Below are 71,064 nucleotides of genomic sequence, written 5' to 3'. Positions count from 1 at the left end.
GGAAGTTTTTTACAATCAATGTTAAATGCGAACAAGCTATGCACACACACATACTTGGACATAGGCAAAAATAATCAATTAGTCCTATCTACCGGCGTCCAGATTTGCAGCTTCAGAAAAAAGAAATGGAGAGCACCGAAGCAAACAACTTCGGAGAAAAAAAATAACTTGATACTAGAAGCGAAGCACATCTCGCCGGAAGATCTGCAACCTGCAATAAAAAAATGAACCTAAATTTTTTTTCTTGATATTTAAGCACAGCTGCACAGGTTAGTTGCCTCAAATATGCAACAGAAAAACTGGAATATTATCCATAGCAGTTGCAGAATTAAAGGGCGCGGACAAAGTCCATCTGTCTCCTTGTGCCAGCGTTCCCTCTTCTCCATGAGCGAAACGAGGAGAGTGACAAGTTGACAACCCGATTTGGCCATGGCTGGTGAGGGACAAGCATGGGACATGAATACGGATCACACATAATTTCCAAAAAGAAAAAATGCACAGAGTGCTCCCAAATCCATCATCACAAAATAAACAAAAATAAAAGATGCTCACCCGACCAGAAATCTAAAAGCAAAATTTCAAGACTGCACCGAGAGACAAGTGCATGCTTGGCTGGATCTAAGTTACACAAAAACAAAAGGCAGATGGCGCTCGGGTGTTTGGATCTCACCTGCGTTCTTCCAACCGAGGCTGCAGCAGCTTCTCTCTCCTCTGGTTGTGGCAGCTCATTAAGGTTTCTCCCCTTCCGACAAGCGAAGACGAAGGAAATCTGGATCTGGTGGAATCAAAGCTCCCGAAAAAGCGACTCGGCCAAACCTGGCCCGCGGGTTGGTGTCCAGGTCATTGCTGCGAATACAGGGAGGAGCTCATCGAAGATGATTTTATGGAGGAGCACATCAATACCGTACGCATAGATTTTCTGGCTCAAAACAATGGCGAACTGAAGTGATGCAAATAGTGCTAAATCGAAGGGGGATTCACCTGAAATCAGATTGGTGAACCGCTTCCGGCTGGTGCTCGATGGCGTGACTCACTGATTCGGGCGGCCGGCGGGTTGAGATCCTATGGAGGAGCGCATCTGGCCGAGGAAAGAGGCAACCCAGCCAGATCTGAATGGCTTCCTGAGACCTGCGGAGCGTGGTGTACAGCAGAATTGTAGGGGAGGGACGGTCAGTAGGTTGGCGTCAGATACGGATGTGACTGTATTGTGGAAGTATGCCATTCGGTAATGGATAAAGAATTGGCATGCAGCATTTCATGTGGGGCCAGGGGCTCGAATCCAGACGGGAGGACGAGCGGCCTTGATACGCGCTGTGAGTGAAACGCGAATGTAAACGCCTTTTTCGGCGAACCCTCCTCCACAATAATAGCGAGCATGGTGCTCAAGGAGGTCGGTAACATACCAGAAAACAACAATATAACCATAGAACTAAAAAACCCAGAAAACAGGTGTTTGGGACAAAATAAAATAGCTCCAGAGGAGGGGCGGACGAAGGAAGAGAGTGGAACGAGAAACATTAAATATTTTTTTAGATAGGAGAGATATGCTCTAGCTTGATCGTGTCTTTCATTCAAACAGGCACAAAAACACGTCCTACCCATCTGTAATATTCTAGTAGATCTTTAAAAAAAATGCACATGTAACTGTTCGGATCTGTGATACCTTGCTCCCATGTCGTCCCCGTGAGCGACTTGGGAACCGACACTGCACTAGCCTCCCTCGGTCCCCTCTCCCCCTCGCCACCTCTGACTTGGGAAAGGCCCCTCGCTTACGGAGGTGGGAGAGGGAGCTCTCTGAGTGATAAACAGCTTGCGGAGGAGGGAGGTATCTTCGTGTCCGCGTGCTACCCTGATCACTGAGATCACTGCGCTTGTGCCCGACTCTTGCATCCTTCCATGCCTGGCCAGCACCACATGCAGTTTATCACGACCTCCTCCCCACGATGATATTCTGAGCTTGGCTCATGGGCCCCTTCACCAAGCCGCTTGGCCATGGTTGCTGCCATCGGTGTGCACTCGCTCCGAGTGATGCCTCCAACATTTGTATTCATTATCCAGTGGCCTTGTCCCCAGATCTGGTGGTCCTCGTGGTAGGCTTTCTCTCCCAGGCCGTCCCTGCTCTGGCCTGGCAACCTGTTGTGGCCCCTTTTGTCGCATCTTGCTGTAGTGTGGCCATATCCACGAGGGCTATGGCCACCTCCCGTCGGCTGACATTGCGATATCAGCCGATGATGTTACACTAGTAGAAAAAGGGTCAAATGTCAAGCACATTAGTGCCGGTTTGCTTTTGAGCCGGTACTAATGTGTGCATTAGTGCCGGATCCAACGGCTAGCCAGCCGCTTTCATTAGTACCGGTTCGTGGCCGACCTTTAGCACCGGTTCGTGCCACGGACCGGTACTAAAGTGAGTGGTGGTAGGATGTTGTCAGTCCGGGGCCCCTCCAGCACCTTTAGTACCGGTTCATGGCACGAACCGGTGCTAAAGGTTGTCCTACATAAACCCTTCGTCCACCCGAGCTCGCTCTGTTCTTCCCCTTTCCCTCTCCTCTCTGTACTTCCCCTCTTCCTCTCGAGCTCATCACACATTTTGCCCAAAATTTGTCAAGATTTGAAGGCCCCCATCCATTCAAATGATCACAAAGGTTAGCAACTTTGTCCTTTCATCTCTCATTGCTAGATTAGCTCTTGCAATGCTTTGTATAGTGATTAATTTATGAGTTTAGTAATTTGGTAGAAAATATATGTGCTATTATTTGATTTATATGCAATTTGTGGTCAAAACTAACACTTAGTTTGTATATGTAGGTGTGGTTTACTTAGTGCCTTCTAAATCTCCATCGTAACGACAGTCGATCGCCCGCACCATTCCGTCGCCGGCACCACCTTGTGGTGAGCCTCTTGTTCATGAATGTTTTACATTACCAAATTGATGTTTGTGTGATTTGGATATATAGTTACTCGTATAATTATCTTACCCGTACGTTGTTTGTTATACATAGTCCCATGGTTTTGATATCTGTCCCCGTCAGCCCTCGTCCTTGTTATGATTCGGATGTGGTATATTCTCTTTTAAAAATAGTTGTTGCATTTCGTGTTTATGACAAAGTATGCCCATCAAGTTGACATAGATATTTTTGTCTAGGAGGTTTGTGAACCGGAAATTCCAACTGACCCTATTGTCGAGAGGTTAAATTTAGTTGAAAGAGAAAACGAGTATTTGAAAGAAAAATTGAAAATAATTGAGGGGGAGAAGATGGAATTGGAGTTGCATGTTGCCGATGTCGTCGATGATCACAAGATCAAGATGGAGAAAATGGGCTTGAAGATTAGAAAGATTAGAAAATATGCCATTGATAGTGAGGCTTGGTATCATTATGCTGTTGGATCAATTGTTACCTTAGTTGCGATCTTGATCGCATTTGTTGTTGCATTTAAATTCTTTAGTTAGAGAGTTATTTGTTTGTTGCATTTAAGTCTTGTATGAACTTTATGTATGAACTTGTATTAATTTGGTCTATTCGGTGTTGTGTAATGAAGATGAGCCGACAATGGATGTACGATGACCGATGCTCTCCCGAGTTCATTAATGGCGTGCAAACTTTTCTGCTTGCGGCTGAGGCAAACAAGCGGGCGGATGGTTTTATGCCTTGTCCATGTTTAGTCTGTAAGAATGATCAGAATTACTCTACGTCAAGAACCATTCACGTCCACCTGTTTAAGTCTGGTTTCATGCCCCACTATAATGTTTGGACCAAGCACGGAGAAAGAGGGGTTATGATGGAAGACAATGAAGAAGAAGAGGACGACGACAGCTATCCTGGCCATGGGTTCCCTGAATACGATGATACAACAACGGGGGAAGAAGCTGAGCTGGCAATGCGGGAAGAAGCTGAAGAAGAGGCATCAGATGAGCCCGTTGATGATCTAGGTCGTGCCATTGCCGATGCAAAGAGAAACTGCGCAAGTGATTTGGAGAAGAAGAAGTTGCAGCGCATGTTAGAGGATCACAAGAAATTGTTGTACCCGAATTGCGAAGCTGACAAGAAAAAGTTGGGCACCACACAGGAATTGCTGCAATGGAAGGCAGAGAATGGTGTATCTGATAAGGGATTTGGAAAGTTGCTGGTAATGATAAAGAATATGCTTCCAAAGGACAACGAATTGCCCGAGAGTACGTACGAAGCAAAGAAGGCTGTCTGCCCTCTAGGGTTAGAGGTGCAGAAGATACATGCATGCCCTAATGACTGCATCCTCTACCGCGATGAGTACGAGGATTTGAACGCTTGCCCGGTATGCGGTGCATTGCGCTATAAGATCAGGCGCGATGACCTTGGTGATGTCGAGGGCGAGCGCCCCAGGAAGAAGATTCCTGTCAAGGTGATGTGGTATGCTCCTATAATACCACGGTTGAAACGTTTGTTCCAAAACAAAGAGCATGCCAAGGCGATGCGATGGCACAGAGAAGACCGTAAGAAAGACGGAAAGTTGAGAGTACCCGCTCACGGGTCGCAGTGGAGAAAAATTGAGAGAAAGTACGGGAAGGAGTTTGCAGATGATGCAAGGAACGTATGGTTTGGTCTAAGCGTAGATGGCATTAATCCTTTTGGGGAGCAGAGCAACAACTATAGCACCTGGCCTGTGACTCTATGTTTGTATAACCTTCCTCCTTGGTTGTGCATGAAGCGGAAGTTCATTATGATGCCAGTGCTCATCCAAGGCCCTAAGCAACCCGACAACGACATTGATGTGTACCTAAGGCCTTTAGTTGAAGAACTCTTACAGCTGTGGAATGGAACAGGTGTACGTGCGTGGGATGAGCACATGGGGGAAGAATTTGACCTAAAGGCCTTGCTGTTCGTGACCATCAATGATTGGCCTGCTCTCAGTAACCTTTCAGGATAGACAAACAAGGGATACCGCGCATGCACGCACTGTTTGGATGATACCGATAGTATATGTTTGGACAATTGTAGGAAGAATGTGTACCTGGGACCTCGTCGATTTCTTTCGAGCAGGCATCCCGTAAGAAAGAAAGGCAAGCATTTCAAAGGTGAGGCGGATCACCGGACGAAGCCTCGCCACCGTACTGGTGCTGATGTACATGATATGGTCAAGGATTTGAAGGTAGTCTTTGGAAAGGGTCCTGGCGGACAACCTGTTCCGAATGACGCTGACCGACGCGCACCCATGTGGAAGAAGAAATCTATATTTTGGGACCTGCCCTATTAGAAAGATCTAGAGGTCCGCTCTGCAATCGACGTGATGCACGTGACGAATAATCTTTGCGTGACCCTGCTTGGCTTCTTGGGCGTGTATGGAAAGACAAAAGATACACCTGAGGCACGGGAGGACCAGCAACGTATGCATGGAAAAGACGGCATAGATCAGGGTCATGCCAGCTACGCTCTTACCAAAGAAGAGAAGGAAATCTTCTTTGAATGCCTGCTCAGTATTAAGGTACCATCTGGCTTCTCGTCGAATATAAAGGGAATAATAAACATGGCAGAGAAAAAGTTCCAGAACCTAAAGTCTCATGACTACCATGTGATTATGACGCAACTTCTTCCGGTTGCATTGAGGGGGCTTCTACCGGATAACGTTCGATTAGCCATTGTGAAGCTATGTGCATTCCTCAATGCAATCTCTCAGAAGGTAATCGATCCAGAAATCATACCAAGGTTAGAGAATGATTTGGTGCAATGTCTTGTCAGTTTCGAGTTGGTGTTCCCACCATCCTTCTTCAACATCATGACGCACGTCCTAGTTCACCTATGCGAAGAGATTAACGTTTTGGGTCCTGTATTTCTACGCAATATGTTCCCCTTTGAGAGGTTCATGGGAGTCTTAAAGAAATATGTTCATAACCGTGCTAGGCCAGAAGGAAGCATCTCCAAGGGCCATGAAAATGAGGAGATCATTGAGTTTTGTATTGACTTTATTCCTGACCTTAAGCCGATTGGTGTTCCTGAATCGCGGTATAAGGGCAGACTGGATGGAAAAGGCACGCTAGGAGGGAATCAAAAAATATGTATGAACGGACATTCTCTCACTGAAGCACACTACACAGTTATACAGAATTCCGCCTTGGTGGCTCCGTATATGGACGAACACAAGAATTCTTTCATGCATTTACTGATTTATTCAGCTAAATGACCCCGAAATTGAAAAGCATTTCAAATGAACTCAGAAAAGGTTGAAAGTTGGCATGGTATCATAATTTCACCCACATAGCATGTGCAAAAAAGTTGAGAGGGTTACCGCAAAAACTGGATGCACTTCGTGTATAAAATGGACAATCTCTTTCGAAGTATCAAGGTTTCGGACGAAAACTCATCCGTTACAAAGGCATTTCATTTTTTAAATAACCTAAGCATTACCAAATTGAAAATAATGATAAAACATACTAATATTAAACATCAGAAAAAAATTCACTGAAAATCTATTTTCAAAGTTAAGTTATTCACAAACTAGTGATTCACACAAATTTCAAATAATTCAAAATGTAAACTATTCAAATTTTTAAACTACCGGCACTAATAGAAAGTTTGTAATTTTTTGTACCTAAAGCAAAAATATTCACAAAGAAACTCTAAATACAGCAAAAAAACAACTCAAAAATAATTAAAACAAAAATAAATAAAGCAAAAACAAATAAAGCAAAAAATAAGAAAATTAAAAAGCCCGCCTACTGCGCCACAGCGGCCTGCATACGACTAGAAACCCGACCTGTTGTTGGGCCAGGATGCAGGCCCGCAAAGGCCCAATAGGCCCACAGGGCAGCATAGAACAGGTAGGCCCACAAGGCCTGCAATAGAGAGGAGCTCGAGACAGCTGCCGCAGCGGGGCTTATAAGCAGGTGCGGGCGCCCTTCGGCTAGCGAGGTGGGACTAAACTTGCCCGCACCGCACCTGCGCCACCGCACCCCTTTAGTACTGGGTCGTGCCTCCAGCCGGTACTAAAGGGGGGTCTTTAGTACCGGTTGGTGCCACCACCCGGTACTAAAGGTGTGAGCTTCCCGCCGCTTCGCCTGGCCAAAACAGACCTTTAGTACCGGTTGGTGGCTCCAACCGATACTAAAGGTGGGTTCTATATAAGAAAACACTTCAAAAAAAATTCGGCAGTTCGTTCTCCCTCTGCTTCTTCTCCTCTGTTCCGTCGTCGCCGCCCCCGTCGCCGCCCCTCGTCGCCGCCCCCGTCGCCATCCCGGTCGCCGTCCGTCGCTGTCGCCGCCGCCCCAGTCGCCGTCCCCGTCGCCGTCCCCTCTGCCTCGCCGCCGTCGTCGCCCACGCTGTGAGCCCCTCTCCCCGGCCCCTCTCCTCCCTCCAATCGAAGCCACCGCGCCGCCGGCGCCGTAGGGTGCACACGCGCACGCGCGCGCGCACACACACACACACACACACATACACACACACACACACGCACACGCACACGCACACACAGGCACACAGAAACACACACGATTCTGTTTTTCTGTTTTTTATACAAATGTTTTAGATGAATTAATTAATTAATTAGATTAATATCAAATAGTATATAGAAATGTTAGAAATTTTAGAAATGTTAGTTTTATCTAGATGAATTCGATTAATTTCAAATTGTTATAGAAATGTTAGAAATGTTATAGAAATGGTAGTTTTTAGTTTCTTATAATTTTAGTTATAGAAATGTTAGCAATTTTTCTGTTTTTTGGTTATAGAAATATTAGAAATGTTATAGAAATGTTAGAAATTTTAGAATTAGTTTTAGCTAGATGAATTAGATTAATGTCAAATTGTTAGACGATGATCGATGTTTTTTTTCAGTTTCTTATAATTTTAGTTATCACAATCCAATCATTTAAAAAATGTTACTTTTTGCGGGCATATAGTATTTGTTCTCGACGATGCCCGGCCCGCATCCTCGTCGTTGACCCATTCGCGACGACGTCTGGCTGACCCATGTCCGGGATTGGGCTCCGCCGGGCTGGCACTGGGAGGTGCTACCTGGAGTGGCGCGCCGCTTGGTGACGAACCCGGCCTCGGGTCCCGTGTTCGACCCTGATCTCCTTTGGTGGCGTTCGCGTGGGCCACATTCGGTGCAGAGGGAGCCGGCCCCGCCGGAGGTGGTGCGTCGTTGTGTCAGGGAGGAGGACGAGCACATCCATCGCTACATGACTGCTATGGACGTCAGGTTCTCCACTGGCAGGTTCTTTGGGAAGATGACCGGAGATATGATCCTGTGATGGTTCCTTGTCTTTGGGTGTCCACCGCCCGCGCCCTAGGAACCGCGAGTGGCCTAGATTCTTCTATAGTATTTGCTCTTTATTAGCTACCTAGCCAGTGATGTATTCGAGATTATATATTATTCGAGACGATGTATTCGAGATTATATATTATTCGAGACGATGCATATTATGTACTATATGATTCAGTTTTTCTTATTGATTGCATCCATGCATTGTAATTTGAATACTAAAATTGTTTTATATTTATTCGGTATTAGTTAAATAAAAGCTATGGCGGACAATACCGGCAGAGAGGTAGAAGAGGCCCTGTTCGAGATCATACGCAGCCCTAGCAGGCTAGATGATCTGAATGAAGCAAATGACGGCTCCCAATATCTGAACAATACCGGGGAGGGTGATGATAAGATATTCGATCTCGACGACCGAGCTGATGAAGTTATGAACTATAATTATAATTATGATGACGCAGACAATGATTATGATGACAAATACAATGTTGATCTTGAAATAACAAAGACTACCGGCGAGGTATATTTATATAAGCAGGCATCTAGTGATCATCACATGTTTTTTTATTTGAAGATATATTAACGAATCGATCTTTCTTCTTTCAGCCCTCCGGATCGAGCAAATCTGCTTCTACAGACAGCAGGACAAAGCGCGACCCGGGCAAAAAGTTGAAGGAGGGTGTAAAGTACAACATCGATTCCATCAAAGCTAGTGGCGAACCCCTCACACCTAAGAACATTGCGAACAAGTTCGTTCGTCAGTGCGGAGTTCTTGTGAAGGACCAACTCCCTATCTCCATTCAAGAATGGAAAGAGCCAAAAACTAAACGCCCAGATGTTACTTGGGTCGACGACAGAGCAAAACAAAAGCTTTGGAAATCTCTGATGGAACATTTCACCCTACCAGATTATTTCACTGATGCAGATGTGCAGAAAGTCAAGGACGCTGCTCTTAAGAAGATGGCAATTGCATTCAACACCCACAAGAAAACTGTATGTGCCAACTACCTTGCTGCAGAAAGGAAGACTCCAGAATTCAAGGGAACACTTGAGAAGCAAAGAGAACACTGGCCCGCTTTCGTGAAATTCAAGGAATCGGAATTATCTAAGGAACGGTCGAGAAAAAACAAGGCCAATGCCGCAAGAAAGACGCAGTTCCATAGGCTGGTTCCAGGTGGCTACGTGGTGGCAATGCCTAAGTGGGATAAGTCTGAGCAAGAGATGGAGGATGCAGGGGTCACTCCGGTTACTAGGAGCTGGCCCCCCAGGTGCAGAACTTGGTTCTATGCGCATGGTAGGCGTTGCACCCGAAGACAAGCCTGGTTTCGAAGAAGGCAAGTCTAAAAGGAGCAGAACAAAAGTTACTTGACGCAATAGAAGATGCTCGAAAGGGGGTGTTCACGCCCAACAGAGAGAACGACGAGCTTACGCGCGCCCTGGGAAATCCTGTACACCCGGGAAGAACACGAGGCAAGGGCGTTATTCCCTGGTATGAGGGCTTTTCGGAATGGAACGACGACTACAGGACCCGTGCAAGAAACAAGATGGAGGAGGAGAAGAAGAGGAAGCTGGAGGAGGAGCAGAGGAAGTAGGACGCGGAACGCCTTCAAGGCCTAGAAGCAAGGCACGCGGACTTGGCACTCAAATTCCAATAGTAGCAGCAGCAGATCGACTCACTTAGCCAGGAAAGGGGGTCTCAGCAGCGGCAGCAGCAAGCGGATGATCATCCAGCATTGGATAGCACCGTCCCATCCATGCCGAGAAGCAGCGTTGGTCCCGCCTCGGGCGACGCACTGCTGGATACATACCCTGTGGATGACATCATAGAGAACACTAATTGTGAGCTACACTTCAAAATGAAGAACGTATCCATGAAGGTGGCGGAAGCCGTTGCTTTTACAATTACCCCCGAAGCAACCTTCCATTGCGCCCCGATTCCAGAGGGCTATGCTCGTGTCTTGGTTGATGAGGTGGTGGACCCATATTCGGGGCTAGATCTTGACATTCCTGGAGGTGACGACGAGCACACACTGGGAGAGGCCATACATCGGATCATCCTATGGAGAAAGGATTGCATCATCTTTCGAAGTCCACCGACACCACGTCTGCCGACTCCTCCTCGAAGTCCGCCACCGTGTCAGCAAACTCCCGCTCCTCCAAGTCCACGAACGCGTGAGCAGACTCCTGCTTCAAGTCCGGCACAACGTTAGGCCACTCCTCCTGTTTCAAGTCTGACACCGTGTCAGGCCACACCTCCTGCTTCAAGTCCGGCACAACGTCAGGCCACACCTCCTGCTTCAAGTCCGACACCGTGTCAGGCCACACCTCCTGCTTCAAGTCCGACACAGCGTCAGGCCACTCCTCCTGCTCCAACTAAGCCACGTCAGCCGTCTCCGCCGCCTAAGCAATCGCAGAAGAGACACGCCGCAGCTATGGTGCGTAGCGGTACGAGTCGAGGTAGTACAGAAAGTACAGGTGGAGACAAGCGATATAAATATGGTCCAAGCAGCCTCGCTCCTCTTTCTCAGAGGCCTTACGACATGACCGAGGAGCAAAACGATGCAATAGTGCGGGCCGAAGTGGACGCTCATTTTCGACCGAAACCGGCAACGCCGCCGAGGGAGAAAGTGCCTGAGGAAAAGATTGACCACTTCATTCGTATGGCTAGACCACCAGCTCCCAAGCCTGTTGACTCAGACTATGAGCGCCAAATCAGGAAGGCACATCGAGCACGACTACAGAAAGAAGCGAGCTCGAGCTCGAGCCAACAAGTAGCTGTCAAAAAATGCGGGAAAACCGTTACCTAGCTGGGAGAACAGGCGGCGCAATCGACCCCCCCCCCCCCCCCCGCTTGTTGTGCCAACAACACATGGGAGTACGCGCGCCCAATATTATTGTGGGCAAACCGTTTACGTTCCCGAGCTGGGCGATGTGGTAATAACCGAGGAGCATATAATGCAGGCTGAAATGCTCAAGATCACTGTTAGACAACTCCTCGAGATCGAGCCCATGTCTCCGCTTAGAGAGGTGGAAATAAAACGGAAATATGTCCGGGGCCAACCTTTGGTCGAGCCCGAGGAGGTCTAGAACCTCAAAACGAGAATGTATGAATTGCACGATTGGTACATGAAAATTAACAAGATTTCCAATCGAGAGTCCCTCATGGTGCAAGTCGAGGAAGATCATTACTTCAATAAGAAAGCTCTGTTCGTTGAGTATTCAGAACTATTTCAGTTATTTAATCAAGATGCACTCGACAAATCTATCGTCAGTTGCTATTGTCTGTAAGGGATTTCTTTCTGTAATTTAAGTCTCAAGCTAGCTCTAGTGCTCATTGATTGATCATTAATTACCTGTAATTATATATCCTCACTATATATTCTTTTCTGTGGTATTATGCAGGATGAAGATGTATGAAATGAAAAAAAGCTGGACGCTATGGCATTGGGTTCATTGACCCAAATACCGTTAATGAATACACATGGAAATTGGAATGGTGTAGACAAGATGTAGAGAAATGCATGCTAGAGTTCTTGAAGCGCCTCAATAGCAATGAAGATATACTACTTCCTTACAACTTCGAGTGAGTCACATTGTCTTGTACTACAAATTCTGTTTTTGTTTACTAGCTAGATGTTAATAAGTGTATAGGGTTTAGGGTTATAGTTGATTGGCGTTATGCACATGCCCGCTTAATTTATACATACAAACGTATGCGCAAGCAGCTTCCACTGGATCTTGTTAGACATTCAAGTTGACGAAGGAAAAGTTGAAGTACTGGACTCACTACTTAAAAAAGATAGTGACTACAGCATCGTGAAGGGGATAGTCAACAGGTTATTTCAATCATGATTAACTATAACTCGGCCTATTTAGTTCGTCATTTCCTGATATGAACTATTTTTAATAACCCCTTTATTAATTTTATTTGCCGGCGGGCAGGGCTTGGGCAAAGTACATCAAGGTGACTCCAGGAAAATGGCGACAAAATCTATGTTGGTATCGACCCAACGTAAGTAATTAAGTAGTACTAGCTAGCTAGCTACCATCTCTTTAATTCTTGATTCAATACCATTAATTAATTAACATGCTTGATTAATAATTATCTGATTAAATTCTATTCTCGTAAAGACCCTGAAGCAGGCGCCGGGGACTGAAGTGTGTGCATACTACGTTTGCGAGAACATTCGCATGATGGCGTCCGAAAGGAGCAGATTTGATAGACAGGACTGGGTACGTTTGCCAGAACACTATTCACAAATCTTACATGATTGTCGATATCTAGTCACACAACTAATACACATGCATATTGATCTCCTTCTTAACAGTTCAAAGAGGTGCGGGACCAGCTCCTACCAACAGAGCGCATACGAGCACTTCATGAGGAAATAGCGGGATTTTTGCTCGACCAGGTCATAGATCCCAAAGAAGAATACTATTACCCGCTACCGCCCCATGAACCACTTGTCATCGTGCTCCGAAGGCACCAAGGCAACATGTAGGAGAAATTGTATATATATACATGTGTATGTGTGAATAATTAATGATGGTTGTGAGACATTCGATTATATATATATATATATATATATATATATATATATATATATATATATATATATATATATATATATATATATATATGATCGGTTCTACGAGAAAATCTATTTATATATATGCATAACGTGTACAATATGTAGTATCGTAAAATACCAGCAAACAAAAAAAATTAAATAGAAAACATAAAATTAATGGAAAAATAAAAATTAAAACCAAAACCCCCCCAAACATTTAGTACCGGTTGGTACTACCAACCGGTACTAATGGTCTACCAGCACCCGGGCCTGGCTCGTGCCACGTGGTGGCACTTTAGCGCCGGTTCATGCCAAACCGGTAGTAAAAGGGGGGCCTTTAGTCTTCACTCTTTCGTGCCGGTTGCAGAACCGGCACTAAAGGCCCTTACGAACCGGCGCTAAAGCCCGGTTCTGCACTAGTGTTAGCGGGTGAGGCCCCAAACCTTTCGCCCCAATGTAGAGGTGTCAGATCTAGGCGGCGCGCCCATTGGGGGATGTCTATGCAGAGGGTAGCGTTACCCTATATTATTTCTTTAGGTTATTGTTAACCTCCTAGCGATATTCTTGTCATTGGTAGAGACGAAGTCAAGGAAGAAAGCAATGTAGCCACCTTGTAGCATTTCTGAATTACCATATCGTAATTGTGTTCATGAAGCAATTACCTACTAAAGTATATAAGTGTTTATATGCACATATGATGTTTAAACATATTTATGTATACATTGAGTGATAAATTATATTTGGCATCAGCCACAGAATATATTGATGTATGCTTGATTAAAACCCTAATACCAACATTACTTTGCGTTACATTGCTAAGACGTACAATATGCCACTGGTAATAATCGAGGCAATGATGTTGATAGCCTCATGTGTAAGTGTGTTTGACAGCAAAGTATTGCATAAACTGTAGTATTGAAAAACTGCAGTATTTTTGTCTATAGGACCTAGAAACCACAGTTTTCACATATCAAAGTATTTTGTAGTATTGGGAATACTGTGACAGTGTTTGGCTGGTGCATGTTTAGGACGACGTAAATTAGCTAGCTAGCCGTTTCATAGCAGTCGCAAGACATGCACGATTTTAGCTGACCAGTGGTTGCAAACTGAACGGCCATGCATAAACAGACCCGGCGGCAAGCTATGCATCAGCGGCGCGGCACGGAAGTGCGCGCCGTCGCTCTGGCTTGGCTGCGGCTTGACCGACAGCTGCTAACGCGGCACGCTGAGGCATGGGACGACATTGGGGAGCAGCGCATGGACAGCAAGCAAGGCCGGTGTGGCTATGATCGCACACAAGGGCCTGCACAGGCTCAGCCAGCAGTGTGTTCGGAGTTAGCGTTGTAGCCATCAGCGTGCGCGACCATGGCATGAGCAATCTGGGCATGTGATGTCCAGGGGGCCGACCTGATGCACAGCGCGTACGAGGAGAAGAGAAGCGCAAGTGGGAGTAGGAAGGACACCATGTTTATTTCCATTGCCTTCTCTTGGCTTGTCCCATGGCCGGCGATCTTCAGGGCGGCGGTGACGGCTTGGGAGCGAGGAAGGCAATAACAGACAGTCTCGTTTTTTTCGCGTGCTCTGTTTCAAAAAAAAAAGGTCTAGGGTTCTTTTTTTAATGCAGAGAAAATACCACGGTTTTGACAATACCACAGTATAGATACTACAGTTTTTTATGGTTGCCAAACAGCTCACGGTAAATTAAACCATGGTATTTTGAAAAACTGCAGTATTGTCATAATACTTCGAAAAAACTGAGCTATCAAACGGGTATCATCTCCATGTTTTATGTAAGTTGCATCAAGCCTTCAGCTAAAACATATTCCAGGATGAACATGGATGTGTAATCAGGTGTGCCATGAAATTTTTGCATCATTGCATCTCCCAATGCCTTCTGAGGCTAAAATGTCGTTTTTTGAATCAGTTGGAAAATGAACCCATGTTTTTGCTACCTCAAAACATACTGCTGAGTGCTGAAACACCGAATAGTGTGCGGTATATATACAAATACAATTGTTATTTAACTTGGTTACTTATGTCTCTTCTTACTCCTAAATAGCAAATGGGTGTGTGTTCGGTCTGAAGTTTTCTTTGTGATCTTCAATAAGAACAGTTATGCAGTCGAGTTAATATAGTGCAACACCCATGCTAGTCTCCAACATGTGGGCAGCTCATGGCACGTGGGCACATTATGCTACTGCAGTAAGCCTTGCTGTTGCCGAATTAAGTTGCTCTATGGGACAAAGCTTTCTAGAAAGGGTCTCTACAAAAAAAGATTGATCTGTATATTTTTTGAGCTGCCAGCTCTCATGTACCTCTTGCTGCGATCCTGGATAGTTGCCGGTGGCTCATAGCTGGCGCGTATGTGTATTCATATATATAGGCGCGGACTTGTTTTTTTTTTTGTAAACACGTTACAGACGCAAGCGCTTATATATACGTGCATACTGTCACCCCTATGAACGCATACATGCACACGCTATCACTATGAGCACCTTCGAGAGACTTTTTTTTTAGAAATGGAGGAGGACCCCCGGCCTCTGCATCTGGACTATGAGCACCTCCGAGAGACTGAGCCGGCATATGACCTTGAGCTTTTACGAAGTCACCATAGACGCCTCGTAGTCGACAGAAACGTCTCTTTCCACTAAACGTGCAACCCCGAAATTTCTGAAATAAATCCAGGATAAACATGAGCATCAGGATTTGAATCCTAATGGGCTGGGATACCACTATCCACCTAACCATCCAACCACAGGTTGGTTCACGCACGAACTTGCGTTAGGGCAGGTGCATGCGGTCTGTGTGCCTGCGGGCCGTATGGCGTATGTTGGGTTTGAGACAGTTGAACTATAGAGACATAAATGTGCATGGCGTGGTTGGGTTGTCGCTTCTGCGCGTACCTTTTAAGAGGGTGCTTGGATTCAAGGGACTTGTTTTAGTGTGACTAAAAATAGTCTCTTTAAAAGGCTAAAGTTCCAAGCAGCCCTAACTAAAGAGGGGCTAAAACTAGTCTTGAGACTAAAACTTTTTAGTCAGGGGTACCCTACTAAAATGTGGATTAGTCCTCTCTGTCCTCATTTAACTCCTCTCCTTTAACACATGCGAGTTCTGGATTGAAGGGTTTGGAGGATAATAAATGCTCATTAACTTGATTTTAGTCTTTTTAGTATTTGGATCCAAGCATGGGTGAGGCTAGCAAGTTTTAGTCTCACTACTTTTAGTCATGAGACTAAAACGTATCAAGCATCCTCTAATTACAACCGCATGTATTACCGTGTGACCCGTGTATTACTGTGTGTTCCAGAGATAAATTGCATGGCGTGATTGGGTTGTCACTTCTGCATGTACCTTTTAATTACAACTGCATGTATTACTGTGTGACTCGTGTATTACTGTGCGACTCGTGTATTACTGTGTGTTCCAGAGATAAATGTGCATGGCGTGGTTGGGGTGTCGCTTCCGCATGTGCCTTTTAATTATAATTGCGTGTATTATTGTGACACGCGTACTACGGACATTACTTCATCTTGATTTGTGTTCCAGATCAGCGTGGGATAGCATAATAACAGCTGTGAACTGGCAATACAAGCTATGTTTGACAGCTCTTTTTTTTCCTAGATATATCATGCATGATACATTAACTGGCACAAACTTGATCATAAGTATTTTTAGACATCGTGATATCCTGATTATAGGATTGTTCATCTGGAGCAAAAGGAGAAGGCTAAAGAAATAAAAAAAACCAATCTGACATATGTATAGTAGAAAAACAATGCCAACTGAACCGAACAGATTTTGATGTACCGTCCCTCGTCCCTCAATTTAAATGATGTCGCTAGAAATATTTAGAAGGGATTTATTTGAAAATACGAACGCCACTACTTTCAGTATATTTGGCATATACACACCCTCGTTAATTTGATCAAGTAATGCCGAGTGAAGATTTTAACATCAAGCGAAGACAAATGTACAGCATGTTTTTTCTGAAGATAGGCAGGCGGCCTATAAGTCTATTTGGTCTACTCGTTGCATGCATGAGTAACGTGTGGCTAAGTCGCCGTAGCGCACTGCATATGGAGCAGCAGGCACAGAACAGTGGGCTTAGATGGGCCCAAATGCGTGTTCATTATCTCCGAAGTGGACTTGCAGAACATCGTTTCTGCTCCGGTGCTCCCCCCTAACTCAATTTCCTAGGGGTATTCTTGACCCCCGCCATCTATTTTTTCTCCGGCCCGCCGCTGCCCATATCCAAGCCCCGTAGCCCATATCCAAGCCTCGTATAACCCGTATGACCCATACGTATGTATACGGTGACATCCCGAAAAAAAGGATGACACGACCCCACGATGGCCGATCCATCAATCACGCAGCTCAATCAATCACGTAGCTCCTCCATCATTCTGGTGAGTTTCTGTAGGAATATCAGCGGCAGCGATCTTATCGCCGGCGATCTCGTCCGAGAGCGCGCGCGGCACCGTCGTCAACCTCCAGCGCTCGCAGGTACCGCATCCCGTTTCCCCACATTTGTCTCGCTCGCGGCAGCATCAAACGAACTGTCGCTGTTTTCGTCGTAGTGGTTAACCTAGCGGGTCGGGCAACCTAGCTTTCTGGCGGTCCAGGCCATCGCAGATCTTGTTCTGGTAGTGCTGCTCGTCATGATATACACAGTGATCACGCGGGCTGAAGTGGGTTTCTTCTTTCTAGGGTTAACCTAGCGTCGGTTGCCGTCGGTTGTGTGCACGACGGCTCCGTTATTTGATGCGGCGGCTTACCTAGGTATCCGGCGATCCAAAATAATCACGACTGGTGCTGTGGGCTAGGAATCCGGCGGTGCATGTTATCACGGGTAGCGCTGCTTCTCGTGATCCAAAGTGATCACGTACTGGATTCGTGGGACGTACCTTAACGCCGCTTGGTGTGGAGAGGGGGGAGGATCCATGGCCGATCAGAGGTTGTTGGCGTCGGTTGTGTGCACGATCTGAACGCCCTCGGTTGGGGCGCTCTCCGGTTGGTGTAGTTTATTTAACATCCGTGATCGTGCGCTAGGTGTTGTATATGTCAGCATTGATAATGTTTGCACATGTGATGATACATATTAATTGTTGTAGGAAATGGCGGACGATGAGTTAATTGATATGATGTATGACATGGAGTTTGGAGAACTGATGAAAGACTGGATAGAAGATTGGTCAGATGATGAAAATTCAGATCGTGGAGATAGGTCAGAGAATGGGAACGTATTGGAAGATCTTAATGTGAGTGGCATTATCATGTTGTAATTTTTTGGTGGCATCCGACAATATTATATTTTGAAAATTTATAGATGGATGAACATGATGATGGTCAGGAAAACAATGAGCATGATGATGGTGAGGAAAACAACTCGGAGATCTCGAATGAAGATTACATTAGTCAGGTATGGAACTGGAATTTTTTGTTGGCATGCATGCAAATTGAATTAATCCTGGAATATTATATGATAAATACTTATGTATTTGTGTTATATTTTTCAGCTCATTTCCGAATGTCATAATGCGTACGACTATTACGGTGAATCCGACGCGGAGACAGGCCTTGATGTCGAATCATTAGCTGCATCTGATTCTGGGGAGTCGCAATCGTCGGTCATCATGAGTGAGGTATGTATGTAATCAATGTTGTATGGAAGTAATGTTATACCATAGAAAACTGTTTTCATGGCTATGTTATGATTGTGTAGGTGACAGAAGTTGAGGGTAAAAAGAATGTCCAAGATATTGCTAGTGCAGATGATAAGAGGGATATGTTCATGCAGATAATACAAATGACTTTTACGTCTCACGAGGCTGCGTATGATTTCTACAACAGCTATGCTAGATATAATGGTTTCAGCATTAGAAAGAATAAGGTCAGGTATAGCAAAACCGAGTCACGTCATATGCGTATAGGCGGTTTGTTTGTTCCAGACAAGGAAAACGTGACAGCAGGTTGCTAACCGAGGAAGGACACAGCCGTAGGCTCAGACCCGAGACACGCTGCCACTGCGAAGCGGACCTGACCGTGAAGCTTGACCAAAAGCGTGGGGTTTGGTATGTTGATAGTTTTGAGGACAAGCATAGCCATATCTTGGCAGGACCGGACGAGGTACCTTTTCTTTGGTCCCACAGAAAAATCAAAGAGTGCCAGAAGCATGAGATAATGTCCATGGGAGCTGCAGGGATTAGAATTCACGACATGATGGATTGCTTCATCAGCAAACATGTATGGTACGGCGGTGTTGGTTTTACCAGGCGTGAAATATACAACCTTTGCCCCAGGGAGAAGAGGAAGCTGCTTTTAAAAGGTGATGCTGCCACAGTCATAGGCATCATGGTCAGAAGGAAACAGAGGGATCCTAGCTTCTTTTTCGAGTACAAGCTAGACAAGGAAGGACATATGAATAGGATGTTCTAGTGTGACTCCCAGTCTCGTCATGACTATGAGGACTTCGGCGACGTGCTTGTATTTGACAGCACGTACAAGATGAACCGGTATGGTATGCCATTCATACCCTTTGTTGGTCTTAACAATCACCGGAAGACCACTGTTTTTGCTTGTGCCATAGTTTCGGACGAGACCGAAGAGACATATGTGTGGCTGCTGGAGACTTTTTTGAGGTCCATGTGTCAAAAGATGCCTATGAGTGTTATCACGGATGCCGACGCTGCGATGATCAAGGCAATTCGCCAAGTCTTCCCAGACGTGTGGCACCGTATATGTACGTGGCATATAGAAAAAAATATGAAGATTCACCTCAGTCACAAGTCCTTGAAGGAGTTCCGAACTCTTCTGTACTACAGCACGTCCACGGCCACGTTTGAGGAGAGATGGCACGCATTTTCCAAAAGATGGCAGTCGGAAAAAACAGTAACATGGTTGAGACGGATGTATAAGAAGAGGAGACTGTGGGCCGCGGCTTATCTGACAGAGGGTTTTTGGCTTGGCATGAAAAGCAACCAGAGGAGTAAAAGTCTAAACTCATGCCTTCACCTCCACCTAGACGGTGAAATGACCCTGGTGGATATGATTTTGCACTATGAGAACGCCGTTGTACGTATCTGTGAGAATGAGGCACGAGATGATTGCACGGCCTCACAGAGTTTACCGGTGCCAGTTACTAGCTCGAGGGAACTTGAGATAGCTGCTTCTCACGTCTTCACTCCAGCAAACTTCTATATGTTGCAAGCTGATCTTAGGAAAATTGGTGGCATGGAGATTGAAGAAATAAAGCTCGGAGACGGATCACAGCAGTACATCGTGGTCTGGAAGAATAACCGGAAGAGCCGTTTTTGGGTGGAGTACACTCCAGTAAATTCCGCAGAAACTATAAGGTGCAGCTGTAGAAAAATGATTCAAAAGGGTCTATCTTGCAAGCACATATTCCATGTACTGAAGTACTTGAATATATCTGAAATACCAAAGTGTTTAGTTCTTGTGCGGTTCACGAAAGACGCAAGGTTGGGACTGCCCGCCAGGCGCACAAGCGATCTGTTGGGATTTGGATGGACTGGAGCAGCTGAAAGAATGAAATATAGCCAGGTCAGTGTGTTGGCTTCAGAAGCTATGCATGCAGCATGCAAACACCCAACTTTGTGGGATCAGTTACAGGAGAGTTTGAAGGCCATGATAGCTAAGAGCCATGAGTATGATCAGCTAAAGGAAAATTTGAGTAAGAAAACGGCTGATCTTTGTACTTGTGCAATTGAATATGTAGATGATGGTGAAGGCAACATAGTTGAAGTTCATGATCCTATTAAAGTATCAACGAAAGGTGCAACTAAGGTAGATGAGAACCGCCCTATGTCAAAAAATGGTAGGCCACTTTTTTACGACGAGATCAGAATCAGGTGCGGCGCATGCAAATTGCTAGGGCACACTAAACGCAACAAGAAATGCAAACTAAATAAGAAGTAAGTTTTTGTATGCATTGTAGGTTATAATTGTTTTTAACTTGTCATTCATTAACTTTTCCTGTTATCGTGTGCAGAAGCGTGGTGGGCGAAGAAGAGTAGAAAAGTTGCTAAAGTTATGTTAGGATGAATCCAGTGATCTAATAGTGAGGTGTTTGCAATGTATTACTGCATACATGATACATGATATATACTATTGCAAGAGGCCAGTACCTTGAGATAGTGCTTGTAGCATATATGGACTAAACAGGAGGCGGTCACTAGGGACTTTAATCATGGAAAATGGATAGCATTTTAGTCATTGTAATGATGGCATCTTTTGTGTTGTCCACTGTAGTTATATTATATTAGAAAACTAGACGATACCCGACATGTTGTTGCGGGAATGCTCCCTTTGCAATATATTCATAGAGAAATGGTTACGTGTAACATGTATATGTTGTTGCGGGAATATTTTGTTTGCATGTTGTGGTGGACCTTTCTCCATACATGTTGAATGACGAGGTGGCAAACTTGCATGTTAAGAGAAATAGGTTAGTGGTGGCTAGTTGTTTAGATATAGAAGATGTAATTATGTTTGATAATAATTAATTTTTTTTCACTCCTTTGGTTCACCACCATTTAGATATAGAAGATACCAGCTCACTTTGGTCTATAGTATAGACTTCATACCAAAAACCCACCATTTTCCCCTCATAAAGAAAAGAAAAACCCAACATTTTATGGCTTGTAGTGTAACTCGGGCCGCTTGTCGCGATGACGTGGAGGGGGGGTGACGGATGCCGTAAGAAGGCGCGACACACGGCCGCTCCCATTGCCGAGCCCATTTAACAATTTTTTTTTATTACAGCCCGTTTAAATGGGCCGCGCTGGCCACCTGGTCGGGGCGGTTCTTCCCTCGCGATCTCCACGCGCGTTCTATCTATCCACTGCAACCGCCGCCGCCGCTGCAGCCACCGATCCACGTCGTGCCGCCGGTCACGTTACGCCATGGTTTCGTGGAGCGACGAGTCGAGCTCTTCTTCGGATGGCGAATCCGTAACTAGCCTGCAGGTACGCTCCTACTATATAATCTCCAAATAGTGCTAGGGTTAGGGTTAGAGTTCTTCATTTCCGGTATTTAACGCAGGGCGTTGATTTGTGCATTATCTCTGTTGTTTCGTTTAGCTTCCTACGACTATCCCTTGCTATGAATGGAGTGGCATTGCTCACGATCTGTCTTCTTGTTGTCTGCATCGAGAACCTTGCGTCAGGCTAGTTGCTTTTGATTCCTTGGACACTGGTAGACGTTTTCTTGTCTGTGGTCAGAAGGTATGTTGTTCCGTACTGTAAATATATGTTTAAATTACCTCGTGCTCGATTTACTTCGCGGTAATCCATTGTTCTGCCCAAAATTGCATACATTTCAATTAATATTTGCATTTACAAAGTCCGTATTTATGTTGTTTTTTTACGGTCTAATATTTGTTTTAGCACATAATAGCATATACTTGTAGTTAATTGATCCATATATATATATGTATATCATTGCACGCTACATTTTGTGTTTATATGATTGAGACCATATTTTTAGTGCATTGCATGTAATTGTATTGCATTTGTGCATATATGATTGGGACCATATTTTTCATACTGTAGGAAGAAGTGAAATGTAACTATGTGGAATGGGTAGACCCGGAGTGGTCAGTGGCTACGAAGTTCTGCTTGAGAGAACTGTGGAGCATGTATGACGAGAAGCTGAGATAGAATAATAAGAATGCTGAAGAAAAATGCATGTTAATTGGAGAAAAGAGGAGGACGGAGGAAGAGCTGAGATTTTTCAAAATGGACTTTGCTAAACTGGTGGCTGATAAGGAGGATGCTCTCACGCAATTGGGCAATGCAAGATTGTCACTTAGCGATCTCAAAGAGGAGCTGGAGAAGAATAAGATGGCAGATCATGGTTGTGCCAATCTACATCAGGTCCTGAGGGTAAAGGCTGAGAAAGACCGGGACCGGGTGGTGCTAGAGAGAGACCAAGTGATGAGAGAGAGGGACCATCTGAAGCAAGAGAAGAAAAAACTTGAGTATATTATTGCAGATTTTCTCAAACAGAAACATGGGTACATTGATAAGATCAAGAAGCTGAAGGAGATTTGTGATGAATTTTAAGTATGTTTTGTGGTTTATTGTTGAACAGAATGATCAAGTCCTATCTGCATTGTGGCCAGTTCATTTGTGTAAGGTCTAAGTATATTATATTAACCAATAAATTATATCACTTTCGAAATAGTTCTTGGCTAAGCACTGAAATTATTTTGCTTCCACCGGAGCTCTAAATCATACTGATCAAGGGGGCGAAATAGTAGTTGATCATGTGATTGATGGTGCTACTGATCCTGATCTTCATGATGCAGAAAAGGAAAAGGCTAACAAAAATGCAGCAAAAAAACTGTGCAACGAGATTTGAAGCAACACATAACGCCAAGGGAGTCAGGCGCAAGACACGAGGAAGATCCACCTGTGGACGCCGATCCCGAGAGATCCAGCGGCAATCATGCGCACGGGATCCCAGGCGGATCTGCCTACTCCACCAACCGCAGGATCCACGGGTGGCCCGTCTGCGTCCGACACGCGGGCTGTCTCCACCGAGCGGTCGGGCGGGACCGGACCTGGCGTGTCCCCCCGCGCCAACTGGCGGTCGTCGACTGGGTCGCCCGCGCTGGGACCGGATCTGTCGTTGTCTCGGGCGCGGGATCCCACACCGGATGGCACGACAGCCGAGGTTGATTCTCAGGCAAACAAAAAGGAATTTATCAACTTTTTTGCTTATTGTTGAATAATGCCAAATCAAATAAAAAAAATATGCAAAAGTAAAAAGGAAATGAATTACTCTTCCATGGAAGAAAAGAATGAACACAGCAGCAAAAAACATTAAGGTAGAACGAAGGGAAGCAAAAATTTATTGGTACGAAACGTATAGTCTGACTGCATTACACATACACAAGTATGTGTGAGCGACCAAAAATCCACACAAAATCCATGGTATCGTGCTTATTACATGAATGATAGAAAATCAAAGTTGTCCATGCCGGGAAACGTGCTTCTGGACTTAAAACAAACGACTGAAACTAGATTCTTGAATCATGTATGATGTCTTCACGCCTTGCTTTTCTTTGCGATGTCGCGGATTTTGTTCTTCACACATTCGAGCGTGTTGGTAGGTGAGAGAACCAACTCGGCGATGAGACGCCTTCTCCTTGCATTAACCGTGCCCTGCAATTTTTAGAACAAGGTTTAATGAATAGAAGTTGGTATTATACGACAATTGTACAAGTGTACGAGCAGAGAGGACAAATTACCTGGGTAAAATCGGCGGTCCATCGATCCCCGTCCCAATGCTCCATAACTTCAATCACAAAAAGGCCACAAGAGTTCCTAATATATATGCAAACATTAGTCACCGTGCACACGAACATGTCTTTCGTAAGTAGAAAATGATGAACCATAACTCACCCGTCCTCTTGTGGTGGCATGTCGATCTGAGGTATGATAGGCCATTTAGTGACGTCTGGATATTTGCCAGGTGTAATACGGTTTGCCTCTTCCATATCAATTGCTATTGCTAGTCGCTATTTGAAAGAAAGTAGTAGTGAGAAACCAGATGACATTTCATATGAAGAATGCTCAATGTCGGGGAGAGTACCAGTGCTTTCACAGTGTCGAGAGAGAACTCGAGAGGATAGAGCGAATCAAAAACTCGGAATTCTTTCTTGCTGTTGTGCATCACCACGGTGATCCAGTGTGTATTGCCGACGTTCAACGGGATAAATGACTGAAATGTGGAACACATTTGTAATCAGATGCAATTATGCTTGTTGAAATGAGTGTTAATGAACTAGTAAGAACATATCATACCTTATCACGGATGGTATACTCGTCCAGAACCCTACGTACTGCTCTAGCTCTGCTCAGCGCACTATCCATGTTGTATTTCGACGGTTTAGGGTTGTCTCGTGCCTTAGCACGATCAACAAGGTATTTGGACCTCCAGGCTGGACAGAGGTGCCGATCATGACCAACGCGCAGAGCCAAATGTGTCTGATAAGCATCGATAACCTGCGTAAAATAATAGAACATTTTATTTTCATAGGTGACACCTAGATTATGCACTTAAATAGCAGGACATGGTAATAGATCTTACGTCATCCGCTAGCCATGTATGCTCAAGTACCGGTCGTATTCTCTCCACAGTCACAGAGGTGCCACGTTCATTGTAGTAAACTCTTTTTGTCATATTCTTCTTAGACCGAGCAGCTACCTCCACAAACGCAACAGCAGCATCGATGAGTTCCGGTGTCAAATCGTCCTTAACAGAGCCTTCCATGTCATTGTCACTAAACAGAGCTGCATGATAAATTACGAACGTCACGAACAGTGAGTACATGAAATGGTAGTAAATTAAGCACTAAGATAGCTACTAATGGTACCTCTAGTTGCGGTAGTGTTGCCGGATGGCTTAGTACCGCGAGCGCTTCGCTTACCGGGCTTGTCAAGTTTAAAGGGGGATTCAAATTTCTTGGGAATAGTCCGTCGGCGCTTCCCGGATATAACATCGTCTTCTTTTGCGGTTGCTGCAGACTTTTTCCCCTTGCTCTTACCCACCATCCTGTCGATAGAACTTGCAGAAATGCCAATGTCGGACGATTCTGCTCGAGGAGAATTACCTACAATCCAAGGGTTCTCCGGTGTTGCGCCGCACTCATCAGTAGGCTTCGTTGTCTTGTCAACATTTAACTTGGCAGGTGTTTTCTAGTTAACAAAAAAATAATGTGATAGGTTCAGTTAACGAAAATGAAGATGCATAATTGAGATAAATGAAGACAAATAAATGAAAACATACTTCCTCATCATCGTTGTTCTGGTTTACAACAGGCTCGTCAGGCTGTGTCAAATCAATCACCGGCTCTAGACCGTCAGAGTCATCCTTGTACACGAATTCTTTTTTTTCTGGCGGACCATTCTCAAAGGAATCCACTTCTAGGTCGGCATCGTTGTTGCCGGAAGCCGTAGCAGCCGCTGGCTTGTACATCACACCATTTTGGTTCAACTTCTCTAACAATCTCTGCATTACATAAAAAATATTTATTAATGTCGGCACGATTTTGCAACTTCAAAAATGTTGTAAACATAGAATTAAGGGTGTGTCACCTCGGCTACTTGTTCTGGTATTTCCTTCATTTCGCTGCGTATGTAATCCATACACCGCTTCATGATGAGGTTCATCATCTCGTCCGCGTTTGAGGCTAACTTGGACTTCTTTGCCGCACCAACGGTGGGCTTCATTTTTGGCTTTTCTGGTTCAGGTACTTTGCGCTCCTGCGCCCTATACTCCTTGGTTATGTTGTCTTCAATCTGCATGTGAAATACAAGTATATGTGATCAATAAAAATATTAATACAACTAATTATGTTATATAAAAGTTAAGAAGTACCCAACGTAATGAATTACCTTGATGTTACCACGGCCACGGCCTTGGTCATAATCAAACTTGTCTCTCCTTGAGGCTGCAGCTTCAGTCCAATTCCTCATTAGAGGTTCCATGGACAAGCTAGGATTGAATGCGCATTCACCTTCCAGAGGCTGAACCTTCTCCCAGTACAGGTACTGCATGAATATGAAAAATTACAATTAGTACTATACAGCAGGTAAATTAGCAATCATATTTTTTTTGCAATGGTACAAGTCTGAAAGGTGTACCTGCAGGAGAGCTAAGTTCCCTCTCGGCCATTGGCGGAGGTGTTTGCCTTTCGTCACGTTGCGAAGGCAGTCCAGCAGAACCCGGAGGGTGAATGCATTCCAATTAATCTTGGATATACGCTTCACATCGTCCACCAATGCGTAATATTGCTTTGGTACAGTCTTGCTCGACATGGGAGCAAGAACTGTTCCAAGCAACACGAGGACAACTCTCCGAAGGAAATTGTCGTCGGCAGATTTATTTTTTGTGATGTCCACAATCAGATCATCGATGACTATGTTACCTGTGGTCTTGCTCAGGAATTGAGGCGGCACTCGATCTTTAACATCCTCACCTTCCTCACCGAGAATACCTTCTGCCGACAATCCGTGGTTCTCCAAGGCCAAGATGCACTCAACATCCACGGCACCGAGAGACACTTCGCCAACCAAGTCATGTACAATGAATCTGCCCTTGCTAGGATCAAATATCTCAACCATGTACCGGATCAACAGTGTACGCATCTTCAGCGAAGGTATCTGAAGCATGCTACGGAGTGGTGTTTCGGCACGTGCGGCCCGTTGACCGGAAGATAGACCGGCAATAAGTTTGCACCATTTTTCTACGGCGCAAACAATTTCTCCGTTGAGTTCATCCATCCCGTTAAAAAATATACTTGGTTATAGTACAATAATTTATGTAATCAACTTTTTCCTAACATATTGTTGCATAAAACATAATAATGGAATACACTATCCCACAGTAGATAGAAAACTATACAACATAATTTATTCATACTGAAACATTCAGCAGAGACACGTGCAGCACATAAAATGACAGTTTAACAAGTACTTATTTAACCAATTAGTTTCATAATAAAAAGCAACATAATTTATCTAATCATTTATTTTCATATGGTACTGTACAAATAGATATAAGAATCAGTGACAGTGCCTAATTAACAGTAAATTGAAAAGAAAAAAACGAAATTATGCATACTGGAACATGCATCAAACAAACGTGCATCACATACAATATTAGTCAGCGTCTCATAGTTGCAACATGCATGTCTTAGGGCATTGCTATAACTAACACTGATAAAAAATTGTTGTTTATTCATCAATCCAACCTACAAGCGAAAGACAACAAACAACATGCAGAAACTAATTTGCAATCGTAGGGCTATCTAATCAAATACACGCACAAACAAATCTAGTGTCATAGGCCTATCTAATCTAATACACGCACAAACAAAAAACATCTACTCCAACAGATGTAATGCGAAGATTATGCGCTAATTAATCTTAGTCCTATCGAATCTAACACACGCACAAAGAAAAGCATCATGGATGCGGTACGGTTGCCAACATACTGGATCGCTCGATGAAGATGGAAGTTGTCGGCGTTGTAACGTGGACGCAGTTCGTCCACGACGGCCAGCACGCGCTGACGACCTGGATGTTCTCGACGATCTTGCTGGGGTTGGGCCGATGCTAGGGACGCAGCTGTCGTCGACTCGGCGGTAGGAGCCGTCGTAGACGACATGAAAGACGATGCCGAGACTAAATAGGAGGAGGAGGATCTCCTAGGTCGTCGTAACCACCAGGGATAGAATGCCCGTGATCTTTGCCTTCCTTAGTTGAGGAGAGGCTGTACGTGCTCCTAAATTAAAGGGATAGGCTTCCCACGCTCGAGTTTTTTTTGTAGCTGCTCCTCTCTTTGAGCGATGAGGGGCTCGTTTCATGTATTTTTTTTCTTTTCTTTTTCATATTAGAAAATTTTGATATCAAATAATTATTTCAACTCAACCAAATGGCCCCAATTTTTTTTCACGCAATGGGATGACCATGGACATCATGCATGCCAATTCTCATCGATTTCCGACACTCGATGCATTTACTAGGATTTTGCCGGCGAAAAGAACCCGAAACGCTGCCCGGACGTGACGCAATGTTCGTTCGGTGTCAGGAATGGCTCAGATGTTGCATGGGGGCCTACATTGGTCATCCTCACATGGTGCCAAAGTTTGGTGTCATTTCATGCAGGCCAGCACATAGCACATGTGCAATCACCATCATTCGGGTCTGCCGTAGGGGGAGCCCGAAGGACGTTGTTTTTCTGGACTCAACCAAATGCCCCCAATTTTTTTTCACACAACGGGATGACCATGGACATCATGCATGCCAATTATCATCGATTTCCGACACTCGATGCATTTACTAGGATTTTGCCGGCGAAAAGAACCCGAAACGCTGCCCGGACGTGACGCAATGTTCGTTCGGTGTCAGGAATGGCTCAGATGTTGCATGGGGGCCTACATTGGGCATCCTCACATGGTGCCAAAGTTTGGTGTCATTTCATGCAGGCCAGCACATAGCACATGTGCAATCACCATCATCCGGGTCTGCCGTAGGGGGAGCCCGAAGGACGTTGTTTTTCTGGACTCAACCAAATGGCCCCAATTTTTTTTCACACAACGGGATGACAATGGACATCATGCATGCCAATTCTCATCGATTTCCGACACTCGATGCATTTACTAGGATTTTGAAAAACAATTCAAATGTAAAAAAGATAAGATCTATTAGAATGAAGAAGTGAAATAAAAGATAACATATTATCTTACATTTTGAAAATATTTCTAATATAAAGAAGAGAGCAAATATTAGAATGAAGAAGTGAAATAAAACAGAACATTTTATTTTACAAACTACAAACATTTCAAATATAATAAAGATAAGAAATATTAGAATGAAGAATTGAAATAAAACACACCATTTTAGTTTATATTTCGTAAATATTATCAATATAAAAACGAGAACGAACAAATGAAATAAAACACAACAAAATTGGGCATATTTTTTTAATTTTAGTAAACACTGTTAGAAATATTATAGAAAAAAGAGATTTGATTTTAAATATTAGAAATATAAACAAGAAAATAAATTTTGGAGTTAAGAAGTGAAAAACAAAGAGAATATAAAACAGATCAGTGCGCGGGTAAGGCTGCCCTGGGCCAGCCCGCCCGAATTGGGCCCAAGGCAGAGCCGCGCAAGGCACAGCGCAGCGCACAGCCGTAGGGTGGTGGGAATTTAGTCCCACCTTGCCAAGCGAGAGAGCGCCGCACCGGTTTATATACCCGGCTGCGACTCCCCTCCCAAGCACCTATCATATGCAGGCAGTACATTGCCTAACTCTCGGCCCCTCTGCCCCGTGGGGCCTACTAGCAGCAGAGATATTCTGCACCACGGGCCTGCATCCTGGCCCATGAACGGCTGGGTTCCTAGTCGTATGCAGGCCGTGGTGTATGAATTCTCCTTCTCTGGTAGGTGGGCACTTTTTTTGGCATATTGCCATGTGTTTTGATCTTCAAATCACACACTAAATTATACACATGCTAACTTGCATTCAATACACATTTTTTTGCATATATGACAAGTTAATGTTTTGACCTTCAAATCACCTAATAAATTTTACACATGCTCACTTACATGTAATACACATGGCTATTAATGGGATTTCAACAAAAATGAGGCCGTGGTGTATGAATTCTGCTCCCACATGCATGCCATGGTCATGGTAGGGTGTGCATAAAGATTGGGATCATTTGGTGGGACCGGCAAGGAAAACCTCTTTCAAACTTGCCCTCCGGCAAACCCGAATGGTCCGGCTTGTACATGGTTCATGTGGAGGCATGCATGAGATGACCCCACTTTTTCGGAGCATGTGGGCATGGCCAATGTGGTCCCCCAGGCAATGTGTGCACGAATTCGGACACAATACACACGTTGCGTCATGTCAGGGCACTTTTCTAGGGTTTTATCGCTAACCTTGCAGGGTTAAGCTATGTATTTGAATCTACAACCAAATTAACGCAACCTTAGAGTTGAAGAACTGGCTGATCCATATATCATTAATAATGCTCTATTTCCACTTCAAGCCAGCATAAACCTATATAACCAAAAGCCAGCATGGCCTGCATTCTGCCTAACCCATCATCCTAGGCTTACAAAGTTCATGAGCACCGCAAAATAACAGCAACAACTACTAAAACATCGCAACAAACTAAAGGCCACATCTTCAGCAGGAAGTAGAGTCTTCTTTTTTATCCTTCCAGTCTTGCCACGTTGATTCTCCACCCCTGCTTCGATGTGTACACTTCACTTGCTACTCGCTCTAGCAGTCTTGCTCCCACCTCCAGCACCTTTTTTGTGGCTCCTTTGTCTGCAAAATAGATCAATCAACAATCCTATTAGGGGCTACATTTTTCATGCAGAGAAATAACTATAGTTTTCCCAATACTGCAGTACTAAAATCACATTTATTAGGGGCAACCAAACAGCTCACTGTAAATAAAACTAACATAATCTCAAATACTGAAGTATTCTCAAAGAACTTAGAACATAGTATGCTATCAAACAGGTCCAAACTGACTCACACAGATAGACTAACTGAAGACACTGACATGTCATCACTCTGTTTTCTTGTCCTTCAACTTGCTGATGCGCTCTGAATGACGAATGCCCATACGGATGTAGGTCTCCGCTTCAATCGGCATGGTCCTGTCTCCGAGCTGCGGGATCCCTGGACCCACAATCTGCACGTCCGCCGGCTGCTCCTGGACAACATCATCCTGCTCCTCCTCTCCAGCACTGTCGTCCAGCAGCAGAACAACCTCCTCTTCCCCGCTCTCATCCTTGCTCTTCTCCACATCTTCGCTATCACTCTCATCCTCGCTATGCTCCACATCTTCACTACCACTTTTATCCTTTCTTTGCTCCACATCACTGTCAGAGTGAACATTGGACTGATCAACCGGAGCAGGCACCGCGAGCAACACTCCGACAAGATCTGGCACTGGAATAGGAGGGGCGCGGCGGCGGGAGCGGTACATGTACCACCTCGCACGCTGACGCGGATCCGGGGAGTTCTCCGCTTCGTTCATAGCCCAGAGGAAAACCTGGACTGGAACAACTCCTCAAGCAGGACCAAACAACGATTTCTTCTCATTGCCCGTAAGCACTTTGATGAGACCCCTACCATGGTCGATGAACATCTGCAAGCTGGGAAACCAGCTGCAGATCTCCTCCACATTCGCCCTCTTCTCCAGATCGCCCTGACAGAACTTCCCAACTGCCTCCTCCCACTTTTCTTGAGCGCGGCGGCGATCACTTGCCGACCGCGACCCCCTTCCCTTCTTGTCCCCCATCGCCGGCGAGGCCAGATGTGAGATTTGAGCACACAGAGTGAATGGGGAACAGAAGCAAAGACCTAGGGTTCGTATCTGCCAGATGAAATGGGGAATTTTTCCCCTCTCCAGCTGATAACCACGTGTGAGGCCGGCCTGGAACGGCCCACCCAAATTAGGCCCAAATCAAAGCCGCGGCAGGCACTGTCTCGGGGTGGTGGGAGTTTAGTCCCACCTCGCCAACGGAGAGGAGCTCGCACTGGTTTATAAACCCACCTGAGCTAATCATCTCAAGTTCCTATCTAAAGCAGGCAGCTCATTGCCTAACCAGTCTCTCTATGCCCCGTTGGGCCTACCGGCAACTTATATACATTCACCGCGGGCCTGCATCCTGGCCCAATGGGTTACTAGTCGTATGCAGGCCGTGGGGTTTCATATAAATGTTGTTGGTGTAGGCTGGCATTTTTTTTTATTTATTTAATTTTTTTGCATATGTCACATGTCTAATTTTTTGCATATGTCACATGTCAAATTTTGCAAACAAGTTGGCAATTTTTATTATTTATTTAATTTTTTTGCCTATGTCACATGTCTAATTTTTTGCATATGTCACATGTCAAATTTTGCAAACAAGTTTCAATCATTAAATTTTCAAATTATAAATTAAATTTAAAATTTAAAAATATTAAAAATATTTGGACCAAACATTTCCACCATGTGAGGATACCCAAAGTAAATTTTTAAATTTGTATTCAATTTTTTGCATATGTCAAATGTCTAATTTTGCACACAAGTTTGAAACAAAATATATCCTCTAGACTGACTGGTCAAAACATCGGTCTATACCTCAAGGGGGCATTGTAAAGTATTATTTTTCTAAAAAAAATTCCTAGCCATGTTTGGCACATGTGGGTCACCATGTACAAGAAAATTTGGGTGATTTGGAGGTGGTGGAAAAAATCACGTATGTTCAAAAACTGGCTTAAGTTAGACCAAATGGCCCCTCCGGAATGCGATGATTTTTTCTACCACCTCCAAATCACCTCAGTTTTGGCACACATGATCTCTTGCACAAACAAAGCTAGTTTTCTAGACTGACTGGTCAAAACATCGGTCTATACCTCAAGGGGGCTTTCGGGGTGTTGACATGCTAGGCCGGAAATGCGCGTGTCAGAGATCGTACTTGCGTGTATAATCCCAAACTTTCTTCGTGGCATCCCATGACCCCATAGAGAATGCATGCATAATGGTTTCCATGTGGGGCATAATTTTGAATATTTTTACGGTTTTGTGTGTGTGGGGGGGGGGGGGTAAGGGTTCAGGGTACATGCCACATTGTTCACATTGTCCAATTAACACTTTGTATAGATTTTTTGGGTAAAAAATGAACGAAATAATGCAACTAATCTGAACGTAACATTTGGCATGTATCAAACCAAGTAGCCACTATTCTTTAAAACAAACAGTTAGCCACTAATTGCGCCAAACATATCACGTAATTACCAACGAAAATGGGTTGACAATTATTTCTGGAAATTTTTGGAAGGAATTTATTGCTCTTCCTTTTTTAGAGAACAATAAGTTTCTGGCTCGGGCTTCTGTGATATGTGGTTGGACCCGCGGTCAGTGCACATGTTTTGGAAGCCCCCAAAAGATCGTGCTCGTTAAAAAAAACTTGCATCGAAGCGCATTACTTCAAAATAACTAATTAACCCTACAATCACGGATATATACCTTCCCATTCTACCGCATATCAACCCTATCCTAACCACCCCCATCTACCTTGTTTCTCCTCACATAGCCATCGCCGGGATCGCGCCATCGCTTCTCAAGCGACCACGCCGACGCCGGATTAAAAAGGTCTCCTCCACGGCTCCTCCCATCTTCGATTGCAGTGCTGATTATTTTTTCCATTGATTCGACCAAGAAGTCATTTCCGAAGAGATTAGAAAATACAGCCTTTGCCATAGTTGAGTAGTTCTGGTGTAATTGGAGTACATGATGTCATGCAAGAGATTTTTGATTGATAGTTTGTAGTAGTTGTTCGTACGAACTGGTTATGAATATATTTTCTCGGTGGTATTGTTAGGAATTAGTTGGATGAGGTTGTGGATACAGTTATCATACTATGGGTATATGTGTTGTTGTAGGGACCATGGTCTCAGAGGCGCATAACAAGCGTGCGGAGTACGACAAGTCTTTGCATGAAGCGCGCCGGGAGATCGACTTGAAGGTGCAAAAGGATCGCGCTGAGGTAGAAAAGAAACTCAAAAAAGAATGTTCATACGTGGACAGGATGATAAAGGAGGAGCGTGAGGAGTTTTCCCGTAAGATGGCGAAGATGCGTCTTGAGATTGAAGAAAAGTATAAGCGGGACTGTGAGGACATGGAAAAAAAGTTTTTCCTTGGCTACAAGGAAATGCATCAAATGTTGCAGAAGGACCGGAAGCTTGTGGACAGTATTATACAGACAGAGCGAGTCAGGATGGATGCCTATGTGTTGCAGGCACGTTCGGATATGGACAGCAAGCTGCTACAGGAGCGGTCGGACATGGATTATAAGGCCATGCTGGAGAAGGTCCGTTTGGAAGGACATATGTTAGAAGCCCGTGCGATCTCACGGCCACCCCGACAACATGTCTTCAAGTTTTCTCCCCCTGTAAGTATCTCGCACCGATTGTATATATTAAGGACCTACGTATTCTATGATACAAACATCTTCAATTTGTGGCAACCTTATGTCGGCGATTGGATGTAGGCTAAGCATCATGAGACGGCACAGTCGCCATCCACTCGAGACATTGCGATAGAGTCACCCGTTCAATGCCACATCACTCCACCCCAACAACATATCTTCAATTATCCCCTTGTAAGTACCTCCCAACAATGCCATACCCAAGATATGGTATGACCTTTTAAAATTTGTGTGTAAACCCACTGTCGACGTTTCATACGCAGGATAAGAAACGTGTGATGGCAGAGTCCCCAGTCACACCACATGAAGGATACATTCCACATAACAAGGTGAGAAGGTTTGAGATGGCACAATCCCCAGTCACTCCACATGAAGGATACATTCCACAAAAGCAGGTAACAACACCGCAATGTTGCTATGCACATAAAAAATTATGTTTGCCCCTTTACTCATTGAATGTATTAATTCTGATGTGAGATACTAGGTGCTGGTCATGGAATTTTTTGTTAGTAGGGATGATGAGATGTCACATGTCCCGAGAGCATACTTTGATGAACACCCGGCAGAAGTCAGAATTTTGGAACCCGCCAAAGTGACCTACGATCTCATTATGAGTGAAATGAGAGATACTTTTGGTTGCAAACTGGGAGCAGAACTGTACTACTTCTTACCCGGGTCTGCGTGGAAGCTGCCAGAAGGAATGTTCTTGATTGCAGGACCAGATGATGTAGAAAAAATGCTTTCTGATCAGAATGGCAGCAAGACATGTCACCTGTACATTGTGTATAATAGAACTACGGGTTGTTTTCCCGAGGGTGACATTGATCCAGAGGTTCAAATTTTACATGTTACATGCATCTAGTTTATGGCTACGTCATTTTTAAGTTCTTCCTAATAGAATTCCTATGGTTTCCTACAGGAAGTGAGATTCCAAGAAACGGAGGGTCTTGCTAAAGAGTTGGCGGAGAAAGAACAAGAACAACTTCAGTTGTATGGTTACATTGATGTTAAAGAGAAAAAGATTGAAGCACATGGGTCGTCGCCAAGCCCCACGCAATCTCCAACGTCGCAACGCAAGAGGTCACTGGATTTTGGCAGTGCAGAAGACCATATGGAGTAGGCTCAAATGTTTTTCAACCAGTTTAAGCTTCAAACCAGGATTATTTTGTTGAAAACAAACATTTTTTTTCTGTTTCACACTATGTTTGCAATTATGGTACAATTTATTCATGAGACAGTTCTTTGAACAACAATGCATGTGTTTTATGATCAATCATACAGTTGTTTCTGAGTTGTTTGTGAGATGGCATTGCATCTAAAGAAGTTTCCATCTATAAAACTTATAAAAAATCATTTATGTTGTCTTTGTTGAAACTGTTTTTTCGTGCCTTTCATCTACACGTGTAATCATTATAGCCTACAAAACCATACAACGTCGCAAAACAATTTCCAGTTGGCATGGATGCTTGTCATGTTGGTACAAGGGTTTCAAAAAAAATTTGGGTCCGTTTCAAGCATGCCAAAAAAATCCATCTTCCCAGACGGAACATCCCCTGCTACCCGAACGGCTAAGTTGAATGACACCAATTTTTTCCATCAAGCGCGCAAGCACACCCCCGTGGGCCACGTGAAATCTGAGCTAACCCCAAAACTTGCTGGTTTTGACGTCAAATAAGATAGAAATATCAAGGGAAGAAGATAGAAATAGCAAGCAAAACACAGATAACCAACAACATATCAAATAGACGGGTAGAAATCATAACATAGTTCGGATAGATAAAGTTCACGGTAGAACCAACAACATGATTTAATAGAAATATTTAAAAGATAAAAAACTTGCCCTAACATGCTAGGGCAAGTCAAGCTGACGAGACCGGGCTTTCACCACCATCTTCACTGCGCCTCCTCTCCAGTGCTCCTCTCCATCCCGTCCTCGCCGATATAGTAGGGGAGGGTGTGCATACCGTCGCGGGTGGGGAAGACGCAGTCGAAGTTTGTGCAGATGTTGTGGGTTGTGAATGCGATGAATTCGCATCCACACCAAAACACCTTGCCGAGGAGGTAGTACGCATCAAATCTGTTGGTGAAGGTCACGGTGAGCCCTATCGGCGGAGACCAGGAGTTTGGACGCACTTCATCCAGTCGGAACATCACCGACGAGCCCGTCGGGAGGTGGGCGAAGCCCGCACGGAGGAACCACTGGGCAAAGCCCCTTGCACCCCTCCAGCGTGAGAACGCCCACACGCGAAGCGTGCTCTCCGGCCGGATAAAGTCTCTCCGGCACGGTCGGTGGGAGCCGGTAGGTGGGGCCGTTGTACTGCATCCTCGCAGCTCGCTCAGAGAGTGCTCTGGGTTTGGGGAAGAAGAGAAGGGCGGCGCAAATGGATGTGTGCAGAAGGTGAGGGCTGGTGGTCTAAATAGGGAAAGGGGAAGGGAAGGGAACCTACCGCACTTACGTTCAAACTAGCTGCGTCGAATGATCCATATGCCACTTTAATTGCCACGTTGAATAGATGCGGGTGGATCAAAAAAGTGTGAAACCAAGGCTTTAATTGCCATGTTGAATACATGCGGGTGGATCAAAAAAGTGTGAAACCAAGGTTTTAATTGCCACGTTGAATCAAAAAGTGTGAAAACAAGGTTTTAATCGCCTCGCTCGCATGCATGCACGTCCGCCACCCGCGCATGCAAACCCATGTCGCCGCCCTTCCCATGCATGCAGGCCACAGGCGCAGACAACGAGATGGCCCAACGGTCCATCCAGCGACCCAGCGGGTGAGGCTGGCATGGGACGGCCCACCCGAATTAGGCCCAAGCGAGCTTCGCGCCGGGAACATCCCAGGGGTGCAGGGAGTTTAGTCCCACCTCGCCGAGCGAGGGGAGCTAGCACCGGTTTATATAGCGGGCTAAGCTTTCCCTCTCAAGTTCCTTTCTAAAGCGGGCAGCACATTGCCTAACTATCTCCGTCCCTGCCCTGTGGGGCCTACTTGCTACCTGTTTTCACAATCTGGCGGGCCTCTACATCCTGGCCCAATAAATGATTGGGTTACTAGTCGTATGCAGGCCGTTGAATTGTGAAAGCGGGCAAGTAGGCGGGCTTTTTTTTGTCTATTTCATTTTTTTCATTTGTCACCATTATTTCCATTGCAGCCTGTCCATCATGCTGCATTTTGGCAAGAACAAGCTAGAGTTGTAGACACCCTGATTTAATGCTCAAAACGTCGGTCTATACCTCAAGGGGACATTGTAAAATAATTGTTTTCAAAAATTTCTTTCATAGACATGTTGCACACATGATCTCTTCCACAAACAAAACTAGGTTTCCAAGTTTTTCTATTTTTTTTAAATTTTTTTTGAATTTATAATGCCCTCTAGACTGACTGCTGAAAACATCGGTCTATGCCTCAAGGGGGCATTGTAAAATAATTTTTTTCAAAATTTTCTTTCATAGACATGTTTGGCACATATGTGTCACCATGTACAAGAAATTTTGGGTGATTTGGAGGCGGTGGAAAAATTCACCTTTTTCAAAAACTGGCTTAAGTTTAGACCAAATGGCCCCTCCGGAATGCGGGCATTTTTTAGATCACCTCCAAATCACCTCAGTTTTGGCACACATGATCTCTTGCACAAACAAAGCTAGTTTTCCAAGGTTTTACATTTTTTTGAATTTTTTTTGAATTTATAATGCCCTCTAGACTGACTGGTCAAAATATCGGTCCATACCTCAAGGGGGCATTGTAAAGTATTATTTTTCCAAAATTTCTTTCATAGCCATGTTTGGCACATGTGGGTCACCATGTACAAGAAAATTTGGGTGATTTGGAGGTGGTGGAAAAAATCACGTATGTTCAAAAACTGGCTTAAGTTTAGACCAAATGGCCCCTCCGGAATGCGTGCATTTTTTCGACCACCTCCAAATCACCTCAGTTTTGGCACACATGATCTCTTGCACAAACAAAGCTAGTTTTCCAAGGTTTTACATTTTTTTGATTTTTTTAATTTATAATGCCCTCTAGACTGAGTGCTGAAAACATCGGTCTATACCTCAAGGGGGCATTGTAAAGTATTATTTTTCCAAAATTTCTTTCATAGCCATGTGTCATAGTTGAGATCTTCAAGACCAGGAGATACGTCTCCGATGTATCTATAATTTTCGACTGTTTCATGACATTATCATACCCGTTAATTTTTTTCAATAGTTTATATTATTTCTATTTGGACTAACTTATTAAACTAGTGCTAAAGGCAAGTTCATGTTTTTATTGTTTTGGGGGGTTTAAGTGAAAACTTCGTGGAACCGGAATTACTTGAAAATTTACGTATATTTCAAATTGAATACATCTGAATTTATGGTGCAAGAATCCATGCAAGACGAGGACCATAGGCCTCACAAGCCACCATGGCACGCCCTTAGGGGGTGGGCATGGACCTGGCTTCTGGACAACCCCTAGCTCAGTTTGACCTCTCCTTCAGGCGCAAGAAATAAATTCATTAGAAAAAAATTGTGTTAAAATTTCAGCCCGATCAGAGTTACAGATCTTCGAGTATTTAAGAAACAGTGCTAATCAGCCGCAGAAACAGTTCGAAAAAGTCGCGAAACAGAGAAAAACAAAGGAGGAGATATCCAATCCCAGAGGGACTCCCGCCCCCCAGGAGCCATGGAGGCCAAGGACCAGAGGGCCGGGGGAGCTCTTTTCCTATCTAGGGGGAAGACCAAGCAAGAGGAAAAAGGAGAGGGGCCTCTCTCCCCCTCTCGATCTCCCCGTGGCGTCGTAGCACCACCGGCGAGACCATCATGACGACAATCTACTCCAACAACTTTACCACCGTCATCAACAACTTTCTCCCTCTTCGTGCAGCATAATATCTTCTCTCACCTCACTGTAATCTCTATTTGAACATGATGCTCTACCCTTTATATTATTCTCGAATGATGTGTTGCACCTCTATTATGTTTGAGTAGCTTATTTTTGTGCTACGGGCTAATTGTGGCGTGATATGATTGATATGAGTTGTATGTTATTATGGCATTGTCTTATGTTGCCCGCCATCTCGCACTAACATGTGGGGTGCCCATTGTAGGGTGTTGCAATGTTTTAATGATTTGCTTATAGTGTCTTGTGGGAGTGACAGAAACCTAATCCCGAGTTTGTGAGTTGTTGTATATGGGATTAAAGGGGACTTTTAATAACTTAATGCTATGTTTAGGTTTTACCTTAATGAATATTTAGTATTTGCGGATGCTTGCTAGGGTTCCAATCATAAAAACGTATGATCCAAGTACAGAAAGTATATGAGCTCAGGCCTCTCCCTCATAAGTATGATGAGTATCACACGTTTCATATCCAATTTCCTAGGAACAATCCTTTTCTTATTCTTCTTCAAAAACCTTTACTTGATTGTTCTTTTATGAAAACAACAACTAACTCGTTATTTTCTTGCAAAACTATCTTATTACTCTCGCAAACTACTTTTATTTCTTGTTCTAGATAAAGCGAACGTTAGTGTGCATAGAGTTGTATCGGTGGTCTATAAACCTTGAGAGAATATTAATTCTACCCTTAGCTCCATGTTGGGTTCGACACTCTTACTTATGGGAAGGGCTACAACTGCCCCCCTACACTTGTCGGTTATCACCATGCATATGTGACTCTGCCAAAGACGACAAGGATTCAGCTGCATTCATCTCAACAACAAGTTCATCACCATACGGCTGGAAGCAATCACCAAACAAATGCACCAGTCGAAATGAGAAGCCCATTTTTTTTACCTTATGGCATTTCATCGACCACATGGTGACCACAACCCTTGGCAACGAAAGCAGCAGCCGGACGCGCGAGATGAGGGGGTGTAGGGTACCCGGAGTCGGGGTAGGAGGCATCGGGCGAGGATGAGGCATCAGAGCCTTATTCTTCTTCACTGCCTCCTCGGCGGCTGGAGCAGCAGGATGTCTTCCTCCTATCGCCAAAGCCACAATGGTCTTGCCACCAACCATTTTGCAGGCGATCATTGCAAGTGTGGTGGCCCGGAGGAGGTTGTTTCTGCCCAACCTCTTCCTTGGTGCGGGCGGTGGCACGAGGGTGGTTTCCGGCAAGGTCGTACCGATGGCGTGTGGAAGGACCTTGCCTCTCCATTCATGACTGAATCGGGGGCATAAGTGGTGGCAGCTACCGGAGGTGGTGGCTGCTCGGGTGAGAGAGGGGTGGGGGAAATTTTACTCCGCACGGTGCTAGACATACGAGTATATTTGAGAGAGCTATCCTCACTTTTTTGGCCGAGGAGCATAATTTATCCTCCTTTAATAGTTTGAGAGATCGGTTTTAGCTGCCTATTCCCTCGCAGTAAAGGTTTTTAGGGGATCAGTTAGAGATGCCCTAAGAATACGAGATCCTCAGAAAATTGTACAAAAAATGCTAGCAGTTCACTACAACTAGTTAACTCAAATTTGTACTTTAAAGCACTTGACTTTGAAATACAAATTAGTATTTAAATTAGACCTTAGTTTGGTGCCTCCTAGCGGCCATCCACTCTTAGTTCAAGAGAACATGATTTAACAATCAGAACAACAACGACTTAATCGTCTAATAGTGCCAAATAAAACTTTAATTTTCTTTATATACTGGAAGTTGCCTATGCAATCAGAAACCCCTTTGAGGGTAATCCGAAGCAATCTGATTAAAAGCGTCGAAATCAAACCTACGTTGTTGTAATGGCGCTGTGGCAACTCTTATCCAACCTAATATCTGAATTAATTACAGTCCAGTATGTACCTTACACTTACAGTACCCTCCATAGCTGGATTGAACTTGAGCATCCACCTTCCACACAACGGGCACCATGACACAACTTTAATAGCAGAACCCCCGGTTTAACGATTTTGAGGGAGAATCAGTTTTGGCCACATAATTAAGCTGTTTTGGGTGAAGCGTAGTAGTTCACAATTTTGGGGATGATGGCCATGGCACATAAGGGCTGCTCCACTTTGACGAGGCAGGACGCAGGACGCAGGGTGGTTCCTACATACAGCTTTCACAAGAATGGGGATTGTGTTGCAGTGGTAGGTTTTTTTTATCCCCATTTGTGCGTGTTGTAGGCGTATCAACCGTCCTTTCTGGCTGACGTCATCATTCTGCAATCGCCGCACCACACCATCATACGGATATTGTCCTCGCTGTCTTCTGGCCTCTTGGTACAGTCGTTGTACTTGCTATGGACGACTTGTGACTTGTGCCTCCATGCTCCCACGCCGAAGAGGACTTTCTCCGGATTGATGTTGTAGTTAATTAGCCGGTGCTGGTAGGCTGGCACTCCAGGGAAGGTATTGTCACGCCTTCGCAGTCCTCACTGAGATCTCGTGGAACTTCTCGCGCGGCGAGCTGAACAGGTGCATGTGTCACCCGCGTCTTCACCGTGACGTAGAAGCAGAAGCCATAGACCTGACCTCCGCTGTGAACTACTCCACGCGGCTCCTCACCATTGAGTGTCCGGGTGACAACCCATCTCTTTCTTCTGCAGACACAGTAAAACACAGTGACCTTGACGGCGCACATGTACATTGTGATCGTGGAGATGAGGATGTATATGGTGCTCCTAGGATATTTCTTTATAGCCCACAATATGATTAAAGAAATCCAACTCTTGAGATGTTTTAATAGCAATGGTCAAAATAAATCGATGGCCCGATGTTTTTAATTTTCGGGATTTTTTTGGCATATATATAATCGATGGCCTACGATTCTTTGTGTGGATATGTCGACTTCCCCAATATTGTTCTGAGATAAATAACACCGGGCTCTGCATCCATAGTATCCGTATAGTTAAATACAGTTATGTCTTATTCCCCAAAAAAAAATACAGTTATGTCTAGTATCTCGAGAGAAATAGGTACAAGTGAAAGAAACAATCGTGGGCATGAAAGATACAGGATGAAATAAAATGGCTAAAACATAATCCTATATCATGCTACATGAAAGGTCGGACACTTGATCAGAAAAAAAATTACATCCTCAAGAAATCCTCATTATTGGATCATCCATCTGGAACAAAAAAGAAGGCGAAAGACATAAAGTACAGTACTAGAATATGTGTTTACTATGAAAGTAATGCCAAGTTCATTGATCCTACCCCCGCAAAAAAAGAGAGTTCATTGATCCTATTTTGATATACCATCGCTCGCCTCTCGTCTGCTTCTCTCAAATTAAATGATGTAAGATGTTTCATTTGAAGCAGAAATATTCCGCATGACTTACCGGAAAGTATGAACGCGACATCATTCAGTATTGCTTAAAGTTAGAGACCTTTTACAATACATCTAATTAATATGGGTTGCTTATTTTCTCCTTCCAAATGTCTGAATTAACCCATACTACATCTAAATAATGGTATTGGTAGTATTTTGCTTCCTTGAGGGAAAAAATGGAGGAATCTGAGGGTAATTTGGTAAAGTAGGAAAACGATTCGGAAATGCTAGTCTTCCTCATTTAAGAAACTTGGGTGATCATCCCGACAACACCTAAATTGTTTAATTTTCTTCCCACGACCCTGCCCTGTCGATGGTTTGACTGATGGACTCCTCGATCTTCCACCGCAGCGAACATACACACAGCCCTGAGCCAAGAACCTCTAGCTTGGGCATGCTCCACGGTGGTGAACGAGTTGTTCTGCTGGTTGAGGATGCAGTCATACAGAGCAGGTCCGTTGTGCCTGATTTGAACGCAGCGCCACGCCACCGAGTTCCTGAGGCCGATGTGCACGTCAAACAAGCATCCTACAGATGTCGAGGCGATTGAACCGTGAGGTCGTATGAGTGCATGATAAATGGCAAGGCAGATGCACGATTCAGTCCATTGGTTTTCAGAATGAAAGCATCATCACCAACTCGCGCACAGCTGCGGTTGCATCATCGCGGACTCGAGGACAGCCCCAAAACTCCTAATTTCGTTGCACTAGAACAGCGGGGGCAGTCCGTGGACGTGACCACCTTCATCTTGAGGCGACAGGGTTAGATGGACATTGCAGCAGCATTTGCAAAAGGAGGGTGAAGAGAGGGTCCGTAGCAATTAGGCATGAGAGTGAACGGCCCAGATAGACACGAATAGCTGGCAGTGTAAGTTGTTGAGCACCTGGCCGGCGGCGGCAGCGGGCGTACTTAGAGGATATGGCAGTGCCTAGCGTTTATATCACTGACTAAAATTACTTGATTGCCCTTACTAAAGTCTAATAGGCCATCCAAATCAATGGCTAGCTGAAACTTATACTACCCCCTTCTTCCGGTAGTATGATTTACAGTAAAAAAATCCCTAAAATTAACCCTCCTTTGCTCAAGCATTTTTTTTTGAACATTTCACAATTAGAGAGTGTTATACTCTCAAAATGTACGAAATTTGACCATCGATCCATATTTTAGGCATGTTAGCTGAGTGTCTCTGGCGCGTGGAATAGACTAGCAAACCGCTTAACAAAGACCAACAGCGGGAGACACACATGGGTTTGGCCTTGTTCCTTGGTGGATTGCTGTAGACCTCCCATTGCGAGACGTGTGTACACAGCCAGCCGCACACATAGATCGTGTAAAACGAAAACATCAAAAGTGCTCAGCGTAAATTACGCAAACTACTGGCTGTGTACACACGGAGTATGTGGGCACTATGCCATTTCCCAATGTCTCCTAGTCCGAGATCAAATTAACAACAGCACGACATTTCCAAAGGAAGCCTCCATATTCTTGCTAGTACTATACTTTGGTAATATAGAGTGTGGTTTGCTGTTAGTAGCTAGCTCCCTCACGGGAATATATATATATATATATATATATATATATATATATATATATATATATATAGTGTGTGTGTGTGTGTGCGCCTGTTGAGTTTGGGTGTACACTGGCATATATGGTACGTAGCTCTTGTAGATGACCTCGTATCTCGTATTTATTACCCATTTCAAACAAAACAAGTAATATCAGTCTGGTCTGTCCCACTACCCATGCTGGCAATCTTATATTTACTAATTGGAAGCACCATACGAGGCTCTACGTTAATCCTTAACGTTAGATAGTTACATCCATCAGATTGATTTAATGACCGGTCTACAGCCGTTGGATGATTCCTGACCCGCTTCTTGCAGCCGGGTGGCTTACGTGAGATGGACTCTTCCACATCAACATAACTAATTTGGACATTATATTTATATTTGAAAGGTCAAGATCAACTAAGCCGGCCATGCCATATATTTGAATAGAAAAATTCCACACGTACATAAAAAGGATAAAGCCCACATGCATGCATGAAAAAGAGTCCTACATGCCCACTTTCTTCTCCCGGAGAATAAAAAATTAATTTTCCATCTCCTTTCTAAAAAAAAGATGTGCTATAGAAAAAGATAAGAACAAATGAAACGTCCTTAGGTCCCACGCTATGAAAAGCGTCCATGTCCAAATACCACGAAAATAAAAAAAAGGCAGGTACGTGTTCCCCCGAAAAAAAAGTATTAAAGTCGGGTACAAATAAATGCTCCTCAAAATAGCATGTTTAGAAGAAAAAAATGCCGGAATAATTTTCACCTAAAGACACGTCAAATAAATGCTAATCAAAGCCTTATGTTTAGATTAAAAAAGAATCCAATCATGAATATATTTATTCCTTCTGTAAGGAAAGAAACCCGACGAGGATAAAATAAATGACACACGAAAATGCGAACTGAGCCTATCTTAGATGGTTAGGTTCTTTGTGGTGGAACCAACCTACAAGGTTAAGTTTTAGACATGATGATGGTCCTGGCATTTTCCTAGATTTATTTGAAGCTTTCTGGCCATGTTTGTTCAGTGGAATGAGACGTTTCCGTCGACTGCAGAGACACATGTGGTGACTTCTTCATCTCAAGATGTTGTGCCGACCCAGTCTAGAAGGTGCTCACAAGGGGTAGGATGTGCACGCGTGTGTTCATAGGGATGATTGTATGTACGTATGTATGAGCGTATGCATCTGTACTGTGTTAAAAGACGTAATTAATCAGACACCTATTCTAAATTTTAATGGTGAAGAGTAATGAGGCGGCCTTCGCGTTTGTATGAGTGTATATATGCACACACACACACAAAAAGTACAAAAACATGAGTAAACCCTTATGCACCAAAATGACACCTAGATGCCCAATTCAAGTCCCAACGAAAACAAAATGCATTTGCTTCCCCATTCACAAACAAAAAAGAAGATATGTTACAAAAAAAGATCGACAAAAATGATAAGTCCTTAGACCACACGCCAGAAAAAGAGTCCACGTCCCAAATACCATGAAAATAAAAAACGCATGGAAGTTTCCTTCAGAAAAAAGAAATTAAAAACAAGTACAAATAAATGCTCCCCAAAGCCTTGAGATTAGAAAAAAAAATCTATCCTTGAATGTTTTCTAGCCACGTGCATGTTCCCATGAGAAAAATGAAATTAAAAAGACATGTACAAATAAATGATCCGGAGTAAGAAAAGAAACTTGCCCAAGATAAAATAAATCAAACACGAATAATTTTCTCCCTAAAAGTTTCCAAATTTTAGTCGAGCAATAATTTTTATAAGCTTTGACCTGGTATTTGTACCAATTACAGGAAGACTCCGCGGTAGCACAACAAATTAAAAAATCATATAAAAATAATTTTGATGTAAGATGACAATTGTAGGCTGATGTTAAACCTATGTACTTATATATTTTGGGTTACAATGAACAAATGATTCATAACTACCATATTAATGTAGTCAGTAGCTCATAAATTCACAAGTTTTCCTCACACTACAAAGAGTAAAGGGCATCACCATGTTAAGACAGGAATGTATTTGTTGGCGCTGTTAAGAAATGGCATTTTTGCATGATAATAAGAATATTCTTTTTATTGAAATATGTAATCAAATTTCTATCTTCTTAATGTAATTATGAGAATAAAGAAATTGGCTTAGCTTCAAAGTATACATCTTATGTGTGCATAATGCCAATCCAAGGGGTGGACGTTAATTCTATTATTTTCGCATGAAAGGTTCAACTGATAAAACATATTAGAATGTATCTACACTTCTATTCTTCTATTATAGGACAATAATGCCGACTTACTTATTGAACAAAAATATGTGAAAACATGGAATTACACAACATTGTTAAGACATCAATTTCTAGCCCGTGCAGCGGCGCGGGTTGATGACTAGTGAAAATAAATGAAATATACAATCATGTTTTAGTAATTTTATCAGCCACACAATGATTTTTTTATATTACAATATTGTAACTTTTCCTTGCCCAAAGGTCCAAAGGGAATATATTCATGGTCTCGTCCATCTTGGCATCGTTAATCGGCTGACAATGGTATCTGTTGGAGAATAAATATTTTCTTCACCTAAATACAATATCTGAAGTATGTAATTTGATATTATGAAGTAGCTTACAACAGTATTAATTTGACAAAAAGAAAGAAGAGATTATTTTTCTGTTTAGGTAAAAATAAATTATACAATGAGTTTCCACACCGTATATCGCCAAGCTTTATCGTGAAGTGGATTCTTCAAGTAGCTAAATGGAGATTCGTGGTTAGGTTTCTCATGGTAACATATGATTAACCGGCAATAAGTTAAACATGCATGACTCCTTATAATGCAGTTGACCTGCACACAAAAAAGACAAAGCATGATTACTTAAAGTACAAATATCATACTATAATAGGTGAACTATTTAATACTCTATGCTAAGTGGTTCCCTCTTTGACCATTGCTTATAAGGGATAGCAACACAAAACAACTGACCAACGCAGTTTGCAATGTAGCCCAAAATTGATTATGGCATATAACGACCTCCAGCTTTATTAAACATAATATGGGCTCCACACAGGACGCAAAAATAGATCAAGATCATAAGAATGCACTGGCGATAATGTGGTGCACTTGAATCCAACAATCAAAGAGTAATCAAACGTGCCCTGTTTCGCAACAGAGTAGTCTACTTCCATTGGGATTCTGAGAAAAATCTTGCATTGACATGTATACATCAGATCATTGTCAACTTTGGACCAAGCACTTGACCGTCAACGTCATTCCATCACAGCTCCTTCCGGCAGGCACACGCATTCATGACGTCCTAGACGCTAAAGCTCCAGACTGTCCACGACACTGGCAGTCGATCCGCCGGTATCACAACCGGCCGTTACACATCGTTGTGACTATTCGTCTAGCTCGTCGTTGCCAATTTGTTTATCACTTCATGGTCCTTGAAAAACATACAACCCTCAGTGGTCTGCTCGTGGATGAGCTTTGCGTTGTTATCGAACCTATTTGAATTCAGCTTTGTCTCGAGGTTGAGGGTGTGGACAGGGTCCCCGTGATGATGCACATGTTGTTCGCTCCGTCTTGGTTTTCCAAGTAAAACCAGGGTGGGTACTCGGACTCGGCTTGAGCTTGCCGATCATATTCCTCATCCGCAATCACAATCAAATTTTACAAAGGAAAAAAGACTGGCAACAACTTGCCAAAGTCCTTCTGGTTAGAGGACTTAAGTATCGGGCACGTTGAATCAAAGTGCTTAGCTCGGGGGTCTAGCTTCGTACCAATGTTCTTGCAATAAAAGAATAATAACATCTATATCAAGTTATCTAGTAAGAATCATGTGTAGTTGACAAACTTGTTGAAGTCCTTCGGGTTTGAGAACTTAAGTACCGAGCACGTTGAATCAAAGTGCGAGATGATGTATTTAAGCACTTTACAGTGATGTGACCGTGTTAGGTACATCGTGGAACCTGATGTGACCTGGCAACAACGAGCGCTATGTTTTAGAAACTTGGGTGCTAGGATGTCAACGCCCCGTTGATGCTCTTCTTCAGCCAGCCGCCTCTTCACGTAAAGGTTGCATTTTAAGATTCCTAAAGAAGATGAAGTGGCCGACAACAATGCCATCTACTTCAATGTAAAGCTTTACCAGTATCACTTATGCTGCACCATGTGGTCATTCCTTAGTTTTGGTTAAAGGCCAGACAGTGAGTGATTCCTCTCTAAGCTGCACCATGAGTTTTTGAATTTAGGATTGGGTTATATAATGACATATATAATGGCCCGAAAAAAATACAACACACATTGAGAGACAAACTGGTTCGTTTCCCATATGATGTCTCCTCCCCTGAAATCATGTGATAAACCAGCAAAGTATGAGCAATATGATAATTGACAGTTATTTAACTGACTGTTTGCCACATAATGGATCCCCCTGATTGTCAAATCTGTAGAGTGGTACCCTACTCATATCAACTAGAAATATTTAGCCCCGACCGGGTGGAAAATGTACTGAAGTACTTCTCACACACACAAAACAGATCAATTGTTTCCTGTGTATATAGCAAAATGCACACAGCGTGGAATCAAATTCTGAACCAAAAAATAGTATTTCTTACATGAAAAAATTTCACACTAGGAAAGTTAATCTATAAAGCACATAATCCTTCGAAATCCACATAGGAAGTTTTTTACAATCAATGTTAAATGCGAACAAGCTATGCACACACACATACTTGGACATAGGCAAAAATAATCAATTAGTCCTATCTACCGGCGTCCAGATTTGCAGCTTCAGAAAAAAGAAATGGAGAGCACCGAAGCAAACAACTTCGGAGAAAAAAAATAACTTGATACTAGAAGCGAAGCACATCTCGCCGGAAGATCTGCAACCTGCAATAAAAAAATGAACCTAAATTTTTTTTCTTGATATTTAAGCACAGCTGCACAGGTTAGTTGCCTCAAATATGCAACAGAAAAACTGGAATATTATCCATAGCAGTTGCAGAATTAAAGGGCGCGGACAAAGTCCATCTGTCTCCTTGTGCCAGCGTTCCCTCTTCTCCATGAGCGAAACGAGGAGAGTGACAAGTTGACAACCCGATTTGGCCATGGCTGGTGAGGGACAAGCATGGGACATGAATACGGATCACACATAATTTCCAAAAAGAAAAAATGCACAGAGTGCTCCCAAATCCATCATCACAAAATAAAGAAAAATAAAAGATGCTCACCCGACCAGAAATCTAAAAGCAAAATTTCAAGACTGCACCGAGAGACAAGTGCATGCTTGGCTGGATCTAAGTTACACAAAAACAAAAGGCAGATGGCGCTCGGGTGTTTGGATCTCACCTGCGTTCTTCCAACCGAGGCTGCAGCAGCTTCTCTCTCCTCTGGTTGTGGCAGCTCATTAAGGTTTCTCCCCTTCCGACAAGCGAAGACGAAGGAAATCTGGATCTGGTGGAATCAAAGCTCCCGAAAAAGCGACTCGGCCAAACCTGGCCCGCGGGTTGGTGTCCAGGTCATTGCTGCGAATACAGGGAGGAGCTCATCGAAGATGATTTTATGGAGGAGCACATCAATACCGTACGCATAGATTTTCTGGCTCAAAACAATGGCGAACTGAAGTGATGCAAATAGTGCTAAATCGAAGGGGGATTCACCTGAAATCAGATTGGTGAACCGCTTCCGGCTGGTGCTCGATGGCGTGACTCACTGATTCGGGCGGCCGGCGGGTTGAGATCCTATGGAGGAGCGCATCTGGCCGAGGAAAGAGGCAACCCAGCCAGATCTGAATGGCTTCCTGAGACCTGCGGAGCGTGGTGTACAGCAGAATTGTAGGGGAGGGACGGTCAGTAGGTTGGCGTCAGATACGGATGTGACTGTATTGTGGAAGTATGCCATTCGGTAATGGATAAAGAATTGGCATGCAGCATTTCATGTGGGGCCAGGGGCTCGAATCCAGACGGGAGGACGAGCGGCCTTGATACGCGCTGTGAGTGAAACGCGAATGTAAACGCCTTTTTCGGCGAACCCTCCTCCACAATAATAGCGAGCATGGTGCTCAAGGAGGTCGGTAACATACCAGAAAACAACAATATAACCATAGAACTAAAAAACCCAGAAAACAGGTGTTTGGGACAAAATAAAATAGCTCCAGAGGAGGGGCGGACGAAGGAAGAGAGTGGAACGAGAAACATTAAATATTTTTTTAGATAGGAGAGATATGCTCTAGCTTGATCGTGTCTTTCATTCAAACAGGCACAAAAACACGTCCTACCCATTTGTAATATTCTAGTAGATCTTTAAAAAAATGCACATGTAACTGTTCGGATCTGTGATACCTTGCTCCCATGTCGTCCCCGTGAGCGACTTGGGAACCGACACTGCACTAGCCTCCCTCGGTCCCCTCTCCCCCTCGCCACCTCTGACTTGGGAAAGGCCCCTCGCTTACGGAGGTGGGAGAGGGAGCTCTCTGAGTGATAAACAGCTTGCGGAGGAGGGAGGTATCTTCGTGTCCGCGTGCTACCCTGATCACTGAGATCACTGCGCTTGTGCCCGACTCTTGCATCCTTCCATGCCTGGCCAGCACCACATGCAGTTTATCACGACCTCCTCCCCACGATGATATTCTGAGCTTGGCTCATGGGCCCCTTCACCAAGCCGCTTGGCCATGGTTGCTGCCATCGGTGTGCACTCGCTCCGAGTGATGCCTCCAACATTTGTATTCATTATCCAGTGGCCTTGTCCCCAGATCTGGTGGTCCTCGTGGTAGGCTTTCTCTCCCAGGCCGTCCCTGCTCTGGCCTGGCAACCTGTTGTGGCCCCTTTTGTCGCATCTTGCTGTAGTGTGGCCATATCCACGAGGGCTATGGCCACCTCCCGTCGGCTGACATTGCGATATCAGCCGATGATGTTACACTAGTAGAAAAAGGGTCAAATGTCAAGCACATTAGTGCCGGTTTGCTTTTGAGCCGGTACTAATGTGTGCATTAGTGCCGGTTCCAACGGCTAGCCAGCCGCTTTCATTAGTACCGGTTCGTGGCCGACCTTTAGCACCGGTTCGTGCCACGGACCGGTACTAAAGTGAGTGGTGGTAGGATGTTGTCAGTCCGGGGCCCCTCCAGCACCTTTAGTACCGGTTCATGGCACGAACCGGTGCTAAAGGTTGTCCTACATAAACCCTTCGTCCACCCGAGCTCGCTCTGTTCTTCCCCTTTCCCTCTCCTCTCTGTACTTCCCCTCTTCCTCTCGAGCTCATCACACATTTTGCCCAAAATTTGTCAAGATTTGAAGGCCCCCATCCATTCAAATGATCACAAAGGTTAGCAACTTTGTCCTTTCATCTCTCATTGCTAGATTAGCTCTTGCAATGCTTTGTATAGTGATTAATTTATGAGTTTAGTAATTTGGTAGAAAATATATGTGCTATTATTTGATTTATATGCAATTTGTGGTCAAAACTAACACTTAGTTTGTATATGTAGGTGTGGTTTACTTAGTGCCTTCTAAATCTCCATCGTAACGACAGTCGATCGCCCGCACCATTCCGTCGCCGGCACCACCTTGTGGTGAGCCTCTTGTTCATGAATGTTTTACATTACCAAATTGATGTTTGTGTGATTTGGATATATAGTTACTCGTATAATTATCTTACCCGTACGTTGTTTGTTATACATAGTCCCATGGTTTTGATATCTGTCCCCGTCAGCCCTCGTCCTTGTTATGATTCGGATGTGGTATATTCTCTTTTAAAAATAGTTGTTGCATTTCGTGTTTATGACAAAGTATGCCCATCAAGTTGACATAGATATTTTTGTCTAGGAGGTTTGTGAACCGGAAATTCCAACTGACCCTATTGTCGAGAGGTTAAATTTAGTTGAAAGAGAAAACGAGTATTTGAAAGAAAAATTGAAAATAATTGAGGGGGAGAAGATGGAATTGGAGTTGCATGTTGCCGATGTCGTCGATGATCACAAGATCAAGATGGAGAAAATGGGCTTGAAGATTAGAAAGATTAGAAAATATGCCATTGATAGTGAGGCTTGGTATCATTATGCTGTTGGATCAATTGTTACCTTAGTTGCGATCTTGATCGCATTTGTTGTTGCATTTAAATTCTTTAGTTAGAGAGTTATTTGTTTGTTGCATTTAAGTCTTGTATGAACTTTATGTATGAACTTGTATTAATTTGGTCTATTCGGTGTTGTGTAATGAAGATGAGCCGACAATGGATGTACGATGACCGATGCTCTCCCGAGTTCATTAATGGCGTGCAAACTTTTCTGCTTGCGGCTGAGGCAAACAAGCGGGCGGATGGTTTTATGCCTTGTCCATGTTTAGTCTGTAAGAATGATCAGAATTACTCTACGTCAAGAACCATTCACGTCCACCTGTTTAAGTCTGGTTTCATGCCCCACTATAATGTTTGGACCAAGCACGGAGAAAGAGGGGTTATGATGGAAGACAATGAAGAAGAAGAGGACGACGACAGCTATCCTGGCCATGGGTTCCCTGAATACGATGATACAACAACGGGGGAAGAAGCTGAGCTGGCAATGCGGGAAGAAGCTGAAGAAGAGGCATCAGATGAGCCCGTTGATGATCTAGGTCGTGCCATTGCCGATGCAAAGAGAAACTGCGCAAGTGATTTGGAGAAGAAGAAGTTGCAGCGCATGTTAGAGGATCACAAGAAATTGTTGTACCCGAATTGCGAAGCTGACAAGAAAAAGTTGGGCACCACACAGGAATTGCTGCAATGGAAGGCAGAGAATGGTGTATCTGATAAGGGATTTGGAAAGTTGCTGGTAATGATAAAGAATATGCTTCCAAAGGACAACGAATTGCCCGAGAGTACGTACGAAGCAAAGAAGGCTGTCTGCCCTCTAGGGTTAGAGGTGCAGAAGATACATGCATGCCCTAATGACTGCATCCTCTACCGCGATGAGTACGAGGATTTGAACGCTTGCCCGGTATGCGGTGCATTGCGCTATAAGATCAGGCGCGATGACCTTGGTGATGTCGAGGGCGAGCGCCCCAGGAAGAAGATTCCTGTCAAGGTGATGTGGTATGCTCCTATAATACCACGGTTGAAACGTTTGTTCCAAAACAAAGAGCATGCCAAGGCGATGCGATGGCACAGAGAAGACCGTAAGAAAGACGGAAAGTTGAGAGTACCCGCTCACGGGTCGCAGTGGAGAAAAATTGAGAGAAAGTACGGGAAGGAGTTTGCAGATGATGCAAGGAACGTATGGTTTGGTCTAAGCGTAGATGGCATTAATCCTTTTGGGGAGCAGAGCAGCAACTATAGCACCTGGCCTGTGACTCTATGTTTGTATAACCTTCCTCCTTGGTTGTGCATGAAGCGGAAGTTCATTATGATGCCAGTGCTCATCCAAGGCCCTAAGCAACCCGACAACGACATTGATGTGTACCTAAGGCCTTTAGTTGAAGAACTCTTACAGCTGTGGAATGGAACAGGTGTACGTGCGTGGGATGAGCACATGGGGGAAGAATTTGACCTAAAGGCCTTGCTGTTCGTGACCATCAATGATTGGCCTGCTCTCAGTAACCTTTCAGGATAGACAAACAAGGGATACCGCGCATGCACGCACTGTTTGGATGATACCGATAGTATATGTTTGGACAATTGTAGGAAGAATGTGTACCTGGGACCTCGTCGATTTCTTTCGAGCAGGCATCCCGTAAGAAAGAAAGGCAAGCATTTCAAAGGTGAGGCGGATCACCGGACGAAGCCTCGCCACCGTACTGGTGCTGATGTACATGATATGGTCAAGGATTTGAAGGTAGTCTTTGGAAAGGGTCCTGGCGGACAACCTGTTCCGAATGACGCTGACCGACGCGCACCCATGTGGAAGAAGAAATCTATATTTTGGGACCTGCCCTATTAGAAAGATCTAGAGGTCCGCTCTGCAATCGACGTGATGCACGTGACGAATAATCTTTGCGTGACCCTGCTTGGCTTCTTGGGCGTGTATGGAAAGACAAAAGATACACCTGAGGCACGGGAGGACCAGCAACGTATGCATGGAAAAGACGGCATAGATCAGGGTCATGCCAGCTACGCTCTTACCAAAGAAGAGAAGGAAATCTTCTTTGAATGCCTGCTCAGTATTAAGGTACCATCTGGCTTCTCGTCGAATATAAAGGGAATAATAAACATGGCAGAGAAAAAGTTCCAGAACCTAAAGTCTCATGACTACCATGTGATTATGACGCAACTTCTTCCGGTTGCATTGAGGGGGCTTCTACCGGATAACGTTCGATTAGCCATTGTGAAGCTATGTGCATTCCTCAATGCAATCTCTCAGAAGGTAATCGATCCAGAAATCATACCAAGGTTAGAGAATGATTTGGTGCAACGTCTTGTCAGTTTCGAGTTGGTGTTCCCACCATCCTTCTTCAACATCATGACGCACGTCCTAGTTCACCTATGCGAAGAGATTAACGTTTTGGGTCCTGTATTTCTACGCAATATGTTCCCCTTTGAGAGGTTCATGGGAGTCTTAAAGAAATATGTTCATAACCGTGCTAGGCCAGAAGGAAGCATCTCCAAGGGCCATGAAAATGAGGAGATCATTGAGTTTTGTATTGACTTTATTCCTGACCTTAAGCCGATTGGTGTTCCTGAATCGCGGTATAAGGGCAGACTGGATGGAAAAGGCACGCTAGGAGGGAATCAAAAAATATGTATGAACGGACATTCTCTCACTGAAGCACACTACACAGTTATACAGAATTCCGCCTTGGTGGCTCCGTATATGGACGAACACAAGAATTCTTTCATGCATTTACTGATTTATTCAGCTAAATGACCCCGAAATTGAAAAGCATTTCAAATGAACTCAGAAAAGGTTGAAAGTTGGCATGGTATCATAATTTCACCCACATAGCATGTGCAAAAAAGTTGAGAGGGTTACCGCAAAAACTGGATGCACTTCGTGTATAAAATGGACAATCTCTTTCGAAGTATCAAGGTTTCGGACGAAAACTCATCCGTTACAAAGGCATTTCATTTTTTAAATAACCTAAGCATTACCAAATTGAAAATAATGATAAAACATACTAATATTAAACATCAGAAAAAAATTCACTGAAAATCTATTTTCAAAGTTAAGTTATTCACAAACTAGTGATTCACACAAATTTCAAATAATTCAAAATGTAAACTATTCAAATTTTTAAACTACCAGCACTAATAGAAAGTTTGTAATTTTTTGTACCTAAAGCAAAAATATTCACAAAGAAACTCTAAATACAGCAAAAAAACAACTCAAAAATAATTAAAACAAAAATAAATAAAGCAAAAAAATAAGAAAATTAAAAAGCCCGCCTACTGCGCCACAGCGGCCTGCATACGACTAGAAACCCGACCTGTTGTTGGGCCAGGATGCAGGCCCGCAAAGGCCCAATAGGCCCACAAGGCAGCATAGAACAGGTAGGCCCACAAGGCCTGCAATAGAGAGGAGCTCGAGACAGCTGCCGCAGCGGGGCTTATAAGCAGGTGCGGGCGCCCTTCGGCTAGCGAGGTGGGACTAAACTTGCCCGCACCGCACCCCTTTAGTACCGGGTCGTGCCTCCAGCCGGTACTAAAGGGGGGTCTTTAGTACCGGTTGGTGCCACCACCCGGTACTAAAGGTGTGAGCTTCCCGCCGCTTCGCCTGGCCAAAACAGACCTTTAGTACCGGTTGGTGGCTCCAACCGATACTAAAGGTGGGTTCTATATAAGAAAACACTTCAAAAAAAATTCGGCAGTTCGTTCTCCCTCTGCTTCTTCTCCTCTGTTCCGTCGTCGCCGCCCCCGTCGCCGCCCCTCGTCGCCGCCCCCGTCGCCGTCCCGGTCGCCGTCCGTCGCTGTCGCCGCCGCCCCAGTCGCCGTCCCCGTCGCCGTCCCCTCTGCCTCGCCGCCGTCGTCGCCCACGCTGTGAGCCCCTCTCCCCGGCCCCTCTCCTCCCTCCAATCGAAGCCACCGCGCCGCCGGCGCCGTAGGGTGCACACGCGCACGCGCGCGCACACACACACACACACACATACACACACACACACACGCACACGCACACGCACACACAGGCACACAGAAACACACACGATTCTGTTTTTCTGTTTTTTATACAAATGTTTTAGATGAATTAATTAATTAATTAGATTAATATCAAATAGTATATAGAAATGTTAGAAATTTTAGAAATGTTAGTTTTATCTAGATGAATTCGATTAATTTCAAATTGTTATAGAAATGTTAGAAATGTTATAGAAATGGTAGTTTTTAGTTTCTTATAATTTTAGTTATAGAAATGTTAGCAATTTTTCTGTTTTTTGGTTATAGAAATATTAGAAATGTTATAGAAATGTTAGAAATTTTAGAATTAGTTTTAGCTAGATGAATTAGATTAATGTCAAATTGTTAGACGATGATCGATGTTTTTTTTTCAGTTTCTTATAATTTTAGTTATCACAATCCAATCATTTAAAAAATGTTACTTTTTGCGGGCATATAGTATTTGTTCTCGACGATGCCCGGCCCGCATCCTCGCCGTTGACCCATTCGCGACGACGTCTGGCTGACCCATGTCCGGGATTGGGCTCCGCCGGGCTGGCACTGGGAGGTGCTACCTGGAGTGGCGCGCCGCTTGGTGACGAACCCGGCCTCGGGTCCCGTGTTCGACCCTGATCTCCTTTGGTGGCGTTCGCGTGGCCACATTCGGTGCAGAGGGAGCCGGCCCCGCCGGAGGTGGTGCGTCGTTGTGTCAGGGAGGAGGACGAGCACATCCATCGCTACATGACTGCTATGGACGTCAGGTTCTCCACTGGCAGGTTCTTTGGGAAGATGACCGGAGATATGATCCTGTGATGGTTCCTTGTCTTTGGGTGTCCACCGCCCGCGCCCTAGGAACCGCGAGTGGCCTAGATTCTTCTATAGTATTTGCTCTTTATTAGCTACCTAGCCAGTGATGTATTCGAGATTATATATTATTCGAGACGATGTATTCGAGATTATATATTATTCGAGACGATGCATATTATGTACTATATGATTCAGTTTTTCTTATTGATTGCATCCATGCATTGTAATTTGAATACTAAAATTGTTTTATATTTATTCGGTATTAGTTAAATAAAAGCTATGGCGGACAATACCGGCAGAGAGGTAGAAGAGGCCCTGTTCGAGATCATACGCAGCCCTAGCAGGCTAGATGATCTGAATGAAGCAAATGACGGCTCCCAATATCTGAACAATACCGGGGAGGGTGATGATAAGATATTCGATCTCGACGACCGAGCTGATGAAGTTATGAACTATAATTATAATTATGATGACGCAGACAATGATTATGATGACGAATACAATGTTGATCTTGAAATAACAAAGACTACCGGCGAGGTATATTTATATAAGCAGGCATCTAGTGATCATCACATGTTTTTTTATTTGAAGATATATTAACGAATCGATCTTTCTTCTTTCAGCCCTCCGGATCGAGCAAATCTGCTTCTACAGACAGCAGGACAAAGCGCGACCCGGGCAAAAAGTTGAAGGAGGGTGTAAAGTACAACATCGATTCCATCAAAGCTAGTGGCGAACCCCTCACACCTAAGAACATTGCGAACAAGTTCGTTCGTCAGTGCGGAGTTCTTGTGAAGGACCAACTCCCTATCTCCATTCAAGAATGGAAAGAGCCAAAAAACTAAACGCCCAGATGTTACTTGGGTCGACGACAGAGCAAAACAAAAGCTTTGGAAATCTCTGATGGAACATTTCACCCTACCAGATTATTTCACTGATGCAGATGTGCAGAAAGTCAAGGACGCTGCTCTTAAGAAGATGGCAATTGCATTCAACACCCACAAGAAAACTGTATGTGCCAACTACCTTGCTGCAGAAAGGAAGACTCCAGAATTCAAGGGAACACTTGAGAAGCAAAGAGAACACTGGCCCGCTTTCGTGAAATTCAAGGAATCGGAATTATCTAAGGAACGGTCGATAAAAAACAAGGCCAATGCAAAAAACGCAAGAAAGACGCAGTTCCATAGGCTGGTTCCAGGTGGCTACGCGGTGGCAATGCCTAAGTGGGATAAGTCTGAGCAAGAGATGGAGGATGCAGGGGTCACTCCGGTTACTAGGAGCTGGCCCCCCAGGTGCAGAACTTGGTTCTATGCGCATGGTAGGCGTTGCACCCGAAGACAAGCCTGGTTTCGAAGAAGGCAAGTCTAAAAGGAGCAGAACAAAAGTTACTTGACGCAATAGAAGATGCTCGAAAGGGGGTGTTCACGCCCAACAGAGAGAACGACGAGCTTACGCGCGCCCTGGGAAATCCTGTACACCCGGGAAGAACACGAGGCAAGGGCGTTATTCCCTGGTATGAGGGCTTTTCGGAATGGAACGACGACTACAGGACCCGTGCAAGAAACAAGATGGAGGAGGAGAAGAAGAGGAAGCTGGAGGAGGAGCAGAGGAAGTAGGACGCGGAACGCCTTCAAGGCCTAGAAGCAAGGCACGCGGACTTGGCACTCAAATTCCAATAGTAGCAGCAGCAGATCGACTCACTTAGCCAGGAAAGGGGGTCTCAGCAGCGGCAGCAGCAAGCGGATGATCATCCAGCATTGGATAGCACCGTCCCATCCATGCCGAGAAGCAGCGTTGGTCCCGCCTCGGGCGACGCACTGCTGGATACATACCCTGTGGATGACATCATAGAGAACACTAATTGTGAGCTACACTTCAAAATGAAGAACGTATCCATGAAGGTGGCGGAAGCCGTTGCTTTTACAATTACCCCCGAAGCAACCTTCCATTGCGCCCCGATTCCAGAGGGCTATGCTCGTGTCTTGGTTGATGAGGTGGTGGACCCATATTCGGGGCTAGATCTTGACATTCCTGGAGGTGACGACGAGCACACACTGGGAGAGGCCATACATCGGATCATCCTATGGAGAAAGGATTGCATCATCTTTCGAAGTCCACCGACACCACGTCTGCCGAATCCTCCTCGAAGTCCGCCACCGTGTCAGCAAACTCCCGCTCCTCCAAGTCCACGAACGCGTGAGCAGACTCCTGCTTCAAGTCCGGCACAACGTTAGGCCACTCCTCCTGTTTCAAGTCTGACACCGTGTCAGGCCACACCTCCTGCTTCAAGTCCGGCACAACGTCAGGCCACACCTCCTGCTTCAAGTCCGACACCGTGTCAGGCCACACCTCCTGCTTCAAGTCCGACACAGCGTCAGGCCACTCCTCCTGCTCCAACTAAGCCACGTCAGCCGTCTCCGCCGCCTAAGCAATCGCAGAAGAGACACGCCGCAGCTATGGTGCGTAGCGGTACGAGTCGAGGTAGTACAGAAAGTACAGGTGGAGACAAGCGATATAAATATAGTCCAAGCAGCCTCGCTCCTCTTTCTCAGAGGCCTTACGACATGACCGAGGAGCAAAACGATGCAATAGTGCGGGCCGAAGTGGACGCTCATTTTCGACCGAAACCGGCAACGCCGCCGAGGGAGAAAGTGCCTGAGGAAAAGATTGACCACTTCATTCGTATGGCTAGACCACCAGCTCCCAAGCCTGTTGACTCAGACTATGAGCGCCAAATCAGGAAGGCACATCGAGCACGACTACAGAAAGAAGCGAGCTCGAGCTCGAGCCAACAAGTAGCTGTCAAAAAATGCGGGAAAACCGTTACCTAGCTGGGAGAACAGGCGGCGCAATCGACCCCCCCCCCCCCCGCTTGTTGTGCCAACAACACATGGGAGTACGCGCGCCCAATATTATTGTGGGCAAACCGTTTACGTTCCCGAGCTGGGCGATGTGGTAATAACCGAGGAGCATATAATGCAGGCTGAAATGCTCAAGATCACTGTTAGACAACTCCTCGAGATCGAGCCCATGTCTCCGCTTAGAGAGGTGGAAATAAAACGGAAATATGTCCGGGGCCAACCTTTGGTCGAGCCCGAGGAGGTCTAGAACCTCAAAACGAGAATGTATGAATTGCATGATTGGTACATGAAAATTAACAAGATTTCCAATCGAGAGTCCCTCATGGTGCAAGTCGAGGAAGATCATTACTTCAATAAGAAAGCTCTGTTCGTTGAGTATTCAGAACTATTTCAGTTATTTAATCAAGATGCACTCGACAAATCTATCGTCAGTTGCTATTGTCTGTAAGGGATTTCTTTCTGTAATTTAAGTCTCAAGCTAGCTCTAGTGCTCATTGATTGATCATTAATTACCTGTAATTATATATCCTCACTATATATTCTTTTCTGTGGTATTATGCAGGATGAAGATGTATGAAATGAAAAAAAGCTGGACGCTATGGCATTGGGTTCATTGACCCAAATACCGTTAATGAATACACATGAAAATTGGAATGGTGTAGACAAGATGTAGAGAAATGCATGCTAGAGTTCTTGAAGCGCCTCAATAGCAATGAAGATATACTACTTCCTTACAACTTCGAGTGAGTCACACTGTCTTGTACTACAAATTCTGTTTTTGTTTACTAGCTAGATGTTAATAAGTGTATAGGGTTTAGGGTTATAGTTGATTGGCGTTATGCACATGCCCGCTTAATTTATACATACAAACGTATGCGCAAGCAGCTTCCACTGGATCTTGTTAGACATTCAAGTTGACGAAGGAAAAGTTGAAGTACTGGACTCACTACTTAAAAAAGATAGTGACTACAGCATCGTGAAGGGGATAGTCAACAGGTTATTTCAATCATGATTAACTATAACTCGGCCTATTTAGTTCGTCATTTCCTGATATGAACTATTTTTAATAACCCCTTTATTAATTTTATTTGCCGGCGGGCAGGGCTTGGGCAAAGTACATCAAGGTGACTCCAGGAAAATGGCGACAAAATCTATGTTGGTATCGACCCAACGTAAGTAATTAAGTAGTACTAGCTAGCTAGCTACCATCTCTTTAATTCTTGATTCAATACCATTAATTAATTAACATGCTTGATTAATAATTATCTGATTAAATTCTATTCTCGTAAAGACCCTGAAGCAGGCGCCGGGGACTGAAGTGTGTGCATACTACGTTTGCGAGAACATTCGCATGATGGCGTCCGAAAGGAGCAGATTTGATAGACAGGACTGGGTACGTTTGCCAGAACACTATTCACAAATCTTACATGATTGTCGATATCTAGTCACACAACTAATACACATGCATATTGATCTCCTTCTTAACAGTTCAAAGAGGTGCGGGACCAGCTCCTACCAACAGAGCGCATTCGAGCACTTCAAGAGAAAATAGCGGGATTTTTGCTCGACCAGGTCATAGATCCCAAAGAAGAATACTATTACCCGCTACCGCCCCATGAACCACTTGTCATCGTGCTCCGAAGGCACCAAGGCAACATGTAGGAGAAATTGTATATATATACATGTGTATGTGTGAATAATTAATGATGGTTGTGAGACATTCGATTATATATATATATATATATATATATATATATATATATATATATATATATATATATATATATATATATATATATATGATCGGTTCTACGAGAAAATCTATTTATATATATGCATAACGTGTACAATATGTAGTATCGTAAAATACCAGCAAACAAAAAAATTAAATAGAAAACATAAAATTAATGGAAAAATAAAAATTAAAACCAAAACCCCCCCAAACATTTAGTACCGGTTGGTACTACCAACCGGTACTAATGGTCTACCTGCACCCGGGCCTGGCTCGTGCCACGTGGTGGCACTTTAGCGCCAGTTCGTGCCGAACCGGTAGTAAAAGGGGGGCCTTTAGTCTTCACTCTTTCGTGCCGGTTGCAGAACCGGCACTAAAGGCCCTTACGAACCGGCGCTAAAGCCCGGTTCTGCACTAGTGTTAGCGGGTGAGGCCCCAAACCTTTCGCCCCAATGTAGAGGTGTCAGATCTAGGCGGCGCGCCCATTGGGGGATGTCTATGCAGAGGGTAGCGTTACCCTATATTATTTCTTTAGGTTATTGTTAACCTCCTAGCGATATTCTTGTCATTGGTAGAGACGAAGTCAAGGAAGCAAGCAATGTAGCCACCTTGTAGCATTTCTGAATTACCATATCGTAATTGTGTTCATGAAGCAATTACCTACTAAAGTATATAAGTGTTTATATGCACATATGATGTTTAAACATATTTATGTATACATTGAGTGATAAATTATATTTGGCATCAGCCACAGAATATATTGATGTATGCTTGATTAAAACCCTAATACCAACATTACTTTGCGTTACATTGCTAAGACGTACAATATGCCACTGGTAATAATCGAGGCAATGATGTTGATAGCCTCATGTGTAAGTGTGTTTGACAGCAAAGTATTGCATAAACTGTAGTATTGAAAAACTGCAGTATTTTTGTCTATAGGACCTAGAAACCACAGTTTTCACATATCAAAGTATTTTGTAGTATTGGGAATACTGTGACAGTGTTTGGCTGGTGCATGTTTAGGACGACGTAAATTAGCTAGCTAGCCGTTTCATAGCAGTCGCAAGACATGCACGATTTTAGCTGACCAGTGGTTGCAAACTGAACGGCCATGCATAAACAGACCCGGCGGCAAGCTATGCATCAGCGGCGCGGCACGGAAGTGCGCGCCGTCGCTCTGGCTTGGCTGCGGCTTGACCGACAGCTGCTAACGCGGCACGCTGAGGCATGGGACGACATTGGGGAGCAGCGCATGGACAGCAAGCAAGGCCGGTGTGGCTATGATCGCACACAAGGGCCTGCACAGGCTCAGCCAGCAGTGTGTTCGGAGTTAGCGTTGTAGCCATCAGCGTGCGCGACCATGGCATGAGCAATCTGGGCATGTGATGTCCAGGGGGCCGACCTGATGCACAGCGCGTACGAGGAGAAGAGAAGCGCAAGTGGGAGTAGGAAGGACACCATGTTTATTTCCATTGCCTTCTCTTGGCTTGTCCCATGGCCGGCGATCTTCAGGGCGGCGGTGACGGCTTGGGAGCGAGGAAGGCAATAACAGACAGTCTCGTTTTTTTCGCGTGCTCTGTTTCAAAAAAAAAGGTCTAGGGTTCTTTTTTTAATGCAGAGAAAATACCACGGTTTTGACAATACCACAGTATAGATACTACAGTTTTTTATGGTTGCCAAACAGCTCACGGTAAATTAAACCATGGTATTTTGAAAAACTGCAGTATTGTCATAATACTTCGAAAAAACTGAGCTATCAAACGGGTATCATCTCCATGTTTTATGTAAGTTGCATCAAGCCTTCAGCTAAAACATATTCCAGGATGAACATGGATGTGTAATCAGGTGTGCCATGAAATTTTTGCATCATTGCGTCTCCCAATGCCTTCTGAGGCTAAAATGTCGTTTTTTGAATCAGTTGGAAAATGAACCCATGTTTTTGCTACCTCAAAACATACTGCTGAGTGCTGAAACACCGAATAGTGTGCGGTATATATACAAATACAATTGTTATTTAACTTGGTTACTTATGTCTCTTCTTACTCCTAAATAGCAAATGGGTGTGTGTTCGGTCTGAAGTTTTCTTTGTGATCTTCAATAAGAACAGTTATGCAGTCGAGTTAATATAGTGCAACACCCATGCTAGTCTCCAACATGTGGGCAGCTCATGGCACGTGGGCACATTATGCTACTGCAGTAAGCCTTGCTGTTGCCGAATTAAGTTGCTCTATGGGACAAAGCTTTCTAGAAAGGGTCTCTACAAAAAAAGATTGATCTGTATATTTTTTGAGCTGCCAGCTCTCATGTACCTCTTGCTGCGATCCTGGATAGTTGCCGGTGGCTCATAGCTGGCGCGTATGTGTATTCATATATATAGGCGCGGACTTGTTTTTTTTTTTGTAAACACGTTACAGACGCAAGCGCTTATATATACGTGCATACTGTCACCCCTATGAACGCATACATGCACACGCTATCACTATGAGCACCTTCGAGAGACTTTTTTTTTAGAAATGGAGGAGGACCCCCGGCCTCTGCATCTGGACTATGAGCACCTCCGAGAGACTGAGCCGGCATATGACCTTGAGCTTTTACGAAGTCACCATAGACGCCTCGTAGTCGACAGAAACGTCTCTTTCCACTAAACGTGCAACCCCGAAATTTCTGAAATAAATCCAGGATAAACATGAGCATCAGGATTTGAATCCTAATGGGCTGGGATACCACTATCCACCTAACCATCCAACCACAGGTTGGTTCACGCACGAACTTGCGTTAGGGCAGGTGCATGCGGTCTGTGTGCCTGCGGGCCGTATGGCGTATGTTGGGTTTGAGACAGTTGAACTATAGAGACATAAATGTGCATGGCGTGGTTGGGTTGTCGCTTCTGCGCGTACCTTTTAAGAGGGTGCTTGGATTCAAGGGACTTGTTTTAGTGTGACTAAAAATAGTCTCTTTAAAAGGCTAAAGTTCCAAGCAGCCCTAACTAAAGAGGGGCTAAAACTAGTCTCGAGACTAAAACTTTTTAGTCAGGGGTACCCCTACTAAAATGTGGATTAGTCCTCTCTGTCCTCATTTAACTCCTCTCCTTTAACACATGCGAGTTCTGGATTGAAGGGTTTGGAGGATAATAAATGCTCATTAACTTGATTTTAGTCTTTTTAGTATTTGGATCCAAGCATGGGTGAGGCTAGCAAGTTTTAGTCTCACTACTTTTAGTCATGAGACTAAAACGTATCAAGCATCCTCTAATTACAACCGCATGTATTACCGTGTGACCCGTGTATTACTGTGTGTTCCAGAGATAAATTGCATGGCGTGATTGGGTTGTCACTTCTGCATGTACCTTTTAATTACAACTGCATGTATTACTGTGTGACTCGTGTATTACTGTGCGACTCGTGTATTACTGTGTGTTCCAGAGATAAATGTGCATGGCGTGGTTGGGGTGTCGCTTCCGCATGTGCCTTTTAATTATAATTGCGTGTATTATTGTGACACGCGTACTACGGACATTACTTCATCTTGATTTGTGTTCCAGATCAGCGTGGGATAGCATAATAACAGCTGTGAACTGGCAATACAAGCTATGTTTGACAGCTCTTTTTTTTCCTAGATATATCATGCATGATACATTAACTGGCACAAACTTGATCATAAGTATTTTTAGACATCGTGATATCCTGATTATAGGATTGTTCATCTGGAGCAAAAGGAGAAGGCTAAAGAAATAAAAAAAACCAATCTGACATATGTATAGTAGAAAAACAATGCCAACTGAACCGAACAGATTTTGATGTACCGTCCCTCGTCCCTCAATTTAAATGATGTCGCTAGAAATATTTAGAAGGGATTTATTTGAAAATACGAACGCCACTACTTTCAGTATATTTGGCATATACACACCCTCGTTAATTTGATCAAGTAATGCCGAGTGAAGATTTTAACATCAAGCGAAGACAAATGTACAGCATGTTTTTTCTGAAGATAGGCAGGCGGCCTATAAGTCTATTTGGTCTACTCGTTGCATGCATGAGTAACGTGTGGCTAAGTCGCCGTAGCGCACTGCATATGGAGCAGCAGGCACAGAACAGTGGGCTTAGATGGGCCCAAATGCGTGTTCATTATCTCCGAAGTGGACTTGCAGAACATCGTTTCTGCTCCGGTGCTCCCCCTAACTCAATTTCCTAGGGGTATTCTTGACCCCCGCCATCTATTTTTTCTCCGGCCCGCCGCTGCCCATATCCAAGCCCCGTAGCCCATATCCAAGCCTCGTATAACCCGTATGACCCATACGTATGTATACGGTGACATCCCGAAAAAAAAGGATGACACGACCCCACGATGGCCGATCCATCAATCACGCAGCTCAATCAATCACGTAGCTCCTCCATCATTCTGGTGAGTTTCTGTAGGAATATCAGCGGCAGCGATCTTATCGCCGGCGATCTCGTCCGAGAGCGCGCGCGGCACCGTCGTCAACCTCCAGCGCTCGCAGGTACCGCATCCCGTTTCCCCACGTTTGTCTCGCTCGCGGCAGCATCAAACGAACTGTCGCTGTTTTCGTCGTAGTGGTTAACCTAGCGGGTCGGGCAACCTAGCTTTCTGGCGGTCCAGGCCATCGCAGATCTTGTTCTGGTAGTGCTGCTCGTCATGATATACACAGTGATCACGCGGGCTGAAGTGGGTTTCTTCTTTCTAGGGTTAACCTAGCGTCGGTTGCCGTCGGTTGTGTGCACGACGGCTCCGTTATTTGATGCGGCGGCTTACCTAGGTATCCGGCGATCCAAAATAATCACGACTGGTGCTGTGGGCTAGGAATCCGGCGGTGCATGTTATCACGGGTAGCGCTGCTTCTCGTGATCCAAAGTGATCACGTACTGGATTCGTGGGACGTACCTTAACGCCGCTTGGTGTGGAGAGGGGGGAGGATCCATGGCCGATCAGAGGTTGTTGGCGTCGGTTGTGTGCACGATCTGAACGCCCTCGGTTGGGGCGCTCTCCGGTTGGTGTAGTTTATTTAACATCCGTGATCGTGCGCTAGGTGTTGTATATGTCAGCATTGATAATGTTTGCACATGTGATGATACATATTAATTGTTGTAGGAAATGGCGGACGATGAGTTAATTGATATGATGTATGACATGGAGTTTGGAGAACTGATGAAAGACTGGATAGAAGATTGGTCAGATGATGAAAATTCAGATCGTGGAGATAGGTCAGAGAATGGGAACGTATTGGAAGATCTTAATGTGAGTGGCATTATCATGTTGTAATTTTTTGGTGGCATCCGACAATATTATATTTTGAAAATTTATAGATGGATGAACATGATGATGGTCAGGAAAACAATGAGCATGATGATGGTGAGGAAAACAACTCGGAGATCTCGAATGAAGATTACATTAGTCAGGTATGGAAGTGGAATTTTTTGTTGGCATGCATGCAAATTGAATTAATCCTGGAATATTATATGATAAATACTTATGTATTTGTGTTATATTTTTCAGCTCATTTCCGAATGTCATAATGCGTACGACTATTACGGTGAATCCGACGCGGAGACAGGCCTTGATGTCGAATCATTAGCTGCATCTGATTCTGGGGAGTCGCAATCGTCGGTCATCATGAGTGAGGTATGTATGTAATCAATGTTGTATGGAAGTAATGTTATACCATAGAAAACTGTTTTCATGGCTATGTTATGATTGTGTAGGTGACAGAAGTTGAGGGTAAAAAGAATGTCCAAGATATTGCTAGTGCAGATGATAAGAGGGATATGTTCATGCAGATAATACAAATGACTTTTACGTCTCACGAGGCTGCGTATGATTTCTACAACAGCTATGCTAGATATAATGGTTTCAGCATTAGAAATAATAGGGTCATGTATAGCAAAACCGAGTCACGTCATATGCGTATAGGCGGTTTGTTTGTTCCAGACAAGGAAAACGTGACAGCAGGTTGCTAACCGAGGAAGGACACAGCCGTAGGCTCAGACCCGAGACACGCTGCCACTGCGAAGCGGACCTGACCGTGAAGCTTGACCAAAAGCGTGGGGTTTGGTATGTTGATAGTTTTGAGGACAAGCATAGCCATATCTTGGCAGGACCGGACGAGGTACCTTTTCTTTGGTCCCACAGAAAAATCAAAGAGTGCCAGAAGCATGAGATAATGTCCATGGGAGCTGCAGGGATTAGAATTCACGACATGATGGATTGCTTCATCAGCAAACATGTATGGTACGGCGGTGTTGGTTTTACCAGGCGTGAAATATACAACCTTTGCCCCAGGGAGAAGAGGAAGCTGCTTTTAAAAGGTGATGCTGCCACAGTCATAGGCATCATGGTCAGTAGGAAACAGAGGGATCCTAGCTTCTTTTTCGAGTACAAGCTAGACAAGGAAGGACATATGAATAGGATGTTCTAGTGTGACTCCCAGTCTCGTCATGACTATGAGGACTTCGGCGACGTGCTTGTATTTGACAGCACGTACAAGATGAACCGGTATGGTATGCCATTCATACCCTTTGTTGGTCTTAACAATCACCGGAAGACCACTGTTTTTGTTTGTGCCATAGTTTCGGACGAGACCGAAGAGACATATGTGTGGCTGCTGGAGACTTTTTTGAGGTCTATGTGTCAAAAGATGCCTATGAGTGTTATCACGGATGCCGACGCTGCGATGATCAAGGCAATTCGCCAAGTCTTCCCAGACGTGTGGCACCGTATATGTACGTGGCATATAGAAAAAAATATGAAGATTCACCTCAGTCACAAGTCCTTGAAGGAGTTCCGAACTCTTCTGTACTACAGCACGTCCACGGCCACGTTTGAGGAGAGATGGCACGCATTTTCCAAAAGATGGCAGTCGGAAAAAACAGTAACATGGTTGAGACGGATGTATAAGAAGAGGAGACTGTGGGCCGCGGCTTATCTGACAGAGGGTTTTTGGCTTGGCATGAAAAGCAACCAGAGGAGTAAAAGTCTAAACTCATGCCTTCACCTCCACCTAGACGGTGAAATGACCCTGGTGGATATGATTTTGCACTATGAGAACGCCGTTGTACGTATCCGTGAGAATGAGGCACGAGATGATTGCACGGCCTCACAGAGTTTACCGGTGCCAGTTACTAGCTCGAGGGAACTTGAGATAGCTGCTTCTCACGTCTTCACTCCAGCAAACTTCTATATGTTGCAAGCTGATCTTAGGAAAATTGGTGGCATGGAGATTGAAAAAATAAAGCTCGGAGACGGATCACAGCAGTACATCGTGGTCTGGAAGAATAACCGGAAGAGCCGTTTTTGGGTGGAGTACACTCCAGTAAATTCCGCAGAAACTATAAGGTGCAGCTGTAGAAAAATGATTCAAAAGGGTCTATCTTGCAAGCACATATTCCATGTACTGAAGTACTTGAATATATCTGAAATACCAAAGTGTTTAGTTCTTGTGCGGTTCACGAAAGACGCAAGGTTGGGACTGCCCGCCAGGCGCACAAGCGATCTGTTGGGATTTGGATGGACTGGAGCAGCTGAAAGAATGAAATATAGCCAGGTCAGTGTGTTGGCTTCAGAAGCTATGCATGCAGCATGCAAACACCCAACTTTGTGGGATCAGTTACAGGAGAGTTTGAAGGCCATGATAGCTAAGAGCCATGAGTATGATCAGCTAAAGGAAAATTTGAGTAAGAAAACGGCTGATCTTAGTACTTGTGCAATTGAATATGTAGATGATGGTGAAGGCAACATAGTTGAAGTTCATGATCCTATTAAAGTATCAACGAAAGGTGCAACTAAGGTAGATGAGAACCGCCCTATGTCAAAAAATGGTAGGCCACTTTTGTACGACGAGATCAGAATCAGGTGCGGCGCATGCAAATTGCTAGGGCACACTAAACGCAACAAGAAATGCAAACTAAATAAGAAGTAAGTTTTTGTATGCATTGTAGGTTATAATTGTTTTTAACTTGTCATTCATTAACTTTTCCTGTTATCGTGTGCAGAAGCGTGGTGGGCGAAGAAGAGTAGAAAAGTTGCTAAAGTTATGTTAGGATGAATCCAGTGATCTAATAGTGAGGTGTTTGCAATGTATTACTGCATACATGATACATGATATATACTATTGCAAGAGGCCAGTACCTTGAGATAGTGCTTGTAGCATATATGGACTAAACAGGAGGCGGTCACTAGGGACTTTAATCATGGAAAATGGATAGCATTTTAGTCATTGTAATGATGGCATCTTTTGTGTTGTCCACTGTAGTTATATTATATTAGAAAACTAGACGATACCCGACATGTTGTTGCGGGAATGCTCCCTTTGCAATATATTCATAGAGAAATGGTTACGTGTAACATGTATATGTTGTTGCGGGAATATTTTGTTTGCATGTTGTGGTGGACCTTTCTCCATACATGTTGAATGACGAGGTGGCAAACTTGCATGTTAAGAGAAATAGGTTAGTGGTGGCTAGTTGTTTAGATATAGAAGATGTAATTATGTTTGATAATAATTAAATTTTTTTCACTCCTTTGGTTCACCACCATTTAGATATAGAAGATACCAGCTCACTTTGGTCTATAGTATAGACTTCATACCAAAAACCCACCATTTTCCCCTCATAAAGAAAAGAAAAACCCAACATTTTATGGCTTGTAGTGTAACTCGGGCCGCTTGTCGCGATGACGTGGAGGGGGGGTGACGGATGCCGTAAGAAGGCGCGACACACGGCCGCTCCCATTGCCGAGCCCATTTAACAATTTTTTTTTGATTACAGCCCGTTTAAATGGGCCGCGCTGGCCACCTGGTCGGGGCGGTTCTTCCCTCGCGATCTCCACGCGCGTTCTATCTATCCACTGCAACCGCCGCCGCCGCTGCAGCCACCGATCCACGTCGTGCCGCCGGTCACGTTACGCCATGGTTTCGTGGAGCGACGAGTCGAGCTCTTCTTCGGATGGCGAATCCGTAACTAGCCTGCAGGTACGCTCCTACTATATAATCTCCAAATAGTGCTAGGGTTAGGGTTAGAGTTCTTCATTTCCGGTATTTAACGCAGGGCGTTGATTTGTGCATTATCTCTGTTGTTTCGTTTAGCTTCCTACGACTATCCCTTGCTATGAATGGAGTGGCATTGCTCACGATCTGTCTTCTTGTTGTCTGCATCGAGAACCTTGCGTCAGGCTAGTTGCTTTTGATTCCTTGGACACTGGTAGACGTTTTCTTGTCTGTGGTCAGAAGGTATGTTGTTCCGTACTGTAAATATATGTTTAAATTACCTCGTGCTCGATTTACTTCGCGGTAATCCATTGTTCTGCCCAAAATTGCATACATTTCAATTAATATTTGCATTTACAAAGTCCGTATTTATGTTGTTTTTTTACGGTCTAATATTTGTTTTAGCACATAATAGCATATACTTGTAGTTAATTGATCCATATATATATATGTATATCATTGCACGCTACATTTTG

At 44.2% G+C, this 71,064-nt stretch overlaps 5 protein-coding genes and 2 long non-coding RNA genes across 7 annotated transcripts in view; 4 read left to right on the top strand and 3 right to left on the bottom strand.

Moving 5' to 3' along the window:
* Positions 1-1,270, bottom strand: part of LOC141041933 (uncharacterized) — a 1,324-nt gene extending 54 nt beyond the window's left edge. Inside the window, exons 1-2 of the long non-coding RNA XR_012203705.1 lie at positions 982-1,270; positions 1-846 (exon numbers count right to left, since the gene is read on the bottom strand). The exon at positions 1-846 is cut by the window's left edge and continues 54 nt beyond it. This is a non-coding gene — a long non-coding RNA (uncharacterized lncRNA). The remainder of the gene's footprint in view (positions 847-981) is intronic.
* A 16,511-nt stretch (positions 1,271-17,781) lies between these two features.
* On the top strand, positions 17,782-18,663 carry LOC141041932 (uncharacterized). Its single transcript, XM_073509503.1, has 3 exons — positions 17,782-18,061; positions 18,154-18,222; positions 18,320-18,663. The coding sequence occupies exons 1-3, from the start codon at positions 17,918-17,920 to the stop codon at positions 18,455-18,457; spliced, it is 351 nt and encodes a 116-aa protein (XP_073365604.1). The 5' UTR covers positions 17,782-17,917; the 3' UTR covers positions 18,458-18,663.
* Positions 18,468-20,836, top strand: LOC141040653 (protein FAR1-RELATED SEQUENCE 5-like). Its single transcript, XM_073506774.1, has 5 exons — positions 18,468-18,473; positions 18,526-18,698; positions 18,752-19,157; positions 19,251-20,671; positions 20,812-20,836. Exons 1-5 carry the CDS (start codon positions 18,468-18,470, stop codon positions 20,834-20,836), a joined length of 2,031 nt encoding a protein of 676 aa, XP_073362875.1.
* A 3,036-nt stretch (positions 20,837-23,872) lies between these two features.
* Positions 23,873-26,953, bottom strand: LOC141040652 (uncharacterized). Its single transcript, XM_073506773.1, has 11 exons — positions 26,474-26,953; positions 26,225-26,380; positions 25,925-26,128; positions 25,617-25,838; positions 25,258-25,525; positions 24,948-25,120; positions 24,632-24,832; positions 24,420-24,548; positions 24,230-24,345; positions 24,076-24,151; positions 23,873-23,989 (listed from the first exon to the last, which is right to left on the bottom strand). Exons 1-11 carry the CDS (start codon positions 26,951-26,953, stop codon positions 23,873-23,875), a joined length of 2,142 nt encoding a protein of 713 aa, XP_073362874.1.
* Positions 26,954-47,969: 21,016 nt separating this feature from the next.
* Positions 47,970-50,099, bottom strand: LOC141041931 (uncharacterized). The gene is made up of 3 exons (XR_012203704.1): positions 49,797-50,099; positions 49,486-49,661; positions 47,970-49,026 (listed from the first exon to the last, which is right to left on the bottom strand). It is a non-coding gene; the product is annotated as an uncharacterized lncRNA (long non-coding RNA).
* Positions 50,100-66,566: 16,467 nt separating this feature from the next.
* On the top strand, positions 66,567-67,448 carry LOC141041930 (uncharacterized). The gene is made up of 3 exons (XM_073509502.1): positions 66,567-66,846; positions 66,939-67,007; positions 67,105-67,448. Exons 1-3 carry the CDS (start codon positions 66,703-66,705, stop codon positions 67,240-67,242), a joined length of 351 nt encoding a protein of 116 aa, XP_073365603.1. The 5' UTR covers positions 66,567-66,702; the 3' UTR covers positions 67,243-67,448.
* A 326-nt stretch (positions 67,449-67,774) lies between these two features.
* Positions 67,775-69,621, top strand: LOC120973357 (protein FAR1-RELATED SEQUENCE 5-like). Its single transcript, XM_073506772.1, has 3 exons — positions 67,775-67,942; positions 68,036-69,456; positions 69,597-69,621. The coding sequence occupies exons 1-3, from the start codon at positions 67,775-67,777 to the stop codon at positions 69,619-69,621; spliced, it is 1,614 nt and encodes a 537-aa protein (XP_073362873.1).
* Positions 69,622-71,064: the final 1,443 nt, after the last annotated feature.

This window comes from Aegilops tauschii, chromosome 2 (genome assembly GCF_002575655.3).
Source record: "Aegilops tauschii subsp. strangulata cultivar AL8/78 chromosome 2, Aet v6.0, whole genome shotgun sequence".
NCBI classification, from domain to species: Eukaryota; Viridiplantae; Streptophyta; class Magnoliopsida; order Poales; family Poaceae; genus Aegilops; species Aegilops tauschii.
This window is presented reverse-complemented; position numbering and strand designations above follow the sequence as displayed.

Coding starts and splice junctions, on each gene's coding strand:
- LOC141040653 (XM_073506774.1), top strand. Junction 18,699..18,751: donor ATTAGAAAGAATAAGGTCAG/GTATAGCAAAAC, acceptor TGTTTGTTCCAG/ACAAGGAAAACGTGACAGCA. Junction 19,158..19,250: donor CCACAGTCATAGGCATCATG/GTCAGAAGGAAA, acceptor TGTGACTCCCAG/TCTCGTCATGACTATGAGGA.
- LOC120973357 (XM_073506772.1), top strand. CDS start 67,775: ATGGGAGCTGCAGGGATTAGAATTCACGACATGATGGATTGCTTCATC. Junction 67,943..68,035: donor CCACAGTCATAGGCATCATG/GTCAGTAGGAAA, acceptor TGTGACTCCCAG/TCTCGTCATGACTATGAGGA. Junction 69,457..69,596: donor TACGACGAGATCAGAATCAG/GTGCGGCGCATG, acceptor TATCGTGTGCAG/AAGCGTGGTGGGCGAAGAAG.
- LOC141040652 (XM_073506773.1), bottom strand. CDS start 26,953: ATGGTTGAGATATTTGATCCTAGCAAGGGCAGATTCATTGTACATGAC. Junction 26,129..26,224: donor GTGGCCGTGGTAACATCAAG/GTAATTCATTAC, acceptor TTTCACATGCAG/ATTGAAGACAACATAACCAA. Junction 25,121..25,257: donor CTTTAAACTTGACAAGCCCG/GTAAGCGAAGCG, acceptor TTTATCATGCAG/CTCTGTTTAGTGACAATGAC.
- LOC141041932 (XM_073509503.1), top strand. CDS start 17,918: ATGGCGGACGATGAGTTAATTGATATGATGTATGACATGGAGTTTGGA. Junction 18,062..18,153: donor ACGTATTGGAAGATCTTAAT/GTGAGTGGCATT, acceptor GATGATGGTCAG/GAAAACAATGAGCATGATGA. Junction 18,223..18,319: donor ATGAAGATTACATTAGTCAG/GTATGGAACTGG, acceptor TATATTTTTCAG/CTCATTTCCGAATGTCATAA.
- LOC141041930 (XM_073509502.1), top strand. CDS start 66,703: ATGGCGGACGATGAGTTAATTGATATGATGTATGACATGGAGTTTGGA. Junction 66,847..66,938: donor ACGTATTGGAAGATCTTAAT/GTGAGTGGCATT, acceptor GATGATGGTCAG/GAAAACAATGAGCATGATGA. Junction 67,008..67,104: donor ATGAAGATTACATTAGTCAG/GTATGGAAGTGG, acceptor TATATTTTTCAG/CTCATTTCCGAATGTCATAA.